The sequence below is a fragment of the Gouania willdenowi genome, chromosome 6, assembly GCF_900634775.1.
Source record: "Gouania willdenowi chromosome 6, fGouWil2.1, whole genome shotgun sequence".
Classification (NCBI taxonomy): Eukaryota; Metazoa; Chordata; class Actinopteri; order Blenniiformes; family Gobiesocidae; genus Gouania; species Gouania willdenowi.
In genome coordinates, this window is record NC_041049.1 from 36,579,585 (window position 1) to 36,651,673 (window position 72,089).

General features: G+C 39.3%; 1 protein-coding gene, 3 long non-coding RNA genes and 2 pseudogenes across 4 annotated transcripts in view; 5 read left to right on the plus strand and 1 right to left on the minus strand.

Annotated features, from left to right (window-relative positions):
* Positions 1-22,027: 22,027 nt before the first annotated feature.
* Positions 22,028-24,274, plus strand: LOC114464462 (protein NLRC3-like; annotated as a pseudogene).
* A 319-nt stretch (positions 24,275-24,593) lies between these two features.
* On the plus strand, positions 24,594-31,420 carry LOC114464486 (uncharacterized). Its single transcript, XR_003674207.1, has 3 exons — positions 24,594-24,606; positions 30,654-30,700; positions 30,823-31,420. It is a non-coding gene; the product is annotated as an uncharacterized LOC114464486 (long non-coding RNA).
* Positions 31,421-41,243: 9,823 nt separating this feature from the next.
* Positions 41,244-41,942, plus strand: LOC114464485 (purine nucleoside phosphorylase-like). The gene is made up of 2 exons (XM_028448722.1): positions 41,244-41,356; positions 41,471-41,942. Exons 1-2 carry the CDS (start codon positions 41,283-41,285, stop codon positions 41,688-41,690), a joined length of 294 nt encoding a protein of 97 aa, XP_028304523.1. The 5' UTR covers positions 41,244-41,282; the 3' UTR covers positions 41,691-41,942.
* Positions 41,943-43,810: 1,868 nt separating this feature from the next.
* On the minus strand, positions 43,811-43,928 carry LOC114466238 (uncharacterized; annotated as a pseudogene).
* Positions 43,929-66,060: 22,132 nt separating this feature from the next.
* LOC114464495 (uncharacterized) lies at positions 66,061-70,113 on the plus strand. Its single transcript, XR_003674217.1, has 4 exons — positions 66,061-66,120; positions 67,490-67,570; positions 68,637-69,413; positions 69,729-70,113. It is a non-coding gene; the product is annotated as an uncharacterized LOC114464495 (long non-coding RNA).
* A 1,347-nt stretch (positions 70,114-71,460) lies between these two features.
* Positions 71,461-72,089, plus strand: part of LOC114464487 (uncharacterized) — a 10,886-nt gene continuing 10,257 nt past the window's right edge. The window contains exon 1 of the long non-coding RNA XR_003674208.1: positions 71,461-72,089. This exon is cut by the window's right edge and continues 121 nt beyond it. This is a non-coding gene — a long non-coding RNA (uncharacterized LOC114464487).

Consider the following 72,089-nt stretch of genomic DNA (forward strand, 5'->3'; position numbering starts at 1 on the left):
GATGAAGGACGACTCTCAGTGCTGGTTTTATTAGATCTTAGTGCAGCTTTTGACACTATAGATCACTATATTCTACTAGAGAGATTAGAGAAATTACTTGGAATCACAGGGACTGCCCTAAACTGGTTTAAGTCCTACCTATCTGATTGGTACCAGTTTGTACACGTGAATAATAGGTCTTCTGTGTACACTAAAGTAAGCTACGGGGTTCCTCAGGGCTCTGTGCTAGGTCCAATCCTCTTCTGTATCTATATGATCCCCCTTGGTAATGTTATGAGAAAATACTCTGTTAACTTTCACTGCTATGCTGATGATACCCAACTGTATGTATCAATGAAGCCAGGTGAGACAAATCAGCTATCTAAACTTGAGGCCTGTCTAAAGGACATTAGGGCCTGGATGGACCAAAATTTTCTTCTTCTCAACTCAGACAAGACTGAGGTCATTGTACTGGGCCCACGACACCTTAGAGAAACCTATGCTAGCCTAACTGCCCTAGATGGCATTACTCTGGCACAAAGCACAACTGTTAGAAACCTTGGGGTTCTATTTGATCAGGATTTATCCTTCAACACTCACATAAAACAAACTTCAAGAACTGCCTTCTTTCATCTCTGTAACATTGCTAAAATCAGATCTATCCTGTCTCAGGGCGACGCCGAAAAACTAGTCCATGCTTTTGTTACCTCTAGACTGGATTATTGTAATTCTCTTTTAGCAGGCTGCCCGAGCAAGTCGCTTAAGACACTTCAGCTGGTTCAAAATGCTGCAGCACGTGTACTGACTAAAACTAGGAGAAGAGATCACATTACTCCTGTATTAGCCTCTCTGCATTGGCTTCCCATAAAATATAGAATAGAATTCATGATTCTTCTTCTCACTTATAAAGCCCTAAATGGACAGGCACGAGCCTATCTCAAGGAGCTTGTAGTGCCATACAATCCCCCCAGAACACTACGCTCTCAAAATGCTGGACTACTCGTTGTTCCATTTGTCTCTAAAAGTAGTATAGGAGGAAGAGCTTTCAGTTATCAGGCCCCACTTCTCTGGAACCATCTACCAACCACGGTTCGGGGGGCAGACACCCTCTCTACCTTTAAGGTTAGGCTCAAAACATTCCTCTTTGGTAAAGCTTTTAGTTAGGAACCAGCTCATAGCTCATAATTAAGATGCAATAGGCATAGACTGCCGGGGGGGGGTCTGGCATGCTCGGTTGGAGAGAGGTTGGAGAGGGCGTTAAGAGAGAGGTAATTTAGGCTAGAGAGGGACCGGAGAGGGTCCCATTCCTCTCTCAAACACTCCCTCTTGTCTGCTTCTTCCCTTGTGTGTTTGCTCCTGTACTCCTTCTGGCTTTTGTCTTGCAGGTCCGTGGGATCCTTAGTGTGGAGTTACAGAGTCTCAGTGGCTCTGTCTCCACCCTTTCCTCTGCACACACCCAACACAGCATAACGTGGATGGCTGTTCATCATAGGAATGGGATCCACACAAGGTTCCTGCTGCTTAACAGAAGGTTTTCCTTGCCGCCATGATGAATTCATGTTGGGTGTGGGATACATATGTATGTGTATATACGTATATATGCATATGTGTATCCATAAAATGAAGAGTCCGTCCTTAAGACTGCTCTACTGTAAAGTGCCTTGAGATACCATTGGTTATGATTTGGCGCTATACAAATAAAGATTGATTGATTGATTGATTGAATAAATGATTTTTAATTAAGGGAGCTTTAGGAGAAGGTGATAAAAATTTAAAATGACTCCTAAACTGATACCAGATTCGAAGGGTGGATCTCACAACTAAGTTTCCCGTGAAGCCAGAGGGGTCAAGGGCAGAGAGAAGAGAAGTAGAGCATCAAGAGAAGACAAACTACAAGATTGTCTTTCAAGTATGCACCATAAAACACCAGGAGACTCAATCCAGTATATTATCTTTTGGATGTGTGCTGACCAGTAATATAATTGAAAGTTGGGCAAAGCACGGCCTCCGTTAAACCTACATCTGTGTAACAGAGACTTTTGAATCCTTGGAGCCTTTTTATTCCATAGAAAGGTTGTGAAACAATACTTTCAATATCTTTAAAGAACTTTTTTGGTAATAGAGTGGGATACATTGAAATAGGAAAAGCAATCTTGGCAATACATTCATCTTTATCGTGTTAATCCGTCCAATAAGGGATAATGGTAAACTATTCCATCTCTCCATTCTAATTTAAGCTGAGTAATTAAGGGCGAAAAATTGGCCAAAAATAGAGAGGATATAGTACGTGTAATATTTATCCCCAGATACTTAAAGCCACTGGAATTAATTTTAAAAGGAATGTCCGTCTGCCGCAGCTCCAACGCCGGGTCATTTATTGGGTAACAGACACTTTTAAGGATATTAATTTTATATCCCAAAAGGACCCAAATGTTTGCAAGATTGTTTGAATATAAGGAATATTTTTTATCGGGTCACTTACATATAATAATAAATCATCGGCAAACAGTGACAATTTAAATTCCTTATTTTCTCGAGTGACTCCTTGATACAAGGTAGATGTTCTGAGCATAACTGACAAAGGCTCTATCACCAAGGCAAAGAGCAGAGGCGACAGGGGACAACCCTGTCTGGTTCCTCGAAATAACTTAAAATAATCTGAACAAATGTTATTTGTACGAACACTAGCCTGTGGATTGGTATATAAAAGGCGAATCCAAGATATGAATGTCTTTCCAAAACCAAATTTTTCCAGTGTAGCAAAAAGGTATGGCCATTCAACGCGATCAAACGCTTCTCCGCATCTAATGAAATGACCACTTCTGGAATAGCAGCAGATTTACTTGAGTATATAATGTTGAAAAGTGTTTACATTGAAAAAAAGTTGGCGTCCTTTTATAAAACCGGTTTGTTCCTCTGATATTAAATTGGGAAGAAACTTTTCAAGTCGTCGTGCTAGAATTTTCGCCAGAATCTTTGCATCCACATTTAGCAAAGATATAGGTCTATAGGAGGAACATTGTGTAGGATCCTTGCTGCTCTTTAGGAGTACAGTTATGGATGCCTGGGTTAATGTTTCTGGTAGAAAACCTCTCTCTAAAGATTCGTTATACATCGAAATAAGAAAGGAGCCAACTTATCCTTAAATTTTTTAAAGAATTCCACCGAGAAACCATCCGGACCTGGGGCTTTTATTCTGCATGGATTTGATAGCTATTATGACTTCCTCCAAGGTCAACGGAGAGTCAAGTTCCTCTATAGCCCCCGCATCCAAGGTAGGAATTCCCACGTTCCTGAGAAATGATGTCAATTCAGTGATATCGGTTGAACATTCTGAGCTGTAAAGAAAAGAGTAAAACATTTTAAATGCATCATTAATTTTGTTTGAGTCACAGTGCATTGAACCCGAAGAGTCCTCAATCTGAGGGATGATGCGGGAGAGCCGCCTGTCGCCTCAACTGATGCGCTAGGAGTCTACTTGCTTTATCCCCATGTTCGTAATACATGCTGCGAGAACGCAGCAATAGCCGTTCTGCATCACTCGTAGTGATGAGGTCCAATTCAGTTTGAGACTCCAGCCTCTGTTTATGTAGACTAGGAGTTGGGTCCAAGGCAATTTGACGGTCTATGTTGAGTATGTTTGAGGTAAGTCCCTCTATCTTAGATTTTCGTATCTTATTTGCATTGGCCGAGAAGGAAATTATCTGTCCCCTAAGATATGCTTTAAGTGTTTCCCAGAGCAGTGAATATGAAGTACAGCTGGGCTGGTTCGTGGCTATGAAATCTTCTATTGAGGTTGATATAAATTTAACAAATTTGTTGTCGAATAATAAAGTAGGATTGAATCTCCAGGGTGAAGAAAATCGAGGGCAAACTTCAAACTGGATGTCTATACTAATCGGCGCATGATCAGAAATAATTATTGCATGATATTCTGTTGAGGTTATTTTTGAAACAAAGGCACTATCAGTGAAAAAATAATCTATACGAGAAAAAGATTTGTGCACATGAGAATAGAAAGAAAATTCCTTTGCTTGTGGGTGACAGAACCTCCAAGGGTCCACATATCCGTTTTTAGCCATGAATTCAGAAACTACTTTAGACATAGAGGATTGGATAAAAGTACGGGGATTGGATCGATCGAAGATTGGGTCAATAACACAGTTGAGATCTCCCCCAAAAATCAGCAGATGATCATTCAGGGAGGGAATGTTTTCAAACAACATTTGCATAAATCCAGGGTTGTCAAAGTTCGGAGCATATACATTTACTAGTACTACTCGCTGTTGTTGTAATGTACCTACAACAATCAAATATCTTCCATTTAAATCAGATTTTGTCATGGTATGCAAAAATTGAATCATTTTGTTAATGAATATGGAGACCCCTCTGGCCTTAGAGGAAAAAAACGGAATGTGAAAACGTTGCCCAGCCCAGGGGCAGGAGAGCCTGTCACAATCTTGTTTTGCAGATGCGTTTCCTGTAAAAATGTAATGTCTGTATTTAGACGTTTCAGGTGAGAATATACCTTGATCTTTTAACAGGATTTCCCAACCCCTTAACATTCCAGCTCACAAATCTAAGGCTATGAGGATGTTTAGAGCTGTGGTGGAGTATTAGCCATCAAACTGTTTAGGAAATACAAACACAAATAGTCCTCCTAAAGAAAAAAAAAAGAAAAAAAAAATAATTAAAAAAGAAAAGAAAAAGAAATGTGCCCCTTCAAACCTATCAAACCCTAACTTTCCCCTAGAGTACACATTTTCATCCCCAAATGATGAAAATAGTGTATGAACTCCAATAGGAGTTATTCCTTCCAGGTAATGCTTACGGCTGTGTAGCTCCATCCAAAAACCCGGGCATCGAGCCCCTGCAGAACTAGGTAGTATAACAAACATCTCGGTGATTTTAATTTAATTTTATCTTATTTTTAGTCACATTTCAAAGCAAAGTAAAATCACTAACATACTTTTTAATTTTTTATTTATTTATTTATTATAATTTTCCCTTTCCTGTTCCCTCATCCCAGTGTAAATGGTTTAAAAGCGAGCAACTGAAAAATACCACTTTATATCCAATTTAACACTAGAAGTCCCACAGAGGGGTCAAATGAACTTTTTACCTATAAAACCCAGAGAGGGGTCATTCGACCCAAAGGATTTGAGCTAACGTCTGTACTCAGCTGCTTTGTTATGGTCAATGAGGCAGTAAGTGTTGCACCACAGGAGGGGCCCTGCATCCTGGGTTCAGGAAGAATTTCAGTAATATATAGTTATATACAGTTGCATGATATTTTAACTCTTTTTGGGTTTTTTTTACATGTGTTAATGGACTATGTAAGAATATATATTTAAAATTCTCATAAGGTGGAGGCTTTAACCCTCTATGACACAGCAACCTTTTTTCCTGATTCCTGTCATTTTTTGTGTAACATCTACAATTTTTCTGGTTACTTTTTTATTTTTAAATGACAACTTTCCAACACAGCTTCATTCAAAAGAACACAAAAATTATTTATTTTTAATGACTGTGTGGTGGAAAGCAGTCAGCTATTTATTCCCCACAGCACAAAAGGATGCATGAAAATAGGCTATTCCTATAGGTATGGAAATTGTCCCAGCTCCTCCCTACCCCACCCCAACCTGTGAACATACTCTGAACACATTCTGAACATGCTATGATTTCATCAAAGTTCATAAATTCTGATGCACATCAGTGTCTTGACCAGGTTGTGAAGGGATTGTGATAATAAAAAAATATATATAGAATTGTACACTATGGCCCTTATTATACAGTTTATTGTTGAGAGGCACACCCAGGTTCTTGAAGTGCTCAGTAACAATGTCTATACTGGATTTGTCTCAGGCCCCATTTACACTACACAATCTGATGTTTTTTTTGCCCTCAAGTGACTCTGTTTCTTTCAATGTTTGTAGTCTGTGTTTGTTCTCCCCCAGCATCAAGCAGAACGAGTTAATAAACGGGGCATTGTGACTTTAGCTTCCAGGGCACTTCCCCCTAACATTCCAGACTTCCATTGTTAGAGTTCATGCTCTCCCCCCTGCTGATTTCTCAGGTGATTCATTTACAAATGAATAGATGCAAATTGTAGCCATCAGAGTCGTCAGTTGGTCCTAGAGTTCATTTGACCCTGCTCTGGGACTTCTGGGGAGATATAGAAATCCCTGGGACTTCTAGTGTTAAACCATATCAAAGTATATTTTAAGCTTTCAGTGGGGCGAAAGAGAGAGAGAGAGAGAGAGGACACCAATAAATCGAAATTGTTGTATTTTAAGCCTCTAAAACATACAGTTTAACCAAAGTGGGCTCTCTCCCAAACACCTTCATTCGATATCAAAATAAACGTTGCGCTGTGATAATGTCCAAACGTAAACTAACTCCAAAATGAAATATAATCAAAACAGCGCATCAAATGTCCATGTTTTAATCCCAAAACCAATTTAAAAATCTGTCCAGTATCACATATTGAAATGTTCTCCATTATCATTTACCTACTCACTAGCCACGGAGTACCTATCATATTGTTGTCGCCTCAGTCTCCATCCACCTTCAGCTGTCCAGGTAAGCATCGGCCTCCTCCGGGGTCTTGAATTCCTTTTCAACTCCCTTATATGTCACACGAAGACGGGCAGGGTGTAGTATCCCGAACCGAAGGTCTGGGATTTCTCGAAGCCTTCGTCTCACATTGTTTAAAAGCAGCACGTTCACGGGCGGTTTTAGCTGTGAGGTCCGGGAACACAGCAATGGTCATGTCCCGAATCTTGACGTTCCCTCAGCTCCCTCGCCTTCCGGAGAATGTCCACACTGTCAGAAATGTAGTGGAGTCTGGCTATGACTGCTCGAGGCCGTTGTCCTGCTTTGGCTTCGGTTTTGAAGTGTACGGTGTGCCCGATCCAGTCGTGGTGCTGCATCGAGGCCGAAGGCTCTTTTAGATGCCTGCTAATGCATTCGGAGCTATGTTAGCGTCTTCGGGAATGCCGATAATTCGGATGTTATTACGACGTGATCTCGATTCTAAGTCTTCACACTTATTTTCAAGTCTTTCCACGTCTGCAGAAAGCCGTTTCACAGTCCCTGGATTGCCGTGATATCGTCCGTGCATGTAGAGAGGCATTGTTCCATATCGGCCACCGTACTTGTTAGCCCCGCCATGCTCGCCTGACCGATGCTATGCTGGTGATGAAAGCTCGGTCTTCATGGCTTTTAAGTTCACTTTTGATTGAATTTAGATCGTCGCCCAGTGCAGCTTTTTAGTTCGGCTTTGAACATTTGGGAGATGTCGTCTCGGAGTGACTCAAAAGAAGTGCGCGTTGATCGAAGCCGGCCTGTATCCCTGCCGCCTCAACACAGGTATTATCCCGGCCAGGTGAATCACCGATTGTCGAGGCTTTAGGTAGCTGAGCAGGCGGATCAGAGTCTGAGTCGCACCTCCTCCTTTATTCATTTTAGCAGGCATTCTGATTGTTCTTATCTACCAGGTCACAGTGATATACAGTATGTCAGAGGTTTGATAAAGTCAGACGGTGTAATAACCACCAAGATGTTGAATTTGAATAAATTCTGCAGGAGCTCCACATGCACGCGTCCTACTCCATTGCCCGCTACGCCGGAAGCCCGTAGGTCTCTTTTCTAAATCAATCTAATGAATAAATAAAGGATGAATAGTTGAGAATAAAGGACATCCCTGTGTGAAATATAGATGAAATGTGTCCATTGGTGATGATTTTAGTCCAGCCTTTGTTTTGAACCCACTTCATAAATAGTTACACTTAAATATATAAACACATAAATACAGCCACTCTAACTGATCAAAGGCTTTCCAAAGCATCTAAAGCAAATCTGGTCCTTTAGAGCATCTATTTCTAGTGTTATTGTCATGTACACAGTAAGGAAATAAAGGGTATTTATTATTGTAATTGTTATTAATTGAATTTGAACTTTAGTAATTGAGAATATAATTGTAATTGAACAATACTAATGAAATTGTGTGTGTGTGTGTGTGTGGTGTGTGTGTGTGTGTGTGTGTGTGTGTGTGTGTGTGTGTGAGCAGCTTCAGGTTGGACTGGTTCTACATATTTTATCCAGTGAAGTAATGACGGTGTGTTAGAGTCCCAGCACACACACACACACACACACACACACACCCACACACACACACACACACACACACACACACACACACACACACACACACACACACACCACACACACACACACACAAACAAGTAAATCAAAGTTAATTTAAATAAAGATCTTAGTAACAGGTTCAAATTACAAATTATTAATATTATTAGATTAAAGGCATTGCACTAATAGCTTTAACCAAAATAAACACAACCAAAAATTGAACTTAACAGCTGCAGCTTGAAAACTTTAGTACAAACTGTAACTTTGATACTAAATAGAAACATATAAAGTGGCTCTAGTGATAATTTGCTCATCAATTATTATTATTATTATTATTATTATTATTATTATTTTATTATTATTATTATTAATACTAAAATGTTTTACTATTGACATTCACATTTGTGAAAACACTCCAAAACTTCTATATTAACAATAAATAATAAAATATCAGTAATAAACACACATCAACATCAAAGCTAATCCTAATTGTAACAAACATAAACTGTGACGTCACTCTTTACATTTGCATAAAGTACCAGTACAGTTATCTTAAAATTAAATAAAACTACAATGAAATAAATTAATAGACCACTGTTTCCATGTGATCAATGTTTTTTGTTTAGCTAGTTATTTATTTTATCTATTTTTGTTTAGTGCTAGCTGCTAACAGCTAACGCTCTGCTAGCTGCTAACAGCTAACGTTCTTGAAGTGTATCAAAGTATTTAAACATCTTGATATTTTGAACAAAGATGAAACTGTTTCTTATACATCACAGCAAAGAGCTTAGAGGCCTTCATTTTGAGTCAGTGTACCACTGAGATATATTTAAACTTGGGGGTCAAACAACAAGCTCCCTGTTTCACTGATTGATAGGTTGTCTTTTTCTCATCTATTTCTAGAGCAAGGTGATTCCATATATGGTGATGAGATATGACCCTGTAGGATGACCTTTCTCTTGTCTATATAGACACTAGCTCATAGTATAGATCATACTTGGACTGCATTAACAAATGTGGAATCATGAAAATAATTTAATTTGGCAAAATCATATTAATTTGTTGACAACTTAAATTGTTTGAAGCTCGTTCACAAAGCGATTATTTCCATATTTTCCAGCGTAAAGGATGTTTTTTTTTTCATTCAAAGTTGAGTGTGTGAACAATGTGGGGACTTCTCTCATTGTAACACCATGATTGATCACATGATCAACCAAAGTGGTTCAGATCTCATCAGAGATTACAGTCCTTTGCTTTCCTCTTCCTCCTCCTCTTCCTCTCACTCCTCTGGCTCCACCTCTGTTTCCAATATTAGCATCCATTGGTCCAAAACAGAAACACTCACCTGTTGTCCTTTTATGCTGAAGCTCTGATTGATAATTGTAAAACTGTGTGACAGGTGTTTGGTCATGTGATCAGTTTGTGAACATCGTAGAGCAATCAACTTTATCATTATAAATGACAGTGTGTTCCTGGTGAAAACAAGAAATTTTCTTCATGAAAATTGTATCAAATGCAGACAATTGTATGTGGTGTTCAGAAAAAAGTGTGTTTTACAACTGAAATGTAAGTGTAAAGCAGGGATTGTGTTTGTATTTAGCAGAATTGGTTCAAGGAGGGTTGGTGCATGAGTTACATGTTGTGGTCATTGTGTCTCAATACAGTGACTGGTGATGCATCACAGCAGAATGAGGGTAAACTGGTTTCACATGTTTATACTGGGAAGGAATGAAGGCGTGGAAGAGACCTCACCTCACACACACAGTCAAAGAGCAGATACACACACACACACACAGTCACAGAGCAGACACACACACACACTGATGAAGAACTGACCAACATCTGAAACAGGAAGGACAGCAGACCTCCAGGAACAAACTCTGCAGAGAAAAGGTTTGAGTCTGTGTGAGAGAGATACATTTATGTATTTATAGATATTCTGTCCATGCATGTATGTATATATACATATGTACAGATGCACGTGTGTCTATATGAATATACGTATATTTATAAAAGACAGAGACAATTAGAGATAAAATGCCATAGATCATAGACAGTTTTTAGAAATCATAGACATTATAATACAGTAAGTGTGTGATATTATAATAATTATAATATTGTGCTATTAGAGGGTGAGGGGAGGAGACAACAACAAGTTAATAATAAACTAATATGTGGGGGAAAGGCAGGGGAGTAGCACCACATTTTGGGTCCTGGGTACAAACCATCTTGTTGGGCCCGTCTGTCCTACTATATTTTAATGGTTTATTGAATATTGTGTTTGTGGCATATTTTAGCTACAATTTAAGGGTCGGCTGGACACACAGACAACGTAAACGTGTACAAAGGTTAATAAAAGGTAAATATAGAATAATTACAATCATAGGGACACTCTGGCTTTACCTATTTAAGAATTAGTGACAGCAAAATATAGTCTTCAAAATCATTTTTTTTAAAATAACTTCATTTCCAATTTTTTTTTTTACATGCAAAAGAAATGTTCCAGTATTTAAATGTGTGAGAGTGCACGTAGTTAATTTCAAACTAAATAATATATTGTCTAAAAAAGATGTGAGTGTTTTAAATCTCTGAAGAACTGAGTAAACAGTTGTTTTCCCTCATTTCACCTTCTCTCCCTTTCTTTGACTTTTTGTCCTGGTTTTCCTTTCTTGAGGAAAGACATGCTGCTTTCTATCTCCTGCTCCACATCACATCCACAGTTCAGACTGTAGCAGCACATGTGGGTTGTACCATTAACACTGTTTTAAAGAGGGTGGTAGGACCCTGATGCAGCATGATTAACTGTGTTTAGTACAAAACTGTGATCAACAACCAGTTTATTTTCACACAGGGCCCCCCCCCTTTATATATATATATATATATATATATATATATATAAAGGGGAGGGGGGTTGTTCTGACTGAAGTATCTTCCAGTGTTTGATGTGTTTGAACTTTTTACATTTCCAGTTCATGATGATAGTATATATATATGGATATATGTAAAACACTGTAAATAACATTTTCCCCTTTATAACAGAGAGCTTAATTGTACATTTTGTTATAGATACAATATATATAGTGTAATCTCTATTTCTAATAGTTATTCTGTTTGTGTGAACATCGTTCTATGTCACACATGGTTTGGCAACTGTTATGGTCATTTTTATATTCATCATCATATCGTCAAATGTATGTTCATGTGTACAATTTGTCATGTTTTAATACATGATGACTCCATTACTCTTTACACTTTTGAACAGCTGAATCATGATTAAACAGTACAGAGCGTACTCAGTGCACAGAGCCAAGGCCAGAGTCTCTGCTCGCATGCAGCACACACTATCAAGGAGATAAGAGTGGCGCACATCTTCTTCATAACATATACGTCTTCATCATCCTCAAATCTTTCCACTATTGGGCATCTGACTCTCCCCTCCTCCTTACCCCAGAGTGGAACTTTGCTCTTATCTGTATAAAAAGCTTAAGCTTTGAAACTGTTAGTCAGAGCGTTGGAACGGGTCTTGAACGGGTTTGCATTTTTGCTTTGCCACCAGCCTTTGTTTTTCATTCTTTCAGGATGGAAGCTTCTTCTTTACTCCTTTTTATTTTATCTTATAATAAATCTTTTTTATAAAACCATCAATGCTCCGCCTGGACTCCATCATTCAACCAGAGCAATAAATCATGTCTCCAAATGAGGTCAACCGTAAATTCAGCCGTAACAATTGGCGATCACGAACAAGGACCATCTTCTGTCCACCCCTCGGACAGAGACTGGATCACGAACCATCGGTTGAACCTCAAACACCAATTCGGACTAAGGTAAAGCTGCCTTTATAAACATATATATATAAATTTTCATTTACATATATATTCGCTTTGTGTTGATTTTTTTTGGAACCAGTCAAGCATTGTATTGATTTTCAGCTTTGAGCTTTGATTTTGATCCTCAGCTGTTCTGTGTTTTGACGCAGTGAATAGGTTCTTTGCTTTTTAATGCTGTAGGTTCCCTCTGTTTTTCTTCGGGCTCGGATATTTTGTTTAGGCATAAAATACGGCTGGTCATTATTTACTTTGGTTTTGTTCGGACACCCACAGCCTGTGAGGTCCTGACCATAGATAGACGGGCAACCAAAGTTTCCAAAACATCCCAGCGGTGCCATGATCTGAGTTCACCTCTGTACCGAAAGCAAAATAGATTAAAACCCCGAACCTAACCTAAATTGTGTTTCTGTGAATCAAACAGATGAAGAATCCAATAAACAAATAATATATGCATACGCATATACAATCTTGGTATGATGTGAACTCAGATCATGCTTTCGGTGAGTTTTACTTCTTTTTTTTAGTTGTTTGGCTTTAAGGCTCTCATTTTGGAGAGAGCCGGCTTTGGGTTTTTTTTTTTTGTTTTGTTTTTCTCTCGCAGTGAGAAGACACGTCGGCTGCTGTGTTTCTGCTTTGGTTTTCTTTTTTGGTTTTTTTTCTCTCAGAACAGAGAGAGAAAGGGAGAGAAAGAGAGAGAGCCAAACACGCACGCACGCACCCACGCACAGAGAGAGAGAGGGAAGCACGCGCACGGGCGCACACGCGCACGCGCACGGGCGCACACGCGCACGCGCACGCAAAGAAAGAGAGAGAGCCACACCCACGAGAAGACACACACACACACAAGAGAGAGAGAGGTAGCGCCCCTCATTGATTTTGTGACACAACATTGTGATTTCTCACCTCTCCCCCTGTCGACAGAATAGTGCCATTACACACAGACACTATTTTTATTTTTATTTTAAATTTTATTTTGATTTCATGTTTGATGGGTTCACTCTAAAATGAATATGAGCAACACACACTCAAACACACACACAGATGAATACAGTATTTCATTTTATTTTATTTTAATATTACTGTTATCATCATTATCATTTTTTTATTATTATTCTATTGTTGGCTTTGTGGTTGCCCCCCTGAAGAAACGACATCTTCAATGAAAGAATGAAATCACCTTCAACTCTTACGCTAATGAAATGTCAACATCATTCAAAGGACCAAGCATCAGAAGGAAATGGACAATCAAAGGTCTGTGACCTTTCAGGACTCAAGGACTCAACTCCCATTCAGTAAAGCAATGCTGAAATAACTCGCTCAGTCCCAAGTCAACTCTTCATCGTCTATGAATGGGCCGCATGCCAATGCTGGGATTAACACATCCTGCCCCATCATCAAAGACTGAGAACCTGTGGGCGTCGGAGTGGACACTCCCCCACCAATGAGTTGCGAGTTAAACGCCACGACTACTGCCTGAATGATGGGCAGCAACTGCAGACTGGTCACACGTCTGCTGGAATATCTTCACCAAAAAAGACACTGTTTCAAAAGCCACAAGGATACCAAGCCACAAGAAGTCCACCACAGCCTTTGGTGGTAGTGCTAAATCACTTTAGCCTTGAACTTTGGCATGGAGGGGGACAACTAGCAAATAGCCAACAAGCTTCTCCTTCGATAAGACAATACTAACCCCTCTATCTTCTGACTATGCACTAGATTATTTTGTTTTCATTTATTCTCTCACACGCAGACAGACCAGACATACAGTCACACACTCACGTTCATAACTATGAGCTGAAACACAGGACCACCAGAACTTCACACAGAACCCTTCTGTTTGCCACATGATACCATGTGTGCCCATCATTTATCTTTGCTTTTATTCATTATGTTGCTCATTTATTTACACTGCTGTTGCCTTTATGAGAAAAGAACAAACAAAAGGGAAGAAAATAGTGTTACTGATAAGGTTGTTTTTGTTTGCTTTTCTTTCATTTTATTTTCTTGTTGAGGGGAGGCCCCCACAATGCAAGATATAGTTACATCCGCTGAAGAAAGAGCCCTCTGTTGCCTCAGCTTTTGGAGCTGAAGTTTTAATTTTTATTGGCCATGATTTTTTTGAGCTCACACGTTTTTCTCCTTTGTTATTTCTGAACGATTCTTCTTTTTCTCTTTTGTTTTTACTCAATTTCAGGAAAATTGAGACAGAGATTGAGGACTGCAGCCTCAACCAAGTTTACATTTTGACATTTTTTTGACCGATACCCTCGTAAACAATCTGTACCTTACCCTTTTTGAAGCTTCTTGCGACAGACAGCCTAGTTCAACATTCATTGTTTTCATTTTGCGCGCCTCCCCCTTACCGCGTCGGACTGTCTGGCCGGCCCAAAGCCACTCGACAGCAGGGGGGGGTACCAAATTTTTCCTGAGAAAAAATGTCCCATTTGTTGCTATGAGTACATAGGCAATTACTTTTCAAACAAGAAGTCCTGGTTTAATGTGCAGAAAAAGGATAAACCTTGCTAGGGAAAGCGATCTTTGGGGGATAGTGGTCCACCTGATTTGATACATGCTTGGTAACCGAATACCGTTCTGAACAAATTTCTACGTTCCCTTAGAGTGAGGGTTATTAGAGGTTGCGTGCTCCGTTCAATCTTAGAGGTGCCCAATAAAGTCCTGAAGGTTCTGCGTTGGTGGTGTTTATAATTCTCCTGCTAATTCGGAGGGTTTTTATATCTCCGGAGTAACGAGTGGTCGAGTTTGAAATTCTCCCAGCTTTATATTTTAAATAAAGTCACAGGTTGAGAGGTTACCCTTCCCCCATACTCCTTCCAGCTTTATATTTTTCTTAAAGTCAGAAGTTGTAAGGTTCCCCTGGAAATTCTCCCAGTTTTATATTTTCATAAGGCCAGGTTGAGAGGGTCTCCGGCTAATTCAGATATTTGTTTTAAGTTTCTGGAATTTGCAACTGTTGAGAGTTTCCCCCAGGTTCGGTACCGGGGTTGAGTTTGTTATTGAGGCACGGCCGTGCGAGTTCTGCCTGATCAGCAGCTAGTAGACTGTCAGTACCGCGGGCGATAATCTAAGACTCCGCCAAGGCGGAAGTAAAAAGGAGCGTACCTCTTAGTAATCAGATGATACCAGTAAAAAGCAATTAATTAACAATAAAAGGTTGCCAAGCATGGGGGGGCAATAAGAGCTCATTGACCCCGAGAGACGAGGTGGACTGGCTATCGCCGCTGGTGGGTTAGATGAGACCTATATTCCACTTAGACACTATGCAGCAAAACCTTGTGAATGCATGGACGTGAAAATTGAGGCATGAACGTGTGCGGCATGAGTGACTGAATGATGACACGTTACGTATGCCTGAGAGAACCGCGTTGTGAGTGCGAATGTGCCGTGGACGTGTCACTGAGTGATTGACCGATGAATGGCTGTTTGACTACACATGTTCCTCTGTTTCACCTTCCTTTCCTCCTGGGTTTTGATGCACTAGATCTTCTCCCTGTTTTTGCCAATTATGTAGTGGGGTGTTCAGAAAACAATGCTGCTTGTTAAAAGAACTATGGTTTTAGGCCTTGGGCCTTCTAAAAAGTTTACCAGGTTTTAAAGGTTTTTTTCTGGGTGTTTAAAAACACCAAACGACGTTTTTTTATATATGATACCACTTTCAGTGGAATGACTGGCTTTGACCTTGACTGACCTTACTGTTCATGTTCAGTGTCCATGTTTTTGTTGTTATATGTGTATACTCGTTGTGGTGTGCACTTGTCTATGTCTTCGTCTTAGTTGTTGCTATTGTGTAGCTTTTTCCAAAATACTGGTCGCTGGCTGTATACTCAAAGGAGACGAATCAGATCCAACTAAAGAAATTTAATGAAGAAATTTAATTTTAAATTATTCATTTAAGTCTTAATGTTTTCCTCTCTTTCTGTTTCTGAGTGTTTCCTAACAGACAATGCCACCGCCTTCTCGACTCCGATCCTGCCTCCCCCAGCCGCCATGCCTGGTCACTGCTCTTATGATGAAGGATGAGAATTAAAGGGAAGTATTGTCCATAACTGTAACTGGGAAGCAAAGGGGAAATAGATTGAAATAGACACGTGACAATATGACATATTGTGGATGTTCTAACATAATATCTATTCCAGAGACTACAGAGACTTCCAATCCAACTGCAAAAGTGGGGACAGATCTTCAAATTTCCAAAGGGAGCGTACAGTTGACCCTGGCTTTGACCTTTTAAGGCTGAGGAGGAGGAGGTCGAGGAGGCTGGAGGGCACAAAGGGAGGCGGACACAAGAGAGAGGAAAACGGAGACACATCCAAAATGATCAGATAAGTGATTTTCCAATGATATTTATCATATGGTTTTAAGAATCCAAATGTATTCTTATGTAAAAAAGGGAAGGGAGGGGCCAACGTCCCTCTGATGTTTGATTTATATTTAATCATAGGAAAATAATATACCCCAAAACCCTCCAACCATTTTCTTCTTGTTCCACCAGCACTTAGCGTGCAAGACCATAAAACACCTTCACTGGGTTTAGACACTTTTAAGGGAAAAATTAAGTGTTCTCAACATTGGGTTGGTGGCCCAATCTGGGTCGCCTGAGATTTAAAAAGGGTCCTCCTGAAATTCTTGATAATTGATTGAAATAAGAGATAGTTTAAAGTTAAGTAACTTCCAAGCATTTAAGGAAGCTCTCCAAACCGTGCTGGGGCTTGTCACCCCTACGAATGGGATAAATACAGAGAGCAAAAGACAATATGATTTTTCGACTCAACTTAACTTTAATTCTGTCTAACCTTAAAGGGCCAATAATCTTGCTAAACTCTGGTTCAGACACAGTATAGGAGACACTTTTGCCACCAATTGACCTTCAAAAGTAAGTAAATTACACCTCAAATAATAATTATGAGGGAAAATAATGAAATAAATGAACTGACAAATTCAGCTCTATAAAAAAATTAGGCTATGTAAATAGGTGTGGAGTGTTAACATTATTCAGAGTAAATAAAGGATAGAATAAGATTTCTCCTTCACAAATAAGAGATAGCAAAGAAAAATGAAACAAACAATTTAAATAAATAAATAACATTATTTATTTATTTGGTTAAACTCATTTAGCTTTCTCACATCTCCATGTCTCCCAATTGTATGTATTCATCTTGAGAAGACATGTAACCACACTCCACACTCGTCCGACTTGTCCGACTTGCATGTCCTTCTCCGTCCGACTTGCATGTCCTTGTAAACAGTGGTTCTCAAATTGTTGCTTCTCACCAGGTAAGTAGACGTACCACAGATAATCACTGCAACTCCAGCTATGCTTCTTCTTGCTCCAGGAAAAGAGAATCGAATTAATACTTCCTGCTTTTCTTTCAGCCTCATATTTTCCCACTCGCGTGCGAATGGGCTACAGATAACATTGAGCTAGCTCACTAACCCACACCTAACCATTGTGTGATTGTGCAGCAGCACCTTTCAGGATCTGAAAAGCTCTCAGATCCTGACCTCTGACCTGTCTCTGCCTTCCTGGCCATACTAACTATTCATTTAGTTAGTTAACTAAACCTAACACCCCTAAACTTTTATTCTATTTTATTTTATTTTATTTTATTTTATTTTATTTTATTTTATTTTATTTTGTTTTGTTTTGGTGAGTTTTGTTTTGGTGTTTCCCCCCCCCCCCTTCTGTCCAGGTACCAGCTAAAGCCTACCAGGTACCAGGTACCAGCTAAAGCCTCAGTAGTGGGATCGCGCCTGTGTTCAGGTACCAGCCAATCCCAAGAGTTCTGTTTTGGTGTTTCCCCCCCCCTTCTGTTCAGGTACCAGCCGATCCCAAGAGAGGTTGCCAGGTGTGTGGAGACTACCCTTCCTCAGACAACAACCAATCATCTACAACGCCGACCGGAAATGAACGACCCACACGGCAGTGAAGGTCGCGGAGCGGGCGACATGGATCCAAGATGATTGCCGACACCGGCTGATGCTGAGACGGAGGCTGACCGAACAATGAAGGGGGAACCGACAAGGCCACTGAGATTTTCTTTTTCACGACACACACAAGAAAACGCTCTAGAACAAGGGCCTAACTTTGTTTATAAGCCACACCAAATGCTCATAGCTAGGTTGAGGGTGGACAACCTCACACCTAGCTGCAGGAATACAGTCATAAACCCTTCTGCTATGATTGAGGAAAATACTCAAGGTTCTTCACTCATGATGCCGCCAATCAAGTGCGGTGATTCTAACCATGGCTATTGGTTACCCCAGTTACCACTGAACTCAGCCGATGAAGACGAGTGATGTCCTTGATGCAAATGATGATTTTTGCTTATCTAGATGTAATAAAGGATGATTTTTGATGATTCATGCCATTGATAATAATGATGAAGAAGTTTATTTCCACATTTTCTTGATATATCTGTGCCTCACAAAAGTTAACCCTGAATATAATAATTTTGTTTCTTAATTTGGTCGTTGAGGGCGACCAAAAGTGGGGAATGTTATGGTCATTTTTATATTCATCATCATATCGTCAAATTTATGTTCATGTGTACAATTTGTCATGTTTTAATACATGATGACTCCATTACTCATTACACTTTTGAACAGCTGAATCATGATTAAACAGTACAGAGCGTACTCAGTGCACAGAGCCAAGGCCAGAGTCTCTGCTCACATGCAGCACACACTATCAAGGAGATAAGAGTGGCGCCACATCTTCCTCATAACATATACGTCTTCATCATCCTCAAATCTTTCCACTATTGGGCATCTGACTCTCCCCTCCTCCTTACCCCAGAGTGGAACTTTGCTCTTATCTGTATAAAAAGCTTAAGCTTTGAAACTGTTAGTCAGAGCGTTGGAACGGGTCTTGAACGGGTTTTGCATTTTTGCTTTGCCACCAGCCTTTGTTTTTCATTCTTTCAGGATGGAAGCTTCTTCTTTACTCCTTTTTATTTTATCTTATAATAAATCTTTTTTATAAAACCATCAATGCTCCGCCTGGACTCCATCATTCAACCAGAGCAATAAATCATGTCTCCAAATGAGGTCAACCGTAAATTCAGCCGTAACACAACTTAAACTAGTGTGTGTGTGTGTGTGTGTGTGTGTGTGTGTGTGTGTGTGTGTGTGTGTGTGTGTGTGTGTGTGTGTGTGTGTGTGTGTGTGTGTAGGTGTGTCTTTGCTATGGATCAGGACACGGTGAAAGAACAACATGAGATCCAGACTAAAGATCAGAGGTGAGACCACGTCAGAGCTCTGCACTCACACCTCTGTATATCAGTGTTACACTGTGTGTGTGTGTGTGTGTGTGTGTGTGTGTGTGTGTGTGTGTGTGTGTGTGTGTGTAGGTGTGTCTTTGCTATGGATCAGGACACGGTGAAAGAACAACATGAGATCCAGACTAAAGATCAGAGGTGAGACCACGTCAGAGCTCTGCACTCACACCTCTGTATATCAGTGTTACACTGTGTGTGTGTGTGTGTGTGTGTGTGTGTGTGTGTGTGTGTGTGTGTGTGTGTGTGTGTGTGTGTGTGTGTGTGTGTGTGTGTGTGTGTGTGTTTTCAAGGACCAGGAAGCAACTCACACCTGAACCTGGACCTGGACCCAGCTGTGTGTCCTTTAGAAGTGACCAGTCCATGCACAAACACATTGACTTCAAAGGAGGTCCATCTACTGACCCACAGTGAGTCCACATAAAGAAGGTTGCTGGTTGTCTTCCTGATGGTCCAGGGGCCTCATTTATTGATCCGTTCATAGAACTGGTTCTAAATACGTTCAGACCAATGAAATGTAGAATGTGCACCAGTACAAAAAGAATCAGTATTTATGAAGCGTGTGGACAGAGGTCGTACACACAGCAGTGTTGATTCATCTCTCAGTCCATGTGGACTAAAGTGTCAATCACTTTTCTTTGTTTTCACACTAAATACAGTCACCAACTATTTCCTCAGTCACTAGTTATTATTATTAATAATTATACATTATTATAATTAGTTCACCACCTGATAAACACTAAACTTTTACAGCACATTTTTCAAACACTAACACACTTTAGGACCAATGCTTGTTAACAATATAAAATAAACTGTATTAATCTCTGATCAATGAATGGATCATATACTGTGTGGTAAACAGAGGAGATAAACACGTATATTTATATAAACATATTATTACTGATGGTTTAAACACATGGAGACTGTGATCATCTCAATAAAACGTACAGGATACTTTACAGTTTTTATTGCTAACAATCATTGGTGGAAAGTGAGGTCACATGATCTAAACTCTAAAACATGTCCATCTGTCCAAAGCACAAATGTTGTTAATTACTGTAAATGACTGATTTAGTCTTTATTACATCATATACAATCATTTAGAACCATCAAAGATCTTATTTTATAATCAAACCTGACATAAATCATTCAAAGTTAAAGATCAGATGTATTTAATGTAATGCTCTTTGTTGTTAGTATTGTGTAGTTCAGTGTGTGTTTCCATGGTAACACTATGTGTTAGTGTTGTGGTTCAATGAGCTTCTGTTGAGACGTGTATGATGTGTTTAGTTGATGATGAGATTAACTGTTGATCTATGGCTCAGAGACATGGCCCTTGAACAAGACTCTGGCTGCAAGAATAGATGGTTTTGATAGCAGGGCTCTCAGAATCATTGAAAACATCAGGTGCACCCAGCGGGTGTCCAACAAAGTGCTAAGAGCCCACACATGTCAGCCTAAAGCGTCTTGCTTAACTGCGCTGGTTTGGCAATGTCCTCCACCTACCTCCTGACCATTCGACGAAAGCCATTCTCCAGTTTGACCCAAGGGCAGCAGGTTGGATACGGCCACGAGACAAGGGCAGTTGGTTGGAGACGGCCAAGAGACAAGCCCCGCACACAATGGGTCGACATCATTATAGGCAACCTCAGACAACACAGACTTGCCGTGGAGAATGCAGATCTCCTGGCATGGGATTGCCAGCTTTGGAAGAAACTTGTTCACCTGGTTGGCTCAACGCAAAGGGACGGGAGACTGCCCTCACCACAGGAGCCCTAGTTAGTTAGTATAGTATGTGTATGATGTTTTCATGTTTATTTATTATTTTTGTATATATACAGTATCTATATTTTTTATGTTTTAAATGTTTTCCCTTAGTGTGGTGCGTTAAAAAGCCAGGGTGAAAAGTGGCCCATTAAGAGTGGCAAGCAACCCCAATCAAAAACCCCCTACCCAGCTGCCCTATCTGGTGGAGTGGGGGGGTGAACAAAACTCAGCACTTTTGATGGACTATGTTTGTTATTGAAGTGGTGTTGATGTAAATCTCAGCAAACAGTGGAAGGTGAAAGAGAAAAGGCTATGTAGGAATGGTCTCCAGTGTGTAGTTGAGTCTTAGACAGCGTGTGATCTTCAGATTTATGAAGGATTGAAGACAAATAAAGCCTCAGTCCAACAGACTTGTTCTCCTGTTCAGTGGAAACATGCTGAGATGTTCCACACATGAGCTGAGCTCCAAAGGCTGCTCCACACTCACTGCACTGTGGCTCTGCAGGACATCACCCACTGTTACTGATGTTCACATGATGTTAGCAGAGCTTCCTGTGCTTTCCTCCATCTGCTCCTCAGCATGTCTGAGTGTCTGTGTCTTCTCCACAGCAGCTTGGAGGGTGTGGATGGTTCCTCTGGAGCTGAGCCTGACTCCATCTTTATGGTGTGTACGTCTACAAAGACACTGACACACTGTCAGCCTGTGATCAAACCACTGTACACACACACACACACACACACACACACACACACACACACACACACACACACACACACACACACACACACACACACACACACACACACACAGATGATTGGAGCAGACCTTCACTCATCACCTTTAATCTGTTTGTGTTCCAGCTGCTGGAGGACAACATCATCAGCTTTGTTAAGGCTGAACTCAAACACATGCAGAAGATTGTAGATGGAGATGATCCAGAGTGCTCAGAGAGTCAGATGGAGGGTGAAGATGAGGAGCAGAGGATGAGCAGGGAGGCCTTTCTGAACATCACACTGTATTTCCTGAAGAGGATGAAGCAGGAGGAGCTGGCTGAGCGTCTGCAGAGCAGTAAGAGCATGTGAACATCTTCACTGTGAGGAACATCACATGAAGGACACAAAGCTGGCTTTTCTTTTTCAAAGCATGATTCAATCAGTCACATTTAATCTGAGGAACCATCCAGATTGAGAACATCACACACTTTGATCTCCAATGTTCAAACCTGCTCTGACTTCTCCACTCTAACATTAGGTTTGTCTTCATTCAGGAACAAAGGCTAATCGATACCAACGTGAGCTGAAGTCCAAGTTGAAGAAGAAATTCCAGTGTGTGTCTGAGGGCGTGGCTAAAGCAGGAAGTCCAATCCTCCTGAAGGAGATCTTCACAGAGCTCTACATCACAGAGGGAGGGGGTGGAGAGGTCAACAAGGAACACGAGGTCATACAGATAGAAACAACATCCAGGAGATCAGACACAGCAGAAAGAGCCATCACACTAGAAGAGCTCTTTAAAGCCCCTCCTGGAAGACCTCGACCAATCAGGACAGTGATGACAAAGGGCGTGGCTGGCATTGGGAAAACACTCTTAACACACAAGTTCACTGTGGACTGGGCTGAAGATAAAGCCCAGCAGGAGGTCCACTTCACATTTCCACTGACCTTCAGAGAGCTGAACGTGCTGAGGGGGAGGAGCTTCAGCTTGGTGGGACTTGTTGATCACTTCTTCTCTGGAAGCAAAGAAGCAGGAATCTGCAGCTTCCAAGACTTCCTGGTTTTGTTCATCTTGGATGGTCTGGATGAGTGTCGGCTCCCTCTGGACTTCCTCAGCACTCAGACCCTGACTGATGTCTCAGAGTCCACCTCAGTGGAGGTTCTGCTGATAAACCTCATCAGAGGAGAACTGCTTCCATCAGCCCTCCTCTGGATAACCACACGGCCTGCAGCAGCCAACCAGATCCCTCCTGAGTTTGTGGACATGGTGACAGAAGTCAGAGGGTTCACTGACCTTCAGAAGGACGAGTACTTCAGGAGGAAGTCCACAGATAAAGAGCAGGTCAGCAGGATCATTTCCCACATCAGGACGTGTCGCAGCCTCCACATCATGTGCCACATCCCGCTCTTCTGCTGGATCACTGCTACAGTTCTGGAGGACATGTTGAAGAGCAGAGAGGAGGGAGAGCTGCCCAGGACTCTGACTCAGATCTACAGCCACTATGTGGTCCTTCAGAACAAAGTCAAGATGGTGAAGTTTGATGGAGGAGCTGCCACAGATCCACACTGGAGTCCACAGAGCAGGAAGATGATAGAGTCTCTGGGAAAACTGGCTTTTGAGCAGCTGCAGAAAGGAAAGCTGATCTTCTATGAGAGTGACCTGACAGAGTGTGGCATGGACCTCAGAGCAGCCTCAGTGTGCTCAGGAGTGTTCACACAGGTCTTCATAGAGGAGAGCAGCCTGTACCAGGACACGGTGTTCACCTTCATCCACCTGAGCCTTCAGGAGTTTCTGGCTGCTCTTCACGTCCATCAGACCTTCATCAGCTCTAAAGTCAACCTGCTGGAACATCAGCCACAGAATAAGTCATGGATGCTTTTATTTCAAAAACCAATTCTGAACCTTCTCCATAGTGGAGGTCAGCCTGACTTAAACCTTCTCCATCAGAGCGCTGTGGACGAGGCCTTACGGAGTCCAAATGGACACTTGGACTTGTTCCTCCGCTTCCTGCTGGGTCTTTCACTGCCGACCAATCAGAGGCTCCTACAAGGCCTGCTGACACAAACAGGAAGTGACTCACAGACCAATCAGAGAACAGTTAAATACATCAAGGAGAAGCTGAGTGAGAGTTTGTCCACAGAGAGAAGCATCAACCTGTTCCATTGTCTGAATGAAGTGAATGATCACTCTCTGCTGGAGCAGATCCAAGAGTCCATGAGATCAGGAAGTCTCTCCACAGAGGAACTGTCTCCTGCTCAGTGGTCAGCTCTGGTCTTCATTTTACTGTCATCACAAGAACATCTGGATGTCTTTGACCTGAAAAGATTATCTCCTTCAGAGGATGCTTTTCTGAAGCTGCTCCCAGTGATTAAAGCCTCCAAGAAAGTTAAGTATGTTACTTTAGAAGAACATGTCTTTAATTCTGTCACAGACAAACATCTGTAAGGTTTCTCTGATTCTTCATCAGGTTGAGTTCCTGTGGTCTCTCAGAGAGAAGCTGTGCAGCTCTGTCCTCAGTCCTCAGCTCTCAGTCCTCCAGTGTGAAACATCTGGACCTGAGTAACAATGATCTGCAGGATTCAGGAGTGAAGCTGCTGTGTGAAGGACTGAAGAGTCCTCACTGTAAACTGGACTCTCTCAGGTCAGTGGATCACATTTTCCATCAACATTGTCCTGTTCCTGGTCTCCTCACTTGTTTCCTGAGTTGTGGATGTTTTTCTGAATCCAGTCTGTCAGGTTGTGTCATCACAAAGGTGGGCGGGGCTTCTCTGGCAGCAGCTTTGAGCTCCAACTCCTCCAGTGTGAGAGACCTGGACCTGAGCTACAACCATCCAGGAGACTCAGCAGTGAAGCTGCTCTCTCAGAGACTGAACACTCTGAGGTGAGACACATCACAGCAGCTCATCACATGTTCACATTAATCCCCATCACATGTGTGACAGAGAGCTGTATCAGATGAATGTGATGAAGGTGTGAGAGGTGGGACACTAAAGGAGGAGGACTGGGACAGGTTAGAGGGATGAAGGACAGAGATAAGAAGTTAGTGAGGTGTGAGGAGAGGCTGATGGAGAACTATGAGGAGCTGATGAAGGAATGAGAGAGAAGATCAGAGGAGGTGGAACCAATCAGTGAGGATTGTGTTCATATAAAAATATAAATATAGCTTATGAAATTACATTTAAATCTTTTCTCTGACACAAAATTAGGGATGGATAAATTACTGCCCGAAAACTTAAATAAATGATTGCATTTCCAGCTGTGAATGTTACTAACCACTAAAAATCAAAACCAATGTTTCAAATATTCAATCAAATAAAGGTAGAGTAGGAGAATTTTTCCTGATACACTTTTTAAGTTTTTGGTTGAAATTTTCTTAATGTTCTGACAGAAATTGAGATCTTATGCTCTCTGAAAAAGGAACAAATACAATCCATCATGTGTAGCAGCTGTAAACCTGTAAAAACTTTGACCAATGAAAAAATATGGTTAGTTTTTTTATTAACCAATCACGTCTCTCTGTCTCCCTGCTCGTTCTCCACCCCTCGCGTGCACAAGCCCACACTTAAAGTACGTCATTGGTGACAGACTTAAAACAGAGTTTTTGATCATGTTTTTTTTAACATACAGTATATAATGATAAAGTTTAGTGTTTACTTACTGCTGAATGAGACAACGTAGTTTCTAAACAATACAAACGATGAGCTTAGATCCACTTCTGCAGCAGCAGTGCTAATGCATGTGAGTGAGACAGAGCACAGAGGGGAGGGGGGTAAGCTACATTCAAAATCATGCTAGCTTTCAAAAATCACCTACCCTGCCTTTGAAATATGAAAATATGTATTTCATTATTACATTCCAACAATGCATAATATAAAATAAAATAATACAATGTTTAACTTGACCCACTCATACAATTATTAAAACAAAAATATGTTTGTTTTTAAAACGTTTTACCTTTATTTCAAACTGTAGACTTATGTCACAAATATCATTGTTTAACAATTGCTAGAGTTTTTGAGCTAACTCTGGTGTTCAGTACCTGAGATTTCATACAGAGAGACATAGTCAGAGGTTTTGCTGAATCAATCAATTAATTTATTAGAGATGAACAGAAAATGAATCAGCAAATCATAACAAGTCAATAGACGAACAGACACTCATCTAAAACACAGCTGTGGTCCTCAGGGTCTGCTCACTCCCTGGACCCCAAACATAGATTTATCAGTGTTTTTATATATTTAGAAATCAAATGATCAGCTCCTTGTAATTAGTTAAAGATGTCATTTACTGGTGATTTAAAGCAATACAAATTATGTTTAAGATTTGTTGATTTATTCATTATTATTGATCATTTAGGGGTCTATGGTGTCTGTTTATTTGATTTATTTAGGTATTTAGAACATGAGTTGTTTAATGTGTATTAAGTTTAATTTTAAACTATAATTATTCTTATTTATAAATGATTTAGACTTTGTGCCTTTTGAGTCAAACTGACATTTTAGTGTTAATCTGATTGTCTTGTTTATATCTGATTTGTCTCTTCGTTTACGTACATGGTTGTGTTATTTTTAGATTTAGATTAAGTTGAAATCAGATGTTCTGAAACTGTTTGTCCTTGTTCTGAAAATGACAGCTAACAAGTTGACCTGAATATATTTTATGAATAGATTTATTGAGTATAAAGATATATAATTATAGTATTACACACAAAAAGAAACCATGAATAATAATCCATTCTAACATTTCCTCTCTTCACACTGTTTAACAGTGTGACTATATAAAATTATGAATAAGACAAAATATTTAATTCAGACTATGTTTTATTATGTTATATTAACGTTTTTTTTTTTAGAAATTATAATATCAGGTTACTTATTGTAAGCTCTTTAATTTATTTTAACATTATTTTATTTCAGGTTATATTCCTATTTTGTTTACCATTGTTAGAGTGGGACAAAAACTTTTATTTAACTTTATAACATTTATTTGGATTTACTGTTAGACTATGTTTTAAGATAAGAAAAAAGTTATAAGTAGAACAGAACAGAACAGAATACAAACATGATTGTGCTTAAATTGAATATACATAGTAAACTTGAAATAAGCCACTTATATTTATCTGTACAAACAATAACTGAATACATGCTCATCAAAATCAATCTTATAAAACATCACGATTACAAAAGGTGTTGTAAGAATTATTCAATACAGATTTTATAATTTCTTTATTACATACAACCACATAGTGAGGTGAGTCTATGATTGCTATATAGTGTGTGTGTATTTTATTTTAATTTCACTTCTCTTTCCATGTGAATGTGAAAACCCACAGCAGGAACCTTAACTGATTGATTGACTGATTCTAATTTCTTAGTGAGGAAAAATACATTCACGGTCCTCCCTGCCCACAGCGACCAATCAGGAAATGACTTTCAAAAATTACTATCAATCTTTATAAAGTTTATATGGAAGCTTTTAAAGCACAAACAACAAAAAATTGATTATGATTTTTTGAAATATTTCAAGTTATAATTTCTATCTAATTCTATCCATGTCTACATATGTATTTAGCTATCTGAGGATATAAATACACATAAGGGTTTTAGTTGTGAGATTTTTAGAACATAAAGAGAGGAAAATGACAATATTTTACACAGTTGTAACATAATATTCAAACTGACAGAGATTATTAAAGAAGTGAATAAAAAAGTAAGAAAATAACCCAAAGAACCGAAAAGTAAATCAAATCATTAGAATAAAACAGTAATTAGAACAAAACAGAAATGTAACCAGGTATTATGTTAATTTATGCCTTTACTAACATATATATATAGATTACAAGGGAACAGATTGGTGATTGTATTTATGACTTTATTATCTCTCTAAAGAGTCCTAGTTAAATCTATAGACCACGTACCATGTACAGTTCAGCCCCCCCCACCTTTGATTAGACGTTTTAGGTGGTGAGGTTGTTTTTATAACCTCAGGTGATCAGCCACTGTTCTGCATTCTGGGCCAGGGTCTATACAGTATATATGATTCCTCAATATATGAAATAATGTTATCCATGTCTGTTATTAAGATCATTTGTTCATTTACCTTTTAACTAAAAATATGACTTTTATTAAAGCTACAACTGTAAAGTGTTGGGGAGTGTTACATTGTGTATGTACTGTATGTGTGTATGTATATATGTGTGCAAACAGCTATCCTTCTATCACATGATCACTCACTCAAAGACACGCCCTGGTACATTTTTCACTCACAACACGTTTCTCTCAGTTATACATAAAGTGTCATCATCCATCAATCAATCACTCTATGACACGCCCACTAGCACACTCACACTCACAACACGTTTCTCCCATACATACAGCATGACATCATCCTTATTCATTCACCCACACATACATATATATCTGTGTGTGTGTGTGTGTGTGTGTGTTGTTTCCATAATATCCTATTTAATCAATGTTTATATGTTGTAATTATTCTGTTGTGTAAGTGTTTATTTTCTAGGTCAAACAATGTTATTTTTCTATTCTTTCTGTATCAGTTGTGAACAAGTTGTGTTGTGTGTTATCTAATGTTCTTTCTACCAGTTCACTGCAGTTCACACAAGATATAGTTTCATAATCATTCATTTCATTCATGTCAAAAAGAGGAGAAATTCATTTCTGGTTTATCTATTAAAGCTGTTTTAATTTAATATATGTTGATTTGGACATTTCTGATTTAAGATCAGAAAAACATTTGTTTGATGTGTGTTTTGTGTCTATGTTTATTATTATTAAATAATGTAATAATGTGAAAGTTGTGACTTTTTAGGACATTAGTGATTTTAAATTAAATATTCAAAATCAAACTAAAACATAAATATTGTTGTGGTTCCTATTTTTTTCTTAGTCTTTATATATTTTAGGTTTAAAAATAAAATAATTATTGGTCTATGGAGGAGATGTTTTTATGTGAAACATTTCAAATCTAACTTTGAAACAAAGGCTGAACTTTTATTAAAAAGTTTCTCAACCAAAATGTATTTTAGTTTATTTTCCTAATTTGATATTACAATTTAAGTTTTTTAGTTTGTTCAATAATTAGTATTTTATCTTATTTCATTAATGTTTTCGTTTTTTAATTAAACATGAGACAAATTACAGAATTATTAGCGTTATCTATAAAACCTTATGGGATTGAACATATAGTTTTGATTTAATGATTTCTAAACTGATGTGTTTCATGTTAACATACACCAACATATTTTAGCAGCATCAGCATTATTGTTTTCTGTGACGTGTCCTTCAGTCTTTACTTGTTTTATCAGGAGGGAATGATTAGAACACTTTAGTTTAGTCTTTTCCCAGCAGCAGAGTTTTTTCAGAGTGTTTCCTTTTGAGGGAGAATTCATTCTGTATTTGTCCATAGTATCCATAGCAACGGTCATCTACCAATCACTAACAGCCACTGGTAGATGACATGTCCAGATCAGTCAGATCAGATTATTTATCATTATTCTTATTTCATATTATTATTATTATTATTATTATTATTATTATTATTATTATTATTATTATTATTATTATTATTATTATTATTATTTCGATGTCATGTTTTTGTAGGAAACAGTTTGTTCTTTCTTCTGAGTTTAACATAATCAAAACTATCTGGGTGGAGCCATTTTGAGTCTATAAGTTTTTATAATGTGTCTGTGTTTGGCTATTTTCAAAAAACAAAGTTGTCCTGATTTTTTATTTTATTTTATTATTACCCAAGAGGTTTTTGGTAAATTGTCATTATAACAAAAGTATTTTGTGTTGTCATATTTGGTGGCTTTGGAGATCAACTTATTTATTTATTTATTTATTGACTATTTAAGTATTTGTTTACTTATTTCTTTATTTAATTCATTCATTTTTCTCACACAGACAGAGAGATAGACAGAAGTGTCTCTGAGTCCTCTGTGAGACAGACAGACAAGATGACTGACTTCCTGTTTGGTTTTGGGCGGGGTTATAATGTATATAATGTATATTTATTTGTGTCTCAGTCTTCATTTATTCATTTAATTCATTTTTAGCCTATTCTAGTTGTAAAAGTTATAGTGGTAAAATATATTTAAACTAAAGTATTTTATAATTATTATTTCTAGTGTTAATTATTTGTGTAAAGTTCTTCAGCTAATGTTCAAATCTATGTTTCTTTTTATTTTATTTTTTTTCATGTGTGTGTTTATGTGTAGATATATATGTATGGGTGTATATGTATTTTATCAATCTCTATTTATCAGTTATATATGAGTGTGTAATTATATGTGTTAGTGTGTGTATATATGTACATTTATGTGAATGTTGTGAATGTTGAAGTTTTAGATACAAAGTCATAAATATATTTTATCAAGATTATTGTTATTATTTATTAAAGAGAAGTGTTGAGAGGTTAGTAAATTATACTCCTGTGAATATGTATTGATGTCTTATGTTTAATTTTCCTTTTTATTATGTTTTTGAAATAATCACTATATACAGTCAATCAATAGGTTTGTTTATTCATTTATTTATCATTGTAATGTATTAGAATTCATAAGACAAATGTATTTCTAAAGGGAGAATTATGATTTAGTGTGTGATATTATCCACATTCAAAAACTAAAAAGAACAAAAATATGTACGACTACCAAACTTATTTAAACTGCAAAGGACCAAATAGTGTATATATACATATATATAATAGTGTATAGTTAAGATCAGAGGAGGTGGAACCAATCAGTGAGGATGAAGAGAGGAACACTTTGAAGGAGATGAAGAAGGTGAAGCTGTTGAAGACAAACCAGTAGAAACATGGAGAGCTTGATGGAGATGGCATCAGGTTTCTGAGCAGCACTTTGGACTCTTTAGGTGTGTAAATCACTTCCTGTGTTTGCTCCTGCAGGGCGGACCATGGAGGAGAGCAGAGGATCAAAGCTGGTGTGAGGAAGTGTAAGTGTGTGTGTGTGTTCATTCAAAGTGTCCTCATGAAGCTCTGAGTGAATGAACATGTCAGTGATACAGAGACAATGAAGCATCACATGATCAACTGTTGTTTCTTTGTGTCTCATCAGATTTCTGTCACATTCACCTCGACACAAACTCCATCAACAGAAACCTCAGACTGTCTGACAACAACAGGATGGTGACACGTGTGAAGAAGGAGGAGCTTTATCCTGATCATCAGGACAGATTTGATTCCAAGCAGGTTCTGTGTAGTACTGGTCTGACTGATCGCTGTTACTGGGAGGTGGAGTGGGATGGAGATGTTTATATAGCAGTGAGTTACAGAAGAATCAGAAGAAAAGGAATCAGTTATGATTGTGTGTTTGGATTTAATAATCAGTCCTGGAGTCTGAGCTGTAACAGTGGTTTTTACTCCATCATTCACAATAACATAGAAACACGTACCTCCTGTCCCTGTGGTTCCTCTGGTAGAGTAGGAGTGTATGTGGACTGTCCTGATGGACGTCTGTCCTTCTATGAAGTCTCCTCTGACTCTCTGACACTCATCCACACCGTCTGTACCTCCTTCACTGACACTCTGTATCCTGGGTTTTGGATTTGGTCCTATGGTTCCTCAGTGTCTCTGAGTCCTCTGTGAGACAGACAGACAGACAGACAGACAGACACTAAGACAAAGAGACAGACACACTGACAGACAGACAGACAAACACACACACACACACACACACATACACACACACCTACAGACATTCAGACACACAGACAGACAGACATACACACAGGCAGGCAAAAAGATGGACAGACAGACAAACACAGCTACACAGGCAGACAGACAGACAGACACACACACACACACCTACAGACAGACAGACAGACATACCTACAGACAGACAGACACACAGCTACACAGACAGACAGACACTTAGACAGACACACAGACAGACAGACACACACAGCTACACAAACAGACAGACAGACACGCAGACAAACACACACACACACACACACACACCTACAGACAGTCAAACACACAGACAGACAGACACACAGGCAGGCAGACAGACAGACAGACAGACAGACAGACAGACAGACAGACAGACACACACACAGACAGACAGACAGACAGAAGGCAACACAGACAGACGCACACACAGAAAGACAGACACAGACACACAGACACACACAGAGACAGGCAAGCAGAAACATAGACAGACAAACAGACAGACACACAGACAGGCAGACAGACACAGACAATTAGACAGACAAACAGACAGGCAGACACACACATACACAGAAAGACACACACACACACACATACACAGATAGACAGACACACCAACAGACAGACAGACACAGCTACACAGTCAGACACACCGACAGACACACACACAGCAACACAGACAGACAGACAGACAGACAGACAGACACACCGACAGACACACACAGCTACACAAACAGACAGACACACACAGACAGACAGACAGACAGACAGACAGACAGACAGACAGACACAGCCACACAGACAGACAAACACACAGACACACACAGCTACACAGACAGACAGACACACCAACAGACAGATTCACACACACACAGACAGACGCACTTACAGACAGACACACAGCTACACAGACACACACACACACACACACACAGACAGACAGACAGACAGACAGACAGACAGACAGACACACACAGACAGACAGACAGACACACTGACAGACAGACACACTGACAGACAGACACACACAGCTACACAGACAGACAGACAGCCACACAGACAGAGAGATAGACAGAAGTGTCTCTGAGTCCTCTGTGAGACAGACAGACAAGATGACTGACTTCCTGTTTGGTTTTGGGCGGGGTTATAATGTATCTTTTTGCTCATCTTGGGGTCAAGAATACATGTAAATTTGATGTGAATCCATTGAAACATAGCAAAGATACAGCATTTAGAATGTGACGGCGAAGGATTTTACAGTGACATTATAGGCCCCTCCCACTGATCACAGCCTGTTTTTTCTATCAGGACCTGTTCCCATCTTATAAGATTCATCCAACACTATTTTGAAGTCAACACGACATATCTTCTTTCCTGACGCCTAAAAGTGGCGCCATCTGAGAACACAAAGCATGAGGTCACATCTGTCTCATGTTCTTCTTCTCCACAAAAGTAAAACTGTTCCTAATTCACATGTTTTATTATGAATGATTATTAATGTGTACAGAATAAAGCAGATGATGTTAGTCCATCACCTGAGGATTATAGAGGGGATACATTTTCTATCAGGCACAGTGAGACAGGCTGAAATCATTTGTATCTCCTGATAACATGTTCTGGTCCACAGTCCTGTATCACCATGTGTCTGTGTTGAGAATGTCTGAATAAATGCTATGAAGTTATGATGATCAACAGAGGGTGAATAAAAAAATACACCAATATCTAAAGATCAGATCTCCTGTGTAAAGGAAAGTGAGTTACATCAACAACTACTGTTGGCAGTGCTGCAGTAAGTTCATCAGAACATCATTGAGTGAAAAAGGTGGATCTGAGTCTGACAGTGTGTTCAAATGTTCACAGTGGTGTTGATTTTACTGTATCACAAGTTGGACACATTGATCTAAAGACTGAATTACAGCGTGTTTGAGTCTAGAACCCAGACAGTATTTAGCTAACGTTTAGTTAGCAGGCTGGTCGCCTTGCAACATTACACTATCATAGAAAAAAGAAAATATATGACATTGTCAAGCAGATCTATGAATACTATTAACTTTAACAACACGTATGTACAGAATATTATTATTATTATTATTATTATTATTATTATTATTATTATTATTATTATAGATCATTTAGGGCTCTATTGTGTCTGCTTTATTTGATTTACAAGGTATATATGAGTTGTTTAATGTGTATTAAGTTTAATATTTAAAATATAATTATTTTTATTTGTTTACGATTTAGATTTTGTGTATTTAGCTCAAACTGTCTTTTTAATGTTAATCTTACTGTCTGGATTATATCAGTTTTGTCTCTGTTTACGTACATGGTTTTGTTGTTAGATTTAGATTAAGTTGAAATTAGATGTTCTGAAAAAAACGTTAAATTATCGTATGTTAAAAAGAAACCATGAATAATAATCCATCTTTAACAATCAAAGCATGATCGTAACAATCCACATTTAGTTTTATTAATAAGCTAAACTGATATCTAAACACAGAATTGTAGCTCCGCCCTTCATTCGCGCTCCCACAACAGGGGATACAGATTCTGTTGGGGGTCACTGCTTTGGTACGACAAAGTCCAAAATGCTTGACCATCACGTGATTCATGTAAACTCAGTTTGTTCCAGAAGTTAGTGGAGGGCAATTTGAATCCATTGACATATCTGGGATTTTTGGTAATTTGTCGTCAATAACTGCATTGATTGACAATATTTATACAGTACACCATCATATGTACGTATGTGTAGATACAATATATGTTTATGTAGTTCCATAAATAGTTTTTTTCCTGAATTTAAATTTGTATTAATGAAAAAAAATGTAAAAAAAAAATATGTTCATATGTATTGTATACAGTACGTATTGCTTTGAATTTTTTTTTAATTTTCATTAAAAAATGGGTCATTTAAACCACATCCAGACAAACACATTGAAAACATATTTATTATGTTCATATATATACCTCACCATGCAGCATCATTGGTCCTCACCATGCAGCAGCATTGGTCCTCACCATGCAGCATCATTGGTCCTCACCGTGCAGCATCATTGGTCCTCACCTTGTAGCATCATTGGTCCTCACCATGCAGCATCATTGGTCCTCACCATGCAGCATCATTGGTCCTCACCATGCAGCATCATTAGTCCTCACCATGCAGCATCATTGGTCCTCACCATGCAGCATCACAGCAGTAGTAGTGTGAAATTATTACATAGAATAGGTGTGATTACTAATATAATTCATATAAAATGTTCAGTATGATATCTAATACACATTTGAAACACACCTTGTCATATTTTCATGACTCATCATGGTCTGTTGATGCTCCATCATATGAAACCAGTCCTGTGACATCACTGCTCCCTGTGCTCCTACAGTAGGTCACTTACACTCTAACAATATTACATATTAGTACAACTTGTATAATACAGTAATAGCCTATAATACTTATAGTATTACGTATAGTTCCTCGTTAAGTTTAGTATAATTTAATTTCAACATTGTTGGTCTATTTTAAACTTCTGTGTGATTTCAATCTCAAAAGTTCTAAAGTACACACAGACTGTCTAATCTACTGTAGCTTCAATGTGCTACAATGATAAACTGATCACTTCAGGGACTAAATGTGAGGCTCAATGAGCCGCCATTGCTGTAAATAAAACAACCATTGGAGTGAACGAGTTGTTGCTACTCTCTGGTTGTGTCCTAAAGTTTCCCTAATGTAAGTCGTGGCCATGATAAAGAGCGTCCAAGTTCTCTTTAAGCTCAGGAAAAAAGAAACACACACCAGGGCGTTTACGGAAACTCACGATGACCGAAAAGTAACATAGATCATGTAAGTTACGAATGCAATAATATGAACAACTTTAAATAACTCATCTAAAACCCATATATTATTATATGTAGACATATTATCAGATTATAACTGACATAAAACAGACACTCTGTGGTTCTAGAAAAATGTTCAGAGACATTTTTATCCACATGATGTTTTATTCAACATAATTCATATTAGTGAGTAGAAGGTGAGTGTGATCAACTATTCTCAATGTGACGTTCTTTAGTTTACCTTTAGTTCCTCGTAGCCATGGTAACCTCTTTTCCTTTGATTTACATTCATTCCTGTGATTTATGACATTATATCAGTGGAAAGTGTTAGAAATTAGCTTTTAGTCCATTTTAGGAAATGTGTAGTTTTTTCACCACGACAGACGTCACTAACCTTCACCACCGTCAGATTATTACGTCACCTAGTGGAAGTGTGTCTGATTGTCAAAACAAATGTGATGGCCTTTTCCTAACTCTTCTCCTAACACCTTTCCTAAACCCTGTGAAGTCATCCATGAGGGTTAAGGAAAAGTGGATAGGAAAGGCGATAGGAGGGACTATTAGGACACACCTCTCTCTATACGGCTCTGATCGTCTCCAGGCAGCCATTAGCAGGAAGCTGCTGCACTGAGGAAACAATTTCCCCTGAAAATGATCATTTATATCTTGTATATGACATGACATTGCAAATATAAAAACACATAGTGCTCAAAATAATTGATTGTGTATTCAAAAAATATTTATTAAAAAGAATAAAAATCCAAGTGCTTTGTACCACTTCTGTTCAGTGTCTGTACAGCTGAACACTGGGAGAACAGATGTAATCCTCAGCTGGGAGTAGTGGGTCGTCTGGTACGGTAGAGCTGCCACGTGGCTGCACAAGGCTGTACCTGCCACACAGGTGTACTGGTATCTCTGAATCTTCACTGGTTTGAATCCCTGAGCACAATCTGTGAACAATAGCACATGTTAGTTAGAGAACAACATGTATTGGCTGTAAGTGTAATAATAGAAAGACAACATTAAATTAGTGACATTATGTTAGTAAACTTCTAAACTGTACAAAGTGAAACAGGAAAAAGTTTTATAAAAACTATTTATTTATAGTTAATCATGTAAAATATATATGTGTAATCTCACTTTACTTATTTCATAGAAAAACACAAAATAAATGTTTAATTGAAATGATAAGAACCCAGAACACAATCTAGTTTCTGTGAGAACCATTAATTTTACATTATTTCTAAATATAAAACCTCGGTACCTTAGGACAGTGGTTCACTAACTTTATGTACCCATGGTACACCAAAGGACATGTAAAAATATTAAGGTACATCTATTGTATAACACGTGTTATCACTCATATCATGTACAATATTTGTCATTGTGCATAATTATTATTAATGTCAAATAAATTGTGAAAAGACAACTATGTTACTCATGAATTATGTATTAACAAAATATATAAATAATAAAATTAAGTTTAGAGTTTGCCTCTGTATTATGAAATGAGTGCATACAAAGTAGTAAATTAAAAAATAATTATTTTTGTGTAGTTATATATTGCAATAATTAGGGACTTATAAAATCTGTTTAATTTTTCCCAAATTCTGTGTTTTCCACATTGATTTTTATTTTGTTTTTTATAAATATTAATATTTTTTTCATAAAACTTCCTGTGAGGAAACAAAATAAATACTAATAAATAAAAATGATACAATGTTATTTGCAGCAATGACATGAGTCACAGAAAGTTGATTTGACAACAGAAACGTGATTGTTAGCATTAAGTGAACCTGTAGGATGACTTTCTCTTCCACTCACACAGTGAAGCTTCTGGCTTTTCCTCATGGACCTGTAGCACTCAGCCCTGACTGTGACCTCTCCTGCCTCCTTGTTTCAGACTGAGATTAACATTAGGGTTAGGATAATACATCACACAAACAAACACTTCATGACGCTAACCTAGCATGTATCAGAGTCGCTTTGGTTAACTGTTAACTTACCTTCATAGTTGTTTATATAACTGGACACGTACAATTTCAACCCTTTGTGTTTCATCATCATCTTTATTAGCAGACATAGGAGTCCATAAAAAACATGAACAAATACATAAAACTAGGATTAAAAACAGTATAAAAATATCAGAACAATCACAGACAAGTAAGATATCACCTATTTCTAAAAGACACCCATACCAGTGCCTCCACAAGGATGACTGGTATTTTACAGCACTATGAGGGTGATTAGTCAACAGCATTATAATGGTGTTCTGAGAGTCCTCTAGCCTGCGTATACATTTATAGTTAGCAGTCTCGGCTAAGCTAGTTGACAGAGACTAAGCTAGGTAGCGGAGGCTGAGCTAGTTAGCAGAGGCTGAGCTAGTTAGCAGAGACTATGCTAATTAGCAGAGACTAAGCTAGTGAGCAGAGACTAAGCTAGTTAGCAGCGATTAAGCTAGTTAGCAGAAGCTAACCTAGTTAACAGATGCTAAGGTATTTACCAGAGATTAAGCTTGTTAGCAGAAACTAAGCTAGTTAGCAGAGACTAAGCTAGTTAGCAGAGGCAAAACTAGTTGACAGAGACTAAGCTAGGTAGCGGAGGCTGAGCTAGTTAGCAGAGGCTGAGCTAGTTAGCAGAGACTATGCTAATTAGCAGAGACTAAGCTAGTGAGCAGAGACTAAGCTAGTTAGCAGCGATTAAGCTAGTTAGCAGAAGCTAACCTAGTTAACAGATGCTAAGGTATTTACCAGAGATTAAGCTTGTTAGCAGAAACTAAGCTAGTTAGCAGAGACTAAGCTAGTTAGCAGAGGCAAAACTAGTTGGCAGAGATTAAGCTAGTTAGCGGAGGCTAAGATAGTTAGCAGAAACTAAGCTAGTTAGCAGAGTTTAGGCTTGTTTGCAGAGACTAAGCTAGTTAACAGAGATTAAGCTAGTTAGCAGAGGCAAAGTTATTTACCAGAGGTTAAGCTAGTTAGCAGAAGCTAAGCTAGTTGGCAGAGGCTAAACTAATTAGCAGAAGCTAAACTATTTAGCAGAGACTAAGCTAGTTAATAGAAGCAAAGCTAGTTAGCAGAGGCTAAGATACTTACCAGAGATTAAAATAGTTAGCGGAGGCTAAGCTATTTAGCAGAAATTAAGCTAGTTAGCAGAGGCTAAGCTAGTTAGCAAAACTAAGCTAGTTAGCAGAGGCTAAGCTAGTTAGCAGAGATTAAGCTAGTTAGCTGAGATTAAGCTAGTTAGCAGAGACTAAGCTAGTTAGCATAAGTTAAGATAGTTAGCAGAGGCTAAGATAGTTAGCAGAGGGTAAGCTAGTTAGCAGAGATTAGGCTAGTTAGCAGAAACTTAGCTAGTTAGCAGAGGCTAAGCTATTTAGCAGAGGCTTAGCTAATTAGCAGAGATGAATTTAGTTAACAGAGGCTAAACTATTTAGTAGAAGCTAAGCTAGTTAGAAGAGACTAAGCTAGTTAACAGAGATTAAGCTAGTTAGCAGATTCAAAGCTATTTAGTAGAAGCTAAGCTAGTTAGCAGATGCTAAGCTAGTTAGCAGAGGCTAAGCTAGTTAGCAGAGATTAAGCTAGTTAACAGAGGCTAAGATAGTTAGCAGAAACTAAGCTAGTTAGCAGAGGCTAAGCTAGTTAGCAGAGACTAAGCTAGTTAGCAGAGGCTAATATATTTAACAGAGGCTATACAGTAATTAGTTCACCACCTGCTAAACACTAAACTTTTACAGCACATTTTTCAAAAGCTAATTTTTATGTTTATAGTAATTTTATATTTTTGTAAGACCCCGAAGTACAAAACCACAAATGTTCTTACTGTAAATGACTGCACATCTGATTCAGTCTTGTTGTAATATATTACAGCATATATAATAATTTAGAACCATCAAAGTGTAAAGATCTTATTTAGTAATAAAATAGTGATTTAACAAACAAAAATCATGTAAAGTGTAAAGATCAGATGTATTTGATGTAAAGCTTTTTGTTGTTAGTATTTAGTAGTTCTGTGTGCTCACAATGACAATGTGTGTTTCTAAAGTGTGTTTATTTGTTAGTGTTGTGGTTGAATGAGCTTCTTTTGAGACGTGTATCAAGTGTTTTGTTGGTGAGAAACACTTTAGTGGATGACATTAACTGTTGAGCTGAGATGACTGATGGATATACAGGCTGTGTTTAGAGTTTGGAACATGTGACTTCAGTTTCAACCAATGCTTGTTAGCAATAAAAAAAACTGTAATGTCACAATTTCAGTGGAAGAACGGAACGTTCCATTCCTTCTATTTCTTTTCATTTGTTCTGTTTTCTTTGGGTCGTACCAAGTGTTCCTCTGTTTCTGTAACTTTACGTTTACTAACTTCTGTTAGCTAAACTCACTAAACACTCAGATATTTGTTTTACAGGAAAACATACACAGAAATGTGATTTGATCCCAAACATGGTTTAGTCCATGTCATGCAGATATTTCAAGTGATTATGTACATGTGTCATTTTCTCCCAAAACATTAATGTGAGACATTTCTGTGTAAAACTGGATCCTGATTTTAAATAAAGAGAAAAACAAAAACAAACTTCTCTGGTCTTTGGAGAGAGCAGACGTGTTTTCCTTTGCTCCGATAACACGACCTTGGCTACAGCTGGCTACAGCTGAACAGCCTGAACAGCCTGAAAAACTAGGCCCAAGACTGAAGGAAAATGGTGAAAAAACCGCAGGGAGGCCCTTCAGAACCCAATTCGGGTTTGGAAGAGGTCAAGGAGATGATATGGACCCAGATCTATACAAACACTGGAAACAAAACTCAGACTGTGATTATTTTACGGAGACCAAATTAAATGTGGAAACCAAGAGTAAAAAAGGTCTGTCATTTATTCATTTCAATTGCTAGGTGGTGGGGTGATTAAGGATTACATTAAATTTAAATTCAAAGTGTTTATTGTCATATGTGCAGTTAGAAACACGTTTTTTTTATATACAATGAAATTACTACCTTGCTTATGAACTAAGATATAATAATGTGTTTATACAAGTTAAATCTAACAGTGGAAAATACAACACTGCCAATAAAACTAACAACAGCAGTTAGAAACACGCTTATGAACTAAGATATATTACATTAAAATACTACTTTGCTTGTGAACTGGGATGTGGTGATGTGTTTATACAAGTTGGATCTGATCTCATCATCAGACAGTGGAAAATACAACACTGCCAATAGAACTAACAACAGCTGGATTACCCTTGATGTAGAGACAAAACAAGGTGACATTGTGGATGAAAAGGGAAAAAACTTCCAAACACCTTCGAAAGAGGAACTATTCTTGAACTGGAGGAATGCTAACAACGTCTGGCAGGGAACAAGGCCAACACGAACAAAGATAGAGGACAACACTGACTACAGATGGACGTTCAGAAGAAATCAAGAATGTTTTGACCAGAGAGACATGTAAACCCATGTAAATTTGCGATGGTAAAACAGGGGACGGGACCCGGATAAGCAAACTGCTTCTCTCGTCTCCTTTTTCGGCATGTACAAAAAAGAAAAAAAAAAAAAAAAAAAAAGTGAATGTAACCATGTCGGAAATAAACTGAATAAATAAATAAATAAAATAAAAATAAACAAGAACAAAAAATTACATGTTTTCTGTTATCACAGATATCATTCTCTGCTTTCAAAACTACTCAGGATTTTCCAACTTCCTACTTAAAAAAGTGACCTTGAACGCCACCTGAGGGGCGGAGCTCCAACTCGATAAATTCAGGAAATAGAAATAATGTAATATTCTATCAGTCGCCATGTTTGAGATATTTCAATGTGTCGCTGATGAAACATAGAATTACAGCTGCTTCCTGATTGGCTACAGTCATGAGTCAGCTTTACACACACACACACACACACACACACACACACACACACACACACACACACACACACACACACACACACACACACACACTCTAATGGTGACAAATGCTGCCGGTTCATTGGCTGACGATCTGCAGGCCGGTGACATCATGATCATTAAAGACCACGTCAACTTCCCCAGATTGGTTGGTCTTAACCCACTGTGTGGACCAAACCATGACAAGTAAGATTTAATACGACTATTTGATCATTTGTTTGTAAAATGTTGTCAAATCTTACAAAATCTCACCTTGTCACACGTCTGTCACAGCAGAACTTTGTTGTTTGTCCTTCACAGGTTTGGTCCTCACTTCCCAGCCATGTCCGGATGCTACGACAAAGGTCTGCGCTCCTTAGCGATGGAGATTTCCAAACAACTGGGTGTGGCAAGTCTTCTGCAGGAGGGTGTGTACGCCATGGTGGGCGGTCCCAACTTTGAAACCATTGCTGAGGCCAGACTGTTGCACCGACTCAGGGTGGACGCTGTCGGTACGGCACACAGTCACACACATCAATGAGAATCCTAAAATCAGTAGAAGGTTATAGATAAATACATTTATTAACACACAGGGTAGGTAATTTAACATGAACTATTTTTACTTATTTTTACCACTTTCTCCAACTACACCAAACTTGCCATATTTGAATCACTTTTTCTTGCCTCTTAATGCATTTTTGCTAAATTACTCCCATTTCTGCCACTTTTCCATTAGATTCCAAAGCCTTTACTGCAAATTGTTTCTAGACACAGGATAAAATATCTGGATTATTTTCAAAATAAAATACTACATTCCAGGACCTTCAATGGGCCCAGTTTGGACTCTATCCATAAACTCAGCACATATTCAGACTCAGGGGAATAAAACTTATCCGTTGATACCACATTTTCACAAAATGTAACAATAAAATTGTGCGTTTCGGCTCTAGCGAACGATTTGACATATAAATATTGCATTTATTAATGGTTGAATCACACATGTATTGAGCAGCAAACGGAGGCGGTGGTGATTTGTGGACTGCAGATTGCACTGAAGTCACGCAGTGGAGCAGTGCAGATACATTCAGTGGTAATCCAGGGTCAGTCAGGTCACACAGAGAGGAGGGGCTGAGCAATTAACCACCTGTACCTGTGCTGCCTTTATTGAACCTGGGATTTTCTGCCCCCCTGCTAATGGACGCACACACAAAGGTGTTGTTACATTTTATGTTTGTATTTGGCTAATGTTTTATTTTAAGAGTTATTTAACTCTCTGTAATATGAGTCATTTCAGTTGGTTAATGACTGTGTTAAAGGACACAAAGCTTCAATTTAAAACAAACTGCATATCTCAGTTTTACCAGTAGGAGGCAGTGTGGTGCAGTGTTTCTTTCATGAACTCTCTTTGTTAGTGAACTCGTTGTTTCCTCAGTTTGCTGAGTCATGCTGTACTGAACAGACGTCGTATTCCTCATCTTTTCTCCTGTTTACACAGGTTTGTGAAGCTTGAAAACATGTCAACATGTGTAAGAATGTGGTTTAACACTAAAAGACAAGCTAAAACATAATTGAAAGGTAGTTAAAGAATGTTTTTGTTAAGAAGCAGGTACTTTTAATCTGTGTTACGTGCAGGCCAAGATGGCATTGCTGATCGTAATGTGTTTGTGGTTACTACAAAATAAGAGTCTGGTTTAAGTTATTGCTCCAGTACATTTCACTCAGTAATAAATATTGTGTTTCTGGTAAAAATGTAAATGTTTGTTATTAGGTTGTAGTCATTGCTAAACATGTTGAATGATAATAGTATATAAAAGCTTGTAGTAGTTTAATTGTGATAGCAAATGTTCTTTCGAATAGTTGCATCAATATGTAATGCTACACAAAAAATTGAAGGCTTCAAATAGATCCTGTGATCGGTATCGGTTATCACCTCAAAAACTCCTAATAGGAGCACCTCTATCGTCAACCACATTTTTATGGATGAGTAAAGCTCCAACACCAACAACTGCTGCATTTTCACTCTATTTTTTGTGTTGTCAAGTTTCGTACTCTTCCTCAACATGCCAAGCAGACTGGCAGTAGACTGGTAGAAGGATCTCCTGCTAGGGGGACAGCAGCAGAGAGCATCAGAGGCAGGGATCAGTTTGCTTTGACTTGTAACATATGCTAACCTTGCTATTAACTTTTTTATTTTTTATTTTCCTCATTTGAGATGTGGCTTGTGAGGGGGAGGGTGCAGAGCAGCAGCACCGCCTCCACCCACGACTCACAGGTGCATTGCTAATGAGCAACTAGCGCTCTGCAGAAGGAAAGTCTTGAAAAATGGCACAGGTTTTGTTATTTTGGCTAAAAACTTCATAACAGCGATTTAAAGACCATTGAGAATGAAAATAGCTAAAAAAAAAAAAAAAAAAGAGGATTGGAGGGGGTCTGTAAAAGGGTTTTTAGGAGATTCAATTTAGTAATAATAATAATGCATCAGTTTTATATAGCGCTTTATCATAGACACTCAAAGTCGCTTTACAGAATTAAGGCATTATTCTTTCACTCCACACTTAGTGGTGGTAAACTACTATTGTAGCCACAGCTGCCCTGGGGCAGACTGACGGAAGTGAGGCTGACATAGTGCGCCATCGGCCCCTCCGACCACCACCAACACTACCACTGTGGCACCTGGAATTCTCAGTGGTCTCCCATCCAGCTACTAACCAGGCCCAGACCTGCTTAGTTTCCGAGATCTAACGGGATCGGGCAAGGACAGGCTGGTATGGCCACACATTGTATTGTATTCTTGTAGACCTTGTAATGTTTGTTAGTCCTCTTAAACCATAACCTGGTTTGTGTGTTACATGTAAACAGGCCTCATAACACTGTTGGTTTCATAAACCATGTCCTCATAAGCCTGTGATATGTCATATTATTTTCTAAAAGAGAAATTATGATTTTGAAGTCAGATTTGTGTTCTGCTAAAAAAATTTAAAAATTTTGATATGTCAGCTGTAGCGTTAGTTGTGGTCTCATAAACCACCAAAACACAAGAAAATCCAAAATCGGTCTCATAAACCACGTGTGTGTGTGTGTGTGTGTGTGTGTGTGTGTGTGTGTGTGTGTGTGTGTGTGTGTGTGTGTGTGTGTGTGTGTGTGTGTGTGTGTGTGTGTGTGTGTGTGTGTGTGTGTGTGTGTGTGTGTGTGTGTGTGTGTGTGTGTGTTGTAGTGTTAATTGACTAAACTATTGATGAAGAAATAAATGGTTTTTATCACCAATTGCCATTTTGAGGAAAAATATAGAGATATGAATATTGTTGTTTTATCTTGTAAAGGATATGATTGTCTAAACTGTGTAAAATGAGGTGTAGGATTTTATTAATATGTGTGTTACCTCAATGCTCTTCCGACCCAATCTGGCAACACGGAGTGTTCAGTTTTTTAGACCGGCTTTTGATTCAATGATTATTCATTAACGCTGTGTTCATGGCTTCAGCTAGTCCCATCTGGGGTGCCAAAAAATTATGTAGGAGGATGAGTTATTATTAATGGGTTATATAACTAAGAATATTAATTATGATTATTAATATTACTTCAAATTTTGTGGGCTGCCACTCCTTTTAACAGGAGAAATATGTCTAAGTTTTTAGACTAAACTCATCAATGTGAAACCAGGGAAAAGTGAATTCTAACAGCAAATCTACACCATAATCACAGCTTTAATGAATCAGAGGAATCAAAGATTATGTTTAACCTTTTATTCAAAAGTCAACAATTAACACAGTCAAAATATCAATTGAAATGGGATAATTAAATCATGATAAAATGCATTTCTAGGCTAATAAAAGTGAGGATTATATGTAATAAAGTGAAATCACTAATCTAGGAGGATGCTAGTCTACTAAATATTGAATAAAAATGCAGGATACATATTCGAATAATAAGATCATAAAATCAAAGAATAAAATAAAGAGAGCTCCTAACAAAGAGAGGGAGACGGACAGGGGAGACGAACAAACATGAATGAGATGAACTGTGTGTGGAACATGTTGTGAGTGTGTGTAAGTGTGTAGTTATGGAAGTATGTATGTGATCTATTGTGGATGAAGTTGCTGATAAAAGTTCATTCATGTACCTTGAAGATGATGTCAGGGTTGGACCTGGAGGTGCTGTTTGAGCAATACAGCAGGACGTGCCACCGTTGGTTCTGTTTCGGTTCAACAGAGTGTAGCCCCTTCAGCCGATCCAAGCGGTTCTGGCTTTCGCAGCTGGGTTATAGAATGGCTCTTGGCTTACCACAGGGGGTCACAGGCCGGGCTTCCTTTCGGCTGTTACGCACGTCACTAGATGCTGTATTTGTCCGAACCAAGCAGCTGATTACAAAATCTAACTGTTTCAACTAAAAATAAAATGAAATAAATGAAAAGACGGGGAGGGAAACGCGTTGAGCATGAAACGCCCGCGTCCCAAAAACTGAAGTTAGGAACGGCGTTCTTCCTTTTAAAAGCTTATCTTTGGGACTTGCCTCCTAAGGAGAGAACTTCGTTGATTGGTTTAAAGTTGCCAGCGTCTCAGCTGGGTGCCTTTGGGTGTGTCTTGGGTGTGTTTATGTGAGACAGAGGACAGACGACAAAGGGATGATTCTAAACATAAAAGAATGCCTAATAATTAATTCCACATATTTCAAAACATCTTTTCAACATCATATCTTGAAATATCATCTATAATGAAAGAGTTTGATACCAAACATGACTGGAAAATATCCTAGGAACACTTTAGGAACCGGTTAATGAATTTTACTTGTAATTACTCATAAACATAAATGTCAAAAATCATGTTATGCCTCCTCTTAACTATATGGTTGCAGCAGATACCTCAAACTAACTTTTGTGATGTTTTCTGGTATTTTTAAGCACTTTTAAATGATGAAACATTTAACATAGTATTCTGTGGGTAATAAATTATCTGAAACAATTGCAGACAACATTTGCAATTTCAATTTCTGTAGAAATCATTCCAATAATGTTTTCATTTGTAACTTTTCAAACATAATACAATTTCTTTGTTCTCCCTGCTTCACTGGGAGACATCTCAGAGAAGGGGCCTGGAAAGTGTCCTTCTGTGACATTTCACCACAGGGGGTCAAAGGGGCATTGGGACAGTTCTTTGATCTTACAGCCTCCCAAAAGTATCTGTTTGAAAAGGGGGAAGAAGAGGGATGTTCTTCTTTTGATCGTAATGTAGCGGAGAGGTGATACAGGAGACAAACTGTCCTTGGATTCTCTTGTCCTTTTGTTCGGGCAGGAAGAGGGGGAAGATCCCCCTTGGGGCACATTTGCATTTCACAGTAGGCAACAGACTCCCCGACTTCACTGACTGGTGAAGCCAAATGTTCTAAGTCACAGATCAACTTGGGGGTTTAGTTCCCTACATCAATAACAAATAGAAATCATGAGACTGATATGCTGCCTTGTTATGTAGCAAGTGATGCTAATGCTAATGCTACACTATAGTTCATTCATTTCATTCATTTTCAGACCCACTTATTCCTGTTTGACAGGGTCGCGGGGGTCTGCCTGTGCCAATCTCTGGCTATCATTGGGCGCTGGGTGGGGGTACACCCTGGACAGGGCGCCAGTCCATCACAGGGCAACACAGACACAGACAACCACTCACTCTCAAGAGACTCCATTCAATCTTATAGTCATGTTTTTGGATTGTGGGAGGAAGCCGGAGTACCCGGAAAAAACCCATGCAAACAACACTATAGTTAAAAGACTGTGTGACTATAAGAACATGTCAGATCTTTTGTTTGATGTTCATTGTACTTGGAACCAGTTTGATAAATTGCTTAAATACAATTTTAAAAAAATATTTGAAAATGACCTTGTCTTAAATGATCTTTTATTCCTTTTTTCCATTTAGGCTGATGATTTTAAGTAGGTGAATTGGTTTGTTTTATTGATAAATAACTTTAAAATAGTTTAAATGATTTTAATGAAAAAAATTGTATTTTGATAGTGTTTTTTTGTCAGAAGCAGCAACATAAGTGATAGTTTTGTTGATAATGTGGTCAATTGGTCCATTTTTCTATAACCAGTTACATTGTTATTTAGAAATCCTTCTTAAAGGGCTTAGGTTTAATTTCCCTTTCAACTAAGAATCATTTGGCAAGTTTTTATTCTGAAAATCCACATTGCAGTAGGTGAATTTCATGCATATTAATAATTAGAATAAAAAATATTATCTGATAGTTGCAAATATTCTTTTTTAGACTATAAATAAATGTCAACAATGGGAGCTGGAATGTGTCTCACATATAAACTAATATTTGTTTTATCAATGTCTGCAGCTGCCAGTATTGATGAGGAGGCTTTGAAAAGCCTTAGTCGTGATGACCTGAAGGTTCTTTTTCCTGTAACTGAGATTGATTTCATCAGTCAAAAGATAAACACACATTGGAATAACTAATGGCATTAATACTATGAACATTGTCTCATATTATTAATGCTCTTAATTGTCTTCTTTTTTTTAAATCTCCCACAATTTTAATAGTGTAAAAATACCAGTGACCAAGAAGCCAAAACTTGTAACTTTTTTTCTTTTATTAACCTAAACTTTGGGTGGGACAGCAACAAGAAAAACCACTTATTATTGTTATTATTATTAATAATATTTCACCATAGTTGACCATCTACACCAAAATGTACAAGTGACTCCAAAATATGAGGTCCCTGAGGAAGAGGCAGGGCTCCACGCCACAACGATGGGTGTTAAAGAAGAGTTTCTTCTGCTCAAACAACACAGACAATGACACTGATGGTGACAGAAGTGGTGACACAAGCAGTTCAACCATAATTATTGAGAGCAATGATGACCTCAGCGAGGACAGTTTAAATGGAGGTTTGTGCTAAAAGTGGGAACAATTCTGTCTCATGTGCCAGAGTACATTGTAATACACACAATGTTGGATATTGACCTGTGTTTTCCTGTTATTTTGCTTATGTGTTTACAAATGATTTCATTATTTTCCCCAGGAAAAGCGTCTCCACTGTTTTGGAAGTTACTGAACACACTTTTTCTGACTTAAATCAGCTGACAGTCATATTCCACATGATCAATATCAAACACATTTTTATAATTTCCTAAGTAAAACATTGAGATGATCAAATGGAATAGGTAATTGACCATTCCTAAAAACAATCTGAAAGTCCAATAAGAAAACACAGCTCTTCTCCATCCATCCATCCATCTTCTCCCGCTTAGCCGTTTCCGGGTCGCGGGAGCAGCATCCTCAGTAGGGAGGCCCAGACTTCCCTCTCCCCGGCCACTTCCTCCAGCTCTTCCGGGGGGACCCCGAGACGTTCCCAGGCCAGCCGAGAGACATAGTCTCTCCAGCGTGTCCTGGGTCTTCCCCGGGGCCTCCTTCCGGAGGGACGTGCCCTGAACGCCTGGCGTTCAGGGGGCATCCTAATTAGGTGCCCGAGCCACCTCATCTGGCTCTTCTCGATGCGGAGGAGCAGCGACTCTACTTTGAGCCCCTCCCGAATGACTGAGCTTCTCACCCTATCTCTAAGGGAGAGCCCAGCCACCCTTCGGAGGAAACTCATTTCGGCCGCTTGTACCCGTGATCTTGTTCTTTCGGTCATGACCCAAAGTTCATGACCATAAGTGAGGGTTGGAACGTAGACCGACCAGTAAATCGAGAGCTTTGCTTTTCGGCTCAGCTCCCTTTTCACAATGACGGACTGGTGCAGACTCTGCATCACTGCAGACGCCGCACCAAGCAACTGTTATTGCTTTTTAGACTTTAGGTGAAGTGAAGTTTGACCTCTGATAGGTGTACCTTACGCTCTTTATGATCACTGTTTTCTGGTTTTGTCAAACCTAGTGGGGGAAGTAAGAAATGACTTTCTAATATAATTGTGCATTATATTTTAGTCATACACATGCCACTAACTATGATTTCTCTTCTCTGATGCTAGTGTAATAGTGTTTCCATGGAAACATCTTTGAGTCACTGTCTTGTTTTAATGTCTGAGGATGCAGGTGAGTCACTACAAAACATTGAGCAAAATGTACAAGAATCCCAACACAAAACCCAACCAAGGCGATTTTGCCCAAATTTTGGACCTTGAGTTCAAGGCTAGACGGGCTTTCATTGATGCAGATATTACAAAGGAAGAAGACTGACCTATGAAACTCTTTGATGCATACCCCTGCTTCAAAGACACTGGAAATGTCAGCTTTTTTGCTTCCGTCCTTGGTACTGTGTGCTTCTGTCTGTGCAGTCTGCCCTGTATTAAGCCTGCTCAGTGGTAATAACTGAACAGAATTGTGTCCTAGGCAATGGATGAGCTGCATCGCATCATTGGTGGCACCAACCACAAATACATGGAGGAAATGAAGGGAAGATGGGCAGACTTTTGTGCTAAGGTGCAGTTTTATGGAATGTGGAAGAAGGTCCTGAAACCTCCTTTTACCTTGGATCTGTGTGGAGGTAAGTTACTGTTTTATATACCAAATCCATTGTTATGGCAGCCATGTTCAAACTATTCCATAAAAGGCCATTTTTGTTCCATAGTGGATTTCACCATCGCCCTCTTCAGTGCACTCCCATCATTGTTCCCCTCACCAACTCCACCACCAAAGCGGCTCAGAAATGCCAGTGAGGCATTGCTTCATATCCTTAAGGTGAGAATTGTTATGTTAGGCCTTTACCACTCACTGTAATGTGTTCTTCATGTACTGACATTGTTGTGCATGTTCACACTAAACAAGAACTACTTCAAAGTTCAGTTTAGAACAAAGTCATTTAAATAATTCATTTTCACAGTTCATGAATTTAAAACTAAGTTCACCATCTCAAACAAATCCGTGTTAAAATCTAAATAACAATGTCAACGTATTTTATCGTTTTGTTTGTTTGATTATTTACTTATAATCAGTATATTTCACCTATTATTGTGCTGTAGGAAGTTTTTAATTTTAAAGTAATTTAATCTAATAATCATCCATTTCTGCTTATTTTAACGCTTTAGAATACTTATCAGAACCTTCTTTTAAGATTTAACATCTTTTTTCAAGATTTCTTGTTAAGTAAATTTAACTTGCTGCATGAACAGATAATGTCTCTTGTTTTAAGAATTCTCCTCAAATGTAGTGTTTTTTCTTATATTTTATTTACCCTAATTTGCAGCAAAGGCTTTGTTTTAAGATCAAATAGAGAGCAGCAGCTTTTCTGGGACAGTCCACAACAACATTAACTATGATATTGGTCAACAGATGAACTCCTCTGTCCTGTTGGTTAGGACAACGTGTCTAACAATAAAAGCCCATCATCACAGAGCTTCATTTGGACATTTCCTGATTATCAATCATTTATTAGCTTTAGGTTTGGACCAGACGTGGGATACACAATACTCAGTCTAGTATTGGCCACACCCTGAAGTAAACGCTCAAAATGAAGGAACAACACACAAAATAATAGCAAAACTGAACAAAAGGACAACAAAAGTCCACAAATCTATTGTAAATTTTCGCAAAATGTCCACAAATACGCAAGAAAATCGAGAAAATACACCAAAAAAACATGAATCACTCATTAAACACAAAATAAGAAGAATACACAAAGACCCTGTCCTCTGAAGCTGGATTTCCTCTTCTCTCTCTCTCTCTAACTTCCTGTATTTAATCAATGTGTGCTGTACTCAGACGCTGGATAACTTCTTACCAGGCTAAATCACCATGGTAACTTAGGCTGAACACCTAACCTGGTCTGTAGGTGTTATATTGTATTATAGTGCATTATTCTAAATGTTAAATAAGGTTATATTTTTTCAATGGTTTGTTGTGTCACAGAATTATATTGTTTTGTCTTGATATTTAAAATAAAAATGTGCTAACCACTGCATTAATTATAATTAAATTCAGTACATCTACACGTCTGCTATATGTTGTCGCCACTAAAATGTAGTATTTTTTTTCTAGATCATCATCAACTCAGGTTGTTCCAGGCTGATTAAAACCATCCCATCTGAGCTGGGACATGAACTGATCCATTTATTCACACATTAGTTCTTCTAATGTCTTTAAACACTTTTATTGATACACACAGACCTGGTCAGAGCAGGTTACACTCCCAGTTAGGATCATGGAAAATAACATTTGCTCCATCTCAGTATCTAGTTTAGACTTTTTTTAGATCTGTGTTCTGGGTATGATGGGTTTATGAGGGGAACAGTACTCAGCCATGTTGGGAAGTCTAGAAATCCCACAGCAACTCACCCACTCATCATAGAAGTGGTCCTTTCCAGAAAATACCACAGACCAAGTATTTGTAGTGTGGTCATAGCACTCAACAATTTTATTTCCTCTCCTACAAGAAACAACAAAAATCTGCTTGTTCATCACTGCAATGTCAAAGCAACTGTGTGTGTGGACCATTTCAGGGACATTGTACCAGGTGTTGGTCACTGGGTCATAAGCCTCAGCAGACCTCAGATCTCTGGACCCATCTCTGCCTCCAACTGCAAAAATGTGGCCCATATATGCAACGACCCCAAGGTCATACCGAGGTGTTCCCATAGGAGTGATCAGTGTCCACTGGTTGGTGTCTGGGTTGTAATACTCAGCAGTATTCAGTATTCTATAACTCTGTCCTCCACATATGTAAATCTTGTTGTTCAGTGTGGTGCAGCTGGCGTTTCTCCTCTCTTCATTCATTGATGCAATGAACGTCCACTGGTTGATGTTGGGCTGGTAGCGTTCAGCAGTTCTGAGTAAGGTACCATCATCATCCCTGTAGCCCCCCATAGCGTAGATGCATCCCTTTAGCACGTTAGCACTCATTAAGTACCGTGGCTCTTTCATTGGTGACATCTCCTGCCAAGTGTGTGTGACTAGGTTAAACCTCCACATTTTGTTAGAGGGGTTTGTCCTTCTTAAACCACCACCCACAATGTAGAAGCATCTACTAAGGAAGACAGTGCTGTAGAGGTCTAAGTGAGTCATGGGATTCTCCAGACTGGGATGAGTGTGAACTGTGATCCAGCTGTTAGTTCTGTAGTCAAAGGCATCTATGGTCTTAGAATATACTCTAAACATCAGTAAGACGGCGTTTGGCAAGCGACGGCAAAACAAGGTGTTGTTGATTCCAGACTCAGAGCAGAGTAACGAAGGTTGAGACATGACTTTAAGGGTATCAGAGACCAAGAGGTGGGACTCAGGGTTTGTTTTTACCACATCATTGTTAAGCACATTGTCTGTGATGTAAGTTTTGTCCATCAGCCCCAGTCGTACCTTTGGTAACAGAGTAGAAATGGCTCCCTGTCGTTCCTCAGGCATGTGGTTTATCCATCTTAAAACACTGTGATAAACTGTGCTCTCCTGGGTCACAGTAAGGTCATCCTGACCCAGGATATCAGCCAGCTCCTGCACCTCAAGCTGCAAAAACTCTTCACAGAGTGAAACCTCCTCAAAATTCTCACAGATTAAGTGAAAGGCCTCATTCTTCAGTTGAAACAAAATGGGAATATACCAGACTCTAGTAAACTGCCACAGCCCGATGCATTTTTTTGGGCAGAGACGATCCTTCAGAGCTTCCAAGCATGTTTGTTCCAGACTCTTTACATTGAACTGATGCACTTCCATCATTAGATCAAAAATATAACTGTTGTCAGAGTGACAGAGATAAAGTAAATTCACTGAGTCTAAGGAGTTTGTAGGTTATAGTGTCTCTCTCAGAAGGGTTTCCCTCATTAAAGAATACTCAATCTGCTGCTGAGTCCTTTGATGTGTGACCAGCTCCTGATGACGTCATCAGCAGAGTGTGTGATGATATCACAATGAAATTCACACTGACATTCCATCTGCTGGCTCCTGATTGGTGGATGGTGTTCTTTTTTTTGCCCAGTAGCCAAATAGGGGTGTGTTTCAGCTCTGCATCCTCACTTGAACTTCAGGAAATGCTAATATTCTAGTTTATTATTAGTTTACACTGAGCCTACAGTTTGAAGCATGCAGACAGTTGAGATCAGATGTCTGCTGTAATGTTTTTTTCTTGTTTGAACTGGGTGTGTGAATTAAAATGATCATGTGTAGGGTTTCCTTTGGTCATTCATTTCAACACAATTTTGCATTGTACGGTACAATGAATGTACCTGTCTCTAAAAAGGACTTGGAGATAATACTCCTGTTTGACTTTTCACACCTTCATTTTAATAAACCACCAAACTGTGCAACATACTGTAACGAGGACGGGTTGTGCGTGAAGGCTAAGTCTAGCTCAGTAATTATGTGAAATAAAGCGGTGATGAAGAACTCACGAATACACTGGTACTGGGGGTTTCCACAGTGCTGGTTCGTTTATTACCGGACACTCATCAACCATATAAAGCCCGGTTGGACGGCTGCTGCCTTAACACACATGAAATAAGCAGAAGCTACACAACCCGCGCGTCACAGTGAAGTTGGGGAAAACAGGAGCAGAGCATGCTCTAAAACGTCTGTCCATCGTCCATGAGGGCGCATCCCAATCTGTTGGGTGCGGTCTGATGACATCATTCTTAGTGGACAACCAAAATAGTCTTAAAGGGCCACTCCACAATTACGACTGTTACATTACCCCCCTGGTGAAAAAAAGGCTGTCCCCAGCCGTACACTACTGAGAGACAGACTGATATTGAAGTGCTTCCATACATGTAAAAGCGCTTAAAACCTTTTAACCAAACAGGGTAAATTACAGAAAAATATTGGAACATCTGGCATACATGAAAGTGTCCCACATTATGAATTCAGCTAAATCATATGCAGAAATAAAGAAACACAAAAACAAGCACTGCAAGACAAGTACAGTATGAAATCCCCTTTTTTTTTTTTTTTTTTTTTTTTTTTTTTATATTTACCTCAGTTCTTTTACTTCTTCCGTTTTCTTTATTTTTGTCTTCAAATGCAAAAAAAGAGGCTTAACATCAGGCACCTTCTCCAGTGAACAAGGCCATACCAGAGAGAACGGTGCAGCTGACACGGTGGATCCGGGGGGGCGAGTGCAGCAGCGCTGCGGTGGAGAGGAGAGAGAGGCTGAATCCGAGCTGTCGCTCCGTTCGCTTGAAACCCCGGTTAAACAGCAATGATCCGAAGGGCTGACTGTGATGAGGTTGCTATACGGTCTCAGCGTGGCAGAAAGCTCCAACAGAAAGTACCGGTATTTCCCGTCGTCGGCCGGTCGGGTGTGCGTGTTCCAGCGGTGATTCACAGCCTTGGCTAAGCTATCATGCAGCTCCACGTGCAGGACGACGGAAGCTCCAAGCTTGATTCCACCCCTCGGGTTTGCGCTGGAATATTGTTCTTAACAACTTGAAGTCATCGGTCGAGGAAGAACAGGTCCAAGGAAGAGTTGTTCGGGCGCCATTTGTAACGAGGACGGGTTGTGCGTGAAGGTTAAGTCTAGCTCAGTAATTATGTGAAATAAAGCGGTGATGAAGAACTCACGAATACACTGGTACTGGGGGTTTCCACAGTGCTGGTTCGTTTATTACCGGACACTCATCAACCATTTAAAGCCCGGTTGGACGGCTGCTGCCTTAACACACATGAAATAAGCAGAAGCTACACAACCCGGGCGTCACAGTGAAGTTGGGGAAAACAGGAGCAGAGCATGCTCTAAAACGTCTGTCCATCGTCCATGAGGGCACATCCCAATCTGTTGGGTGTGGTCTGATGACATCATTCTTAGTGGACAACCAAAATAGTCTTAAAGGGCCACTCCACAATTACGACTGTTACAATACGGGGAACCAAACAATTAAATGTTAACCTTGTAACGACTCATTTGTTCTCAGAGTCAAGTAGGAGTAACAAGACCAGTTAGAATGGTGTAAAAACCAAACAATGTAGTTATTAATTTACCAAATGGAGCAATAAACCAAATTAGTGGAAACAATGACAATACTTTGTAGGAAAAAAAAACAACTAAAAATTACACCTAGAAACTCCACTAAGAAATGTAGAAGGTGCAAAGTACTACACAAACGGTCAAACAGAAACTCACTGCAAAGGAAATTGGATTAAAATGAAAAGCTTTAATAATCAAAGGGGAGTTGGTTATGATCAGAGCAGTTAGTGTTACTGGATCCTCAGTGGAAACTGGTTCACGTCCTCATTGAACCACTGAACCACTGACACTCTGCAGTCAGTTAACAATAATCAGCACAAACATTAGGTTCACACTGTCTCTCAATCATTTATTTCTCCTCTTCTTTTTCTTCACCAACACACTCATTGTATTTATTTAGTCATTTCAGACACTTTTATTCATATATCTATTTATTAATTATTTTAATGTATTTTTATTATTAATATATTTAGTCCCCCAGGTCTAGAGCCTGAAGAAAGATGAAGATAGGCACCAGCAGCTGAAAAAGGAAGTTAAATCAGACTAAACCTCTCCCGTTTCAGGTCAATTAGGATTAGCAAAATCATTTCATTTTGCTAAATGCCACAAAAATTAGAAAACATTTCTTGGATAATTTTGTATTACTTTCTTCAAGGTTATTAACCCCCTGGATGCAACTGGAACAGCTTTTAGATAAAAGAGAAAACACTTTTGTTGCCATGTAAGTAAGTAAGTAAACTATATATATATAAAAATCTCTTCCTCACCCTCCGCGGCTGGTCTGTCTTTTTTCCTCCAAGCTCGGGTCCTCTACCAGAGGCCTGGGAGCTTGAGGGTTCTGCGCAGTATCTTTGCTGTTCATAGAACGAAGAGTTACGAATGTAACTATGGTTCTATGAATCCCGAATGACCGCCAGAGGCGGTGCTTTAAGCACTGAATATTCCCCTTCGCGCATGCGCAGTGCGAGTATGTATACCAACAATGTCACCAGTGACCCCTGGATGACCCAGAGGAAGTTTATATCTTCCGGTGTCACTCCAGGGTACTTTCCTACAGAATCTTCTCGCGAGCACACGAGGATTCTGAGTGACAAAGAGCACTGGCGGTCATTCGGGATTCATAGAACCATAGTTACATTCGTAACTCTTCGTTCTATTTCATCCCTGCTGACCGCCAGAGGCGGTGCTTTAAGCACTGAATGACTTATACCAGAAAAGTCACAAAGAATCCTGCTTACCACCCTTCAGTGTGTAGGGTCAGAGGACTCTGGCCGAAGAACCACAGCCAATGGATGGGGTGTGGCTACATTCACCCTGTAGAATCTGGAGAAAGTGCCAGGCGACGCCCATGAGGCCGCAGCACAGATGTCCTCCAGGGGCACTCCCCTCAGGGAAGCCCATGACGTAGCAACACTCCTGGTAGAGTGGCACCGCACACCAGATGGGATGAGACGGTTACTTGCCCGATATGCATGGGCAATCACATCGACAATCCAGTTGGACAGGCGCTGCTTGGAGACAGCACCACCCCTGTTAGGGCCACCATAACAAAGAAAGAGCTGATCAGACCCCCGAAAACCTACAGTAGCTGCAATGTAGGCTTCCAGGGCGCGCACTGGGCACAACAAGTCAGACTGAACCTCTGGCTCCACGGAAGAAGGGTTGAACCATGCCAGCCGAATGGGCTGGTTAAGGTGAGCGCCGGACAGCACTTTAGGGAGAAAAGCTGTGTTCGGCCAGAGAGTGACTCCCGAGCCGTCCGAATTCCACCTCAGACATGTGTCGCTGATTGACAGGGCGTGCAGCTCACTGACACGCTTTGCGGAGGAAATGGCCAGAAGGAACGCAGTCTTAAGGGTAACCCACTTCAGCGCTGTTCGTGCCAAGGGCTCAAACGGTGGAAGTCGCAATGCCATGGAAGATCCCATGCTGGAGTCCTTGTGGCTCTCGGAGGTTGCAACCTCCAAGCTCCTCTCAAAAAAGGGGACACCAGCTTGTGGCTACCAATCGTGCCATTGTCGACCATTACATGTCTGCAAGATATTGCTGCGACATAGACTCTCAGCGTTGAATGAGAAAGCCCTTTGTCCAGAAGGGACTGGAGAAAGTCCAGAATAGCTGGCACAGGGCAGTGCACAGGGTCCACCTCCCGCCTTGTACACCAGTCGGAAAACAGTCTCCATCTGTTCTCATACTGGAGGCGAGTAGACGGCGCTCTTGCATTCATTATAGTATATCTAACTGGGTCAGCACAGACGCTCAGGAGCGTCTCGGGCCCCCCAGTGGCCAAACGCACAGTTGAAGGAGTTGCGGATTGGGGTGCCAAATCCGCCCGGCCAGTTGGGACAGGAGATCCCTCCTGTCGGGAAGGTGCCACGGTGCGCCGCGACAAAGGCTGTGCAGCAGCGGGAACCAGCTCCTTCCTGGCCAGAAGGCAGCTACAAGCAGGATCCTGTGGCCCTCCTGAAGGACCCTGTGGAGTACCAGCTGAATCAGAGGAAATGGAGGGAAGGCATACAGGAGGCCCTCCGGCCAAGGATGAGCCAATGCGTCCTGGCCAAGAGGACTGGTTGTCTCGGCTAAGGAGAACCACAGAGGGCAGTGGGTCGACTGCTCCGAAGCAAAGAGGTCCACCTCTGCCCTGCCGAATATGCTCCATATAATGTTCGTTACCTCCGGGTGGAGGTGCCACTCCCCTGACGGAGGTTTCCGACGGGAGAGGAAGTCCGCCAAGTGGTTCTGCTCTCCCGGTATATGCATTGCTCGTATACTGATCAAGCGGGGGGCTGCCCATGTGAGGAGCTCCCTTGCCACTTCCAGCAGCCGTGCAGACTTGGTACCGCCCTGATGGTTTATGTGATACACTGTAGACGTGTTGTCTGACCGCACAAGGACATGCTTGTCCCTCAGATGCGGCAGGAAGTGCTTGAGAGCTAGGTGAACCGCACGCAGCTCCAACACATTGGTGTGAGCACCTTGGTCTTCCACAGGCCAACGCCCCTGGGCCGTCCTGCTCTGCCACACCGCACCCCATCCTGAAGGGCATGCGTCTGTGGTAACGGGCTCCCTGCGAGATGGAACGGAGCCTATAGGAACGCCTCTGAGCAAGTAAGCCCTGTCCCTCCACGGAGCCAGGGCGCAAAGACACTGTTGCGAGACCTTGAGCCTCCTGCTCCTGTGCCGCTTGGCATCCAAGTGAAAGCTGTTCAGCCACCTCTGCAGTGGGCGCAGCGACAGCAAGCCCAGAGGAACTACCCCCGAGACTGACGTTAGCTTGCCCAAAAGACGGAGGAAAGAAACATAGGTCAGCCAGCGGCCCTCCCTGAATAAGGCGAGCTGGCGAAAAATACTGTCCACACGGTGGGGGGAGGGTTTTGCCGTCATAGTTATACTGTTCATTAAAACCCCAATGAAAGTTGTGACCCGGGATGGCACCAGGCAACTTTTTTCCACATTCACCTTGAGTCCAAGTCGAGCCACATGGGACAGGAGACGCTCTGTGTCTTGTGACGCCTGGACCCGGGATGGAGCACAGATCAGCCAGTCGTCCAGGTATGGAAGAACCTTCAAGCCCCGAGACTGTAGAGGTGCTAGGCCTGCAGACACACACCTTGTGAAGACCCTTGGGGAGAGAGAGAGGCCGAAGGGCAGCACCCTGAACTGCCAGCGGCGGCCGCGGTATGCAAAGCGCAGAAACTGCCTGTGTTGCTGAGCAATTGGGACGTGAAAGTACGCGTCCTTGAGGTCTATTGATGTGAACCAGTCCCCATGAGCCACCGTTCTGAGGACATCTGCTGTGGTCAGCATGTGAAAAGGTATGACCTTCAGAAATTTGTTCAACCCTCTGAGGTCTAGGATTGGGCGGAATCCGCCTGTCTTTTTTTTCACTAAAAAGTACGTTGAGTAGAACCCCCGGTGGTCTGACCCAGGGTCTACAGGCTCGATGGCGCCCTTGGCCAGGAGGGCAGACAGCTCCCGGTCTAATGCGAGAACCTTTGCCGGGTCGCTGATGGATGTCATTCTGACCCGGCCGGATGTGGGGGGCCGACGGCGGAATTGAAGTTTGTACCCGTAGGTTAGGGTGGCGACCACCCACGGGTTTGAAGCATGAGTAGCCCACTGTTGGAGCTGCTGATGCGAAAAAAGTCCAACCGCCGGCCCCAAAGCTTCAATCTCTGCCCCCTCGGCCCCTCGGGGCCCTAGTGGGAGGGCGGAAGGGCTCTGGAGCTCGAAATTGTCTGGGGGGCAGGCGAGCAGAGCCCCGAAAATCCCGGACTGGTCTCCGTGCGGGACGCTGGGCATCACGACGACCAGTGGAGTGAGTTGTCGACGGCATGTGGCTGCGAAAAACCACCGGGGGGCCCCTCAGCCTGCCGGCCGGGGGTCTATCAGGAGGAGGCATCCGGCTAAGCCCGGCAAGCTGCTGTCTGGTCTGCCCCGCCTGGATGGTCCGTTCCAGCGCTTCCTGGGCTGCTGGACCAAATATCTCCCCTGGTTCGACCGGGAGGCTGCGCAGCATTCTCCTGGCTGCCTCCGTTAAGTTTGACTGAGACAGCCAAACCTGACGACGAGCTTGGACTAAGATGGACATTATTCGCCCAAGCTCTCTGGACATGAGCCCAAAAGCCTCCAATGACGCATCACAGAAGGTGACCGCATCGGCATGTACACCGCCCTCCTGCAGTGAGGCTGAGAGGGCCAACATGAGGTGTGATAGGGAGTTTCCCATGCGACCAGCACGTGCTCCAGCATCATAAGCCCTCGTGAGAAGGTCATCGGTTATTCGACACTGGGGTCGAGGACACCTAGCATCCCTTCGAAGTGCTTCATCTGGGGGCACAATAAGAGAAGCGATGGCAGGCTCAATGGGCGGAGTGCGATCCAGGCCGGCCCCCGCTGCATCATGCATGGCTGCCAGGGTCCGCCCATCTGCAGAGAGACGGGAGCAAGCCTTACTGTCCCTCCAACAGGACTGCAACTCTCTCAGATAATCCTCTGAATGAGGAATAGCGAAAGCTGTGGGGGCAGGCCTGCGCCTGAAGAAGGCGCTTGCAGATGCTGCCTCTGCCTGCTGTGGGACAACTGTGTGCAGCCACTGTAGAGCCAGGCGCATGACAGCGCGCATGGAGTTGTCTTCCACCTCGGCCCCCGAACTGTGATCCGAGGAGTGGGAGCCCTGCTCAGACACCTGGGATCCGACATCCAAATTCTCCCCATATCCAATCCACTTTATTTATATAGCACATTTAAACAACAAAACGTTTCCAAAGTGCTGAACATGCGACCACAACAATAAAACCAAAACAATACAAATGAGCTCTGCCACTAAATGAGTATAAAACAATAAATAAAAATAAAACAGTTTAAAAGAATAAATATAAATAAAAACACATTAAAAACTATAAATAAGAATAAAACTCAAAAACATAAAATAAAAGACAAAGGACCACACAACTTACGCGGTGCTAAAAGCCAGAGAATAAAAGTGAGTTTTGAGACGAGATTTAAAACACTCCACGGTGGGGGCCGTACGGATGTGGAGGGGCAGAGCGTTCCACAGCTTAGGGCCGACAACGGAAAACGCTCTGTCCACTTTAGTTTTACGCTTCGCCTTCGGAACCACGAGCTGGAGCTGGCCCTCAGACCTCAAAGCGCGCGGGGGTCGGTAAATTTGGATGAGGTCTGTGATATACTGAGGGGCCAGTCCATTCCAAGCTTTAAAAACAAACAATAAAATTTTAAAATCAATTCTAAATTTAACAGGGAGCCAATGCAAAGAAGCAAGGATTGGGGTGATGTGATATATATTAGGGATGCGCAACGTCACTGGCCCTGTGGATATCTGTTGGCGTCTGTGACCCTCAGTCTGCTCCCCCAGCAAACAACAGTGTAGAGGATCACACTCGCCACCACTGATTCATAAAACATCCTCAGCATTTTCCTGCAGATGTTGAAGGACCTCAGCCATCTCAGAAAATAGAGGCGGCTTTGGTCCTTCCTGTAGAGGGAGTCAGTGTTCCTCCCCCAGTCCAGTTTATTGTCAATCACCACAAAGACACATTGAAATATAAGAAAATACCATCAATATGGCAGCTCAGACTGAGTTGGTAAGGCTCGGACCCTTTCTTATAAAAGTAAGTCTTTAAGTGCTTTTCAGAAGAATCTACAGAGAGGAAGGAGAGAGGAAGCCCACTGCTCCTCCATGGTGGGTTACAGTGCTGGCCCTAACCTCTCTGGTGCCCTAGGCCAGATTTTCTTATAGTGCCCCCTTATATGCAGTTTTTTTTTATTCCAAGTAATTGATTTTTACATTATTGTTATCTTATTATTATCAGGATAATTTCTAACACTTGCATAGTGGTCTTTAATATATCCACAAAGAGGCTTTATAGAAGGAGAAAACATGAGCAAAATTACTTTTTTGACATTTTATTTAATTTTGATGAAAGGGTTTCACATACACATATAAGAACACAGACAAGTAAATAAAAGCCAATTTAAATATCTTAGTGACAGTTTAAAAATAAATAAATAAATAAATAAATAAATAAATAAATAAATAAATAAGGCTTTGCACAAAAACAAGATACAAATAAATGATAGATAGATAGTGGTGGGTTGGCTCATCAAGTATTCTTTTTAATCTAAATACTTATGACTAAAATATTTTACTATTTTGTGAAAAGATGCAAAACGTCCAGATTTAACATAACATTACTGAAATTGTAGAAATGAACACACATTAATTTAATGAATTGCAGTTCACAGAGGTATTGAACAAAGAAACTATTTATTAAAATAGTGACTTTTTGATGGTGATTTATAAAACAGTTTGAACCAACACAAGCTAAAAAAGCTCCATCCATTCTATGGGAGAGTTTTGTCTCAAAAATATCCACATATCCACAATTTTCACGTGTTTTATCATGTATGTGTAACTGGTTCTAAACAAATTTTGTCAGAATTTAAACTAAAGGTCTGGAATCACCACTTTCATTAAATGATGTCCTGGTTCGGGGTAGAGACAAAAAATAAAAAAATAAAAAAAATAAACAAATGAGTCTTTGGCTGTAGAAAATGAAAGACTTCACACAGAGAATAATGCACAGACACAAACTGCTTAGGTTGTTATACCAAAATTATTATTTTAACAATTTTCACAGGTTTTTGCATTAACAATACCACAATTTATTCCCCAAAACAAAAAAATAAAATAAAAACTGGCCAAAATAAAAAATACGCTGTAGCTTTAGTCCCTTTTTGTTGTGCACAACTTTAACTCAGTCCAAAAAAAATGTTGAAAATAAATCCGTTTTAGGAGTGGGTTTCTGAGTCACAAGTGTTGGAAAGATCTTACTGGTGTAGGTGACATGAAATCCAAGTCCTACTGAAGCACTGAGAATCTGAAACGATTGTCAACTCCACAGCCACAGGTCCTCGTGTTGGTAGAATTCAGCACAGGCTCCTCCTTCACACTGAGACTCCTCCCACAGTCCAGGCTATCATGACAAGTACACTGTGAAGTCCAAACCATCCAAAAAAGAATTAAAAATATTGACTTTCTTATTTTCTTTCTTTTACAGAAAAACATTTTCTTTTGCTGGGCTGTCTAGTTGCATGGGGCAGGGCCTTAAAAGGGCGGTGCACCATCAGGTGGGGTTGGATCAGCTGCGTAATGGGCAGAGGACATCACCTCAGAGCAGCAGGGCGCACAGCGTGAGCAGAGCCATCCAGCTGACATTAGAGTGCAGTGTATGAGAGAGGAGCAGAGACGGTATGTTAATCATTGGGTAATGTACGTTAAGGATAAAATACTCTGGGTAGGCGTGAGTTTGACAGACAGGTCAGCGCGTGTTTGACAGGCAGGCGTGTGCAATGCACTAACTGTGCAGCAGATGGAATGGTCTGATCAGTGAGACGTCATCCTTTCTTAGTAGAATATTTGATTTGAGTAGTGTTTAAGTTAATAAAAGAACTATTTGGTTAAATAACTAAAGTAAAATGATCAAAAGTAAGTCTTTAGTTAAAGATAAAGAAAAAGTTCCAGGTGATGTCATAAATTGAAAATTATAATGGTTGGTTTAAAGTGATGGATATTAATACTTAACACTTAGTAAAATATGTGTTTACAATTTAATTAATAAATTAACAATGAATAAGTAAGTAAATACATTAAATAAATAAATAAATGCAATTTGAGGAAAATGTAATTGAGATTACAAGTATTTCCAAGTTTAAATACATTTCAAACTAAGGATTTATAATAACTATTTATAAATTAAGTACATTTTAGGTTTGATTTTTAGTTGTGTATTGGTTTATTAGGTGAGTATAATTTGAGCATACTGTTTAATATTACAAAAGCATTTAGTTTAAATCAGGAAAATGGATCAAGTTAACTAAAAATAACAGTAAATTTAGATTCTTTCATTTAAATGCAGATATAAAATCCCAGCATGAGAAAATTGTTAATTATGCTTTGATTGTAACTTTCCCTCTTCTTCCTTTGTCCAGGTTAACAACCTGTTTGACCTGCTGAACCAATGGACAGTTAAAATAAACTCTGAGTTGTTCTCAGCGTCCTCTGTCTTCCTCTCTGGTCCTTCAAGTTGGGCCGTGGTGTTACAAACACATACAAACTGGACAGACATCACGTCAAAAATCCCATGTTTTGATCTTTTTGTTTTCCTTAGTGTTAAAGAGAGCTGACTATCACTCAACCTCCCTCCACAGTGCACATGGAAAACACGGTAACCACACAGTCACACTGCCACCTAGCGGATTTTACCCTCAAGTGTCTGTCAACTGCTGTAAAGTGTCATAAAAAAATAATTAGAATCCTAAAAATTGACACAAACATATAAATAAAATAAGGACATAGCCCCACCACATTTGTCTACTTACACATTGACATAGAAAGTTTATACTTTGTTAATGATTTACTGAAAACTTAAATATGTATTTATAAATGCTGAATACTTAACACATCAAATAACAGTAACTTTTATGTGGTTACATCTGTGTGTATTTATCATGAAGTATCATGTGTAAATCTTCAATTGTGCTTGTGAATTGTGTAAAGTAAAATAGACTGCTGTTGCCATGCAACCAATGTTTTTGTTAAGCTAGTATTTTATCTGTTTCTGTTTAGCACTAGCTGCTAACATGTCTTAGCATAGTCGCTCTGCTAACTTGTTTGATAAAACATGACAATTCATTAATCCATGATAGTCAAACACTGACTTACCTCTGGCTTTTCCACATTTTCCTCCTCTTCTTTCTGTGTTTTTCTTCCCTGGACACCAGATCATTAGTTTGGTTGTTTAGACATGACGTCACTGCTGCAGCAGTAAACAGTAAACATCTGGTCCAGCTGCCCTGGGTCACGCTTCAGACAACTGTCAATCAATTTGGGAGTAAAACTATTTTATTTTATTTTAATTAAAACTAGACTAACTAAATATTAATAATACTATCAAGTTAAGTTTACTAATATCAGCGCTTTGATTGTGTAATTCATAATTTTATTTTTGCCACCCCCTAGCATTTAGCTATACTGCCTATGCCACGGGCCGGCCCTGGTGGGTTAAATCACGGTTTTTTCAACACTAGGGTATTGACCCCATATATATATATATATATATATATATATATATATATAATTATTTATTTTTTTTTAAATGAAAAAACACATTTTTAAATAAATTAAAACATGTTATAATATTATTAATTTAAAAATTAATTCAGACCTTGGCAGCCCACTGCACCTCCGGGTCGTGACCCTCTGTAGGGTCACTTGGAAATAAAATAGAGTCACCTGAAATGTCTTGTGATAATGAAAATTTAAAAAAAAAACTGATTAAAATTATACTTTTACTTTCTAAAAATACATATTTAAAAAAAATAAAGTAAATAAATTAATTAAAAAAAAGTAATTTTTAAATAATTAAAAAATTAATTAATTAATTAATTATTATTTTTTATCTATTTTGCACAATTAAAAAAATCAATACATAATCGTCTGTCAGAAAGTCTTACGTTTACAGTTCTTTTATTCTGAAACTGCTTGGTTGTTATGTCATTTCCTTTCTGAGCGCATCCATTCTCAGTACTAATGTAAGGAAGTCAAAAATGCATAAGTTTTATTTAAAACAACCACCCCCTATTTTTAAAAAATATTTTCTACAATATGACTCTTGACTTTTAATGGTGTGCAGTTACACCGCTTGGTCAGACGATGGCGACCGCGTGCTTGTAGGGCAGAAAGAGAATAAGAGATTAGGCCAAATCAGCGCGTCTCAGAAGTAAAATGGCGCTGGCTCGATAAAGATGTACAAACTACGTCTCTCTCTCTTCATTCACCTACAGGTACAGTTTTACAATAGTGTATGCCTTTTACTAATCCATACTTTAAAGGAAATGGTTAGGAATCCGGTTAGTGAAGTTGTATGGTAGAGTTAGAACTAGGAGAAACTTATATTTTGTTCAAAGTTAATAGTGTATGGCTGAGCGTTACCACCGCCATTAGAGTAAGGAAGGAGAGCACGAGGTACCGTCAGTGTATCTTATAAAAAAAGCTTTAGAATGTATAGTGTTTGACTTGATAATGTTATTGTGACTATGTTCAAAATGTTTGTCTATGTTAATAGAAGTATGTTTCAAATGTTAAGTGTATGAAACTACAGTACAGTGTTAAATGTTATATTAAAACGGTCCCTTAGAGACTGAAACCTTATGAATAGGTTGCAGCTTCAGGTGGTTTCGATAGTGTTTTATGTTTAAACAGTATAGAGTGTGTTTGTTGGATATTGTGTCAGCCACAATAGATATATGTTGGTAGTATGTTAAGGGGAAAGGTTATTAGTTAAAGTATTTTAGGCATTTGTCTATATGCTATAATTGTAATATTATTTGAAGTATTTTTTTTTTATTGTCATTTATGTTTAATTTATTATTTTATAGTGAAAATGATGTTTGTCTACAAAGTGTGATACCGCTTCAAGAAAATGTGTTTTGTTATTCTGAGAAGTAAAATGGCGCTGGCTCGATAAAGATGTGAAAACTACGTCTCTCTCTCTTCATTCACCTACAGGTCCACAGTGCTCTTCAGCCTGTGTATCTCATGTGACCGCTCAGATTCCCCTAGGTCTGACGCCGGTTACACTAACACTACATTCTAAGGGATGAGGGCTCTCTGTGTGTGTGACTAAGTTAAAGTAAGTTTTATTGTTTATTAAGACTCTAATATTATCATCTGACTTGTTTAGACATTGTTTACTCCCACTTGCTTTGCTTTCCTGTATCTTATGTACATGTTAGAATATTTTCTGGGTGTATTTTAGGTCTTAATAGGTCACGTGACTGTGTTATAAGCTGTGGTAAACTGTGAAATGTGTAGCTAACTTTATTCAGCTTTGTAAACTGTATTCCTGTGTGTTATATTGAGGTTTACACATCTTTTATTTGTACTGCTAGATTTCATTTAGCTTCTGCATCACGTCAGACGCACCTAGATGTAATTAATACTCTCTGCTCATGCGCACTTCAGGTGATTGGTTCATGTGGTGCAGTCGCGCCTGCCTCCACTAGAGGGAGACAAAAACCACTGAATCATCTAGAATCCTTTCATTATCCATTAACCCTTTACATACCTGCACATTGGCTGTTTTGCTGTTTCTTTGGGTTTTTTGACTGAGTTAATATATTTTGATGGTTTGATTCAATGTTTATACATCTGTACAACATTAATGGTGTTGTTAGAATGATTATTTGTACATGATTGATGATGATAATAATAATATTATTATTTGTACATTATTAATAAGGTCATCTTATTATTTGTTTCCTTTAAAGAACCAAACACATACCCATAATTATTTCAATCAATCAATCTTTATTTGTATAGCGCCAAATCATAACCAATGGTATCTCAAGGCACTTTACAGTAGAGCAGTCTTAAGGACGGACTCTTCATTTTATGGATACACAAATATGCATATATACGTATATACACATACATATGTATCCCACACCCAACATGAATAATTATTTGTACCCTCACCATCATCCCTGCCTGTAAACCAACTTCAATAATAAATACACTGGTAACATCTTCTCTGTGTCCTTCTCTCTGACCAGTATTATCCCCTTCAGAGTGTCCCACTCTATCACAATCTGAGAAACTGTACTCTATACTTTCACTTTGTCAAATATTAATCTATATAAAATACAGTATATAAATATCTGAGCATGCACTGATACTGGCTACTCTGTATTTGTAAAACAAACATGATTAAAACACAAATTTTAGAGAAAAAAGTCTCTATAAATGTGTGATATAAAATGTGAACCAGTCACTGAGCTGTCAGTTCATTGATGTGACTTTATTTTATGACTGTGTAGTTGGTTAATCATGACCTTGTAACTTTTACAACTTAAACTACCTCTTTTTTTCACTTTAGAATGACATTGCAGGATTTGATCCATAGTGACGCTCTGGTCCCTTTAACTGCCTGCAGCCCATGAAGGTGAAGATCCTAAAGGTAAAAGCCCAGACAGCAAAATATGTTTAATGTTAAATTATGGTCAAAAAGGTTGATTTTTGGTTAAGGTCGACAATTGATGGTGGATCAACCATCAAACAATCATCAAATTCTAGCCAATTTACCAATGTTGAAAAGATGTCATTGAATCAATATTGTTTTGTGGTTGAATTTTAATGATTGAAATGCCAATATCTAATTGATGTTGACTCAACGTATGCTGTTTGTCTCTGTAGTTTGACACACACACACACACACACACACACACACACACACACACACACACACACACACACACACACACACACACACACACACACACACACATGCATTCTGGGTAAATTATGAATTAGAAAAGTAGTTTTTTTTAATGAGTAAACCAATAGGACAGTCAGTGAGTGTGTGAGCTGATGGTCTCTTTTAATGCTTCTCCCCCTGTAATCATGTGACATTATCACCATAGCAACAGGCTTCACTTGTTGTATGTGTTCATGGGTCAAGGTTGGTCCAGGTGAGACTTTATTAAATTCAACAACTGCCTCTCAGTTCAACAGTTTGACCTGTGCATATGAATGTATTCAGCATGGCCACCACTTAAACACTTCTGGGGCTAAAGTAACAGTGGATAGGAAAGGAGGTACACTGTAAAAAATAAAGTACATTTACAAGAAAAATTCTGTAATTTTGCACAGATTTTTCCAGTTTTTCATTAAAACAATGAAATGCTAGTAGATTTACAGACATTTTCAATAATTTTAAGTTTTCTGTTTAAAATTACGGTTAATTAATCATGATGTAAGATTACATTAATAATAGGTTTTTAATGACATTTTAACTGTAATTTTACATACAATTTTCTGTATTTTTTTACAGGTTTATGACCATTTTCCATAATACAATGTAATAAATGTAACTTAACAGTAACCAGAAGTAATTTAAATATTTACCTTTAGAATTACAAGTATCTAACATAATATGATATTACAATATTAATATGTTTTTAAAGGTAATTTAACATATTTCTTTCATATTCAAATTTGACATAAAATCTGATGTAATTTTACAGATCTTTCCTAATAATGAAAATGAAGAAATACATGTAAAATTCCAGAAATGTTTTAATCCAAGGTGAGTACCCTCTGAAACACAACACACAGACAATGGGGATAATCAAACTGTGATTGTAAAACAGAAACAAAAAATACCTCAACCACCGTTTATTTATTTTGTCAATACATTTTTGTTCCTAAAACTAAACATTATTTTGCTATTTAATTCCCTGTGAGTGTGTGGTTTATTTTCTGGTATTTTAAAGGTTACATTGAGATTTAAAGGTTGATAAGTTACTATACATTTTATTAGAAGTAAAAAAAACTATATTTACCTGTTTTTCTTTTACTGAGAAGAGTCACCATCGTTAAAAGTTATTTAGCATCTCTAGGACTATTTCTTTATTTCTGTTTCTACTGTTTACCATTTTTATTCATTACCAAGTAAGAGTACCCAGGACCCCGCCCATTGTCTACCACCACCTTAAATAGTATTAAAACCGTGGTCACCTGGGACGGGTGTTACCCAAAGTTTTACAAGTAGTGATATGATACTGTACTTTTTCAGTAACAGTCATGTTTTGATAGATAGGGATAAAACTGCTTAGTGATTATTATTGTTCTTGTTGTGTTTGTATTCCTAAACTTTAGTGAAATGTAACTGTTTCTACAGGGATGGTGGGATACAGCTTAGTGCAGTATTGTGCTGCTATACACAAAGTGTGGGGGGTCCTTTCCCACCCCTGTCACAGGAGCGTGCACGTAGCCAGGCTGACATCACCTGGGTTAAGAGAGTGAGTTGATATCTCAGTTCATAGTGCAGCCGCTCTCTGACAGAGAATGTTTGGTTAGGTGAAACCCACTAACGGAGATAAATCCAGGATATACGTATCCAGCTTTGTAGTACAGGCCCACAGAGCTACACATCTTTAAACTACAGATGATCGCTTCATCTTCATAATAAACATGTTTAGAGGAACAAATGTTTACACGAATAATGTGTAGTAGAAGTGGTGTTTGTGTGTCTTTTTTCTAACACATGGGACTTTGTGCGTCCCTGAGGCATTTGTGTGCGTGTGTGAGTGCGTGCGTGTTTTCTCACCCTGCAGCATCTGTGGCTTCAAACCCTCCATGAGAGGCTCTGATTGGCTGCAGGCGGTTCAGAACTACGTGAAGGATCTGCAGTATCCTTTAACACAAGGGTTCTCAACCTGGGGGTCAGGAGTTACACTTAAAATATATGAATATAATATAACACTTAAATATATAAATACATAAATACAGCCACTCCAACTGATCAAATGTTGTCTAAAGCATCTAAAGCACAGGTGTCAAACTCAAGGCCCGGGGCCCAAATCTGGCCCTTTAGAGCATCTATTTCTAGATTCACAGTGTTTATTGTCATGTACACAGTAAGGAAATAAGAAATTGTAAAATGTAATTGAGCCCAACCCTAGAAAGTGTAACAAACTAGCTACGTGTAGTGGAACGCAGTGGCTCTCAAACTTTTGTGTAAAATAGCCTTTATAACATGTGTTATCACTCATTTCATGTACAATATCTGTAAGTGTGTATAATTATTTACTAATGCCAAATAAAATATGACAAAGACAACTATATTACTCATGAAATATTTATTTATGAAAGTTTTAAAAAAAAATAGGTATAGAGTTTGCCTCTATTATAAAATGAGTGAATACAAAGTCATGTAACGGATAGATTAGTGACTGAAAATGAAGGCGGAGCTTCAATGTTTAAGTGTTGTTTCTCATTATTATGAGTGCATTCTAATGTGAAAAGGTTCTGCTACAGTGTGTGTGCGTGTGCGTGTATGTGTATGTGTGTGTGGGAGCAGCTTCAGGTTGGACTGGTTCTACATATTTTGTCCAGTGAAGTATTGACGGTGTGTTCCAGACACACACAAACGCGCACGCACGCACGCACGCACGCACGCACACACACACAAGTAAAGTAAACAAAAGTTAATTTAAATAAAGATCTAAGTGACAGGTTCAAAATATAAATGATTAATATTATTAGATTAAAGGCATTGCACTAATAGCTTTAGCCAAAATAAAAACAACAACAATTGAACTTAAACAGCTGCAGCTTGAAGACTTTAGTATAAACTGTAACTTTGATACTAAATAGAAACATTTAAAGTGGCTCTAGTGATAATTTAGCTCAAGTATTATTATTAATACTAAAATGTTTTACTATTGACATTCACTTTTTGTGAAAAGATCCAAAACTTCCAGATTTAACAATAAATTATAAAATGTCAGTAATAAACACATCAAGCTAATCCTAACTGTATAAAACATGAACTATAATGTCACTCTTTACATTTGCATTAAAATACATAGTATCTTAAAAGTACATTAAACTTCAATTAAATAAATTAATAAACCACTGTTGCCATGCAATCAGTGTTTCTGTTTAGTGCTAGCTGCTAACAGCTAGCACTCTGCTAGCTGCTATCATATTTACATATGTCATAAGTTCATTAATATGTCATGTTTCTGTCATGGTCCAGTGTGGGTGTGGACCCAAACACAGAGAGAGAAGGAGGCAGAATGCAGGAGTAGCATTCCTTGAACCAATCCATGTTTATTTACCAAACAAAAGTAACTTAAATCCAACGAGGAGGAGGTACAGGGAACAAAACACAGCAGGACACGAGGAGGAGAGACAACATACAATGATCCCACAGTCATACTGTGTCCAAGCACACAGCTATATAGTGAGGGAAGCTTGATTGGGAATGGGCCACACCTGTGTGGAAACATGAGGGAGCTAATCAATCACCAACCAAGCACATAGACATCACTGGGGGGTGGAGCCACAAGCAGGAACACCTGAAACAGAGTTAAACTAGAACACAGAATAAACAAAGACTCAGAACAAAAGTGCTAAACACAAACAGAACCTGACAGTTTCTTTTCTAAATCAATCTAATGAATAAATAAAGGATGAATAGTTGAGATTAAAGGACCCACTTCATAAATAGCTACACTTAAATATATAAATACATAAATACACTAACTGATCAAAGGCTTTCTAAAGCATCTAAAGCACAGGTGTCAAACTTAAGGCCCGGGGGCCAAATCTGGTCCTTTAGAGCATCTATTTCTAGATTCACAGTGTTTATTGTCATGTACACAGTAAGGAAACATGTTTTCCTGAACAATGAAACTCTTACTTTACTGTCCCCACTGGACGCCACAAAGATTAAAAACAAACACATTTGAAGTAAAGAACAAAACTAAACAAGACAAAGAAAAGATTAATAACAATAATTATAATAATTAAAAAGTAAAAACGTCATGGACTCTGGGAGCAGCTTCAGGTTGGACTGGTTTCACATATTTTATACTAGGAAGGAATGAGGGTGTGGAAGAGTTCTCACCACACACACACACACACACACACAGTCACAGAGCAGACACACACACACACACACACACACA

Coding starts and splice junctions, on each gene's coding strand:
- LOC114464485 (XM_028448722.1), top strand. CDS start 41,283: ATGATCATTAAAGACCACGTCAACTTCCCCAGATTGGTTGGTCTTAAC. Junction 41,357..41,470: donor TGTGGACCAAACCATGACAA/GTAAGATTTAAT, acceptor TGTCCTTCACAG/GTTTGGTCCTCACTTCCCAG.